Raw genomic sequence first — 72,089 nt, 5'->3', positions numbered from 1 at the left:
AAATTCATTTGGGACACAACTAGCCAATTGGGCTTTTTCTATAAGTTATCATATTTAGAGAAATGTTTAGAAGTGAGAGAAATGTCTGTATGGCATTTCTTGTTAGTAAGGCAGCCAGAGACAAATCCAGAATGTCTTCAGTCAAATTTCCTTTCATTCCTCTTCCAAGAGAGACCTGGCCATAACTTTTAAGTATCAACTTTACCAATCAGAACTAGGTGCTTCCAGAGGAAATCTTCATCATTTGTCAAATTATCCTATTCTCTCTACTACTTGATTATTATAATCTTGCAAGGGCAATTTTTATTTACAAGCAAATTTTAATATAAAACCAGCTAATATGTAAGGAAAATCTGGAGAAATATGTTTGGAAATAGGTACATAGGACATAGGGAAGTAGACAAATGGATTACTCACACCTCTACAAAACAGGCAACAAATATCTGTCTTCAAATGTGTTGTTCAATGGCTGGCTCCTCTTTATGCCTTATGAATCCAAGGATTAACTTTAATTTTTAATTGTGGTGCTTCAGTATATCTTTTGGGTCACCATTCTGGGGATAGAAAATCATCTCCACATAACAACTCCTGCTTTGTAGTAGGAAGTCATGACTCAAAAGAGACGATCTAAGATTAGCAACTCTGCTCCGCAACCAGAAACGCTGCCTGTGATTTGCAAGGGCAGACAACGGATTGACATAGCCCTCAACTTCTGCAGTTCCGAACTATCAATCCTGAAGACACATCTGGTAAATGATTTGGGCACCAAGAGTTCTACCACCACTAGAAGTGCCTGAGAAATACATAAAGAAAAAAAAAGTAAGAGTGTACAGGAGGAAAGTTTAGTTCAATACAAGTAACTACGTGCTACTATTTTTCTCATATATTTTCGTGGATTCACTGGGTAGTTCTGTTCTAGACCAGCTTGGCTGGGGCTGGTTGGTCTGATTTGGCCTCACTCTCTCATCTAGCAGTTGGCTTGACACTCATGGGAGTCTACCCCAAGCTCATTCTGGTGGTAGCAGAAAAATTCTGAGCAACATAAGATGGGAGAGCCTAATGTAAAAGTATTATTCAGGCATCTGCTTATATCCTATTTGCTAATGTTCCCATTGACCAGAGCAAGTCACATGGCCAAGCCCAGATTCAAGGGCTGTGAAATTGACTCAGTTCTTCAAAGAACAGTTGAGAGTTGCTAGCAATTTCTTCTTCTAGTGGTAAAGACATCATTGAATCAGAATTTCCTTCTTCTGAAAAAGTCTAAAAAATGGTCTTTTAGTTAGACAACTGTAAGTAAGTTCATACTCATTATTGTGGAAAACGTTACTATAATAAGCTTAGTTTTTCAAGCCCTTGAGGCTTAGCTCCAGTTGATGGACAAAATCAAGGGATACCCTTGGGTTTTTAACATCCTTTAATTTACTATTAAAATTGACTAACCTCTGGCATAACTGATCTAGAAAAACAGTGACTGTATAATAAGTACTATCAGATGTGAAAATAGAGGCATAAACTACAGAGGCAATGTGATTACAAAATACAGGAAAATGTAGACAATTTTATGAGAATTAAACTTGAGTTCTTAGGCAAATTGGAAAAGTTGCTTAAAATATTTCCAACTTAGACTGATTCAAGAAGAGAGATGGAAACAACCCAGATGTCCATCAACTGCAGAACAGATAAAGAAATTGTGGTATATGCATAGACTAGAGGGAGAAAGCACAATGAAAGAAACGTGAACTACCCCTACAAGCAACAACGTGGGTAAATCTCACAGACATGGTCGTCAGTGAAATAAGGCAGACACTCCCAAGAACATAGTGTATGATTCCATTTATATGAAGTGCAAAGGCAAAGCTAATCTGTGGTGACAGAAGTCAGAATAGTGCTCTCTTTAAGACAGAGGAAGAAACTGGAAAGTGTTCAAAGAAGCCAGCAGGCGTGCTAGAAATTTATCTTGATATGGGTGGTGGTTACACAGGTGGATACATTTTTAAAAGTTCATCAAGCTTTACACTTAAGGTTTGTCCACTTTGTGCAAATTATACCTCTATAAAAAAAGAGTAGTAAATTAAAAAAATTTAAGATGAATAGTTCTATCTGTTATAGTCTGCAGTTAAATTTCTTCCCACAAGGAAAACGGTGGGCCTGGAGAGTTGTGCAAACCAGTTATACCACACATCTGGGAAAAGTGTAATTCCAATTTTTACAAACATTCTTGCAAATCGAATAAGAGAATATTTCCCTTCTTTTTTGAGGCAGTATAACCAAAAGAGAGAGAGAGAGAGAGTGCGTGTGTGTGTGTGTGTGTGTGTGTGTGAGAGAGAGAGAGAGAGAGAGAGAGAGAGAGAGAGAGAGAGAGAGAGAGAGAGAGAGAAGTCAGGAGAATATGATAAGGGAAAATTAAAGACCAATCATCATGCTCATATGCATAATGCAAAAAAAAATTCTGAATAAAACATAAGCAAACTGAATTCAGAAGTATATAAAAAGCTTAAATCTTTTAAGCTGGCTTTATTCCAGACAAAGTTGGCTTTATTCCAGAATTGCAAAATTGGTTTGAATTTTAAAAATATATTAATTCACCATAAAAATAGTAAAAATTCTTGTGAGTTTTTAGGACCAAAATCTTAACAAACTAAAGAAGAAAACTTCTATAACTTGACAGTTTACAAAAACATCATAAATAATAATAATAATCAGGATAAATAGCACTTTTGTTAAAATCAGGAGTAGTGCAAGAACACCTACTATCACAGCTTCTAATCAACATTTTACTAGCCAGTGCATGAAAATAAGAATATAAACCAAAGCATAAGTACTGAAAATGATTATCAAATGTCATATATTTCTCTAAATAACAAAACCTAAAGACAAATATTTGACCTAGGTTCTGGAGAGAAGATGTACATATGATGAATGTTGCTCATCAATTTGGGGCCCTTTTTTCTAGGCACATACTACTTGACCCCCTGTCAAGTTAGAGGTGGCCATGTGACTTGCTTTAGCCAATGAAATATGAGCCACTGCCAGGGGAAAGCTACAAAGACCAGTGTGCAATTTCCTGTGCTCACTCCCTTTCACTCTGCCACATCCAGATGGTGCCTGCTCTGTCAGCCTCTTGCCCTGGCTGGGAAGACATAGATCAGAGTCTGCTTGCTGGCCCTACTGGACACATAGCATGTGTGAAAAATAAACTTTTATTGTTTAAAGGAATTTTTTGAAAAATCTTGGAGTTCTTTATTACTGCAGAATAATTTAGTTTAATACGAGTGATGCAAAGATCAATAAACAAAACAACTGCACTTCTCTGTGCCAGATAGAGAATGAAATAAATTAGAAAATATAACTAACTAAAAGATGCTATTCATATTATAAGGTACTTAAGAACAAATCTAAAAAATGCATTACTACTATGAAAAAAATCAAGTTTTACTGGATAACATTTAAGAGACCAAAAACAGAGAGAGAAATTATGTTCTTGGATTCAACGACTATCACGAGGATGAAGTTTTCACATAGTTGTCTATTAATCCAGTGCAATTCCTATGAAAAGCACAACAGAGTTACTCATGGAACTTGACAAACCTATTTTAAAGCATATAAAAAAGAACAAACAGTCGACAGTATCCAAGGCACTGCAAACACAGAAGAAGGTGAGGGACTTTGCTAACAGATATCAAGATGTATATAGGGCCATATAAACTAGGAGTGTGCAACATTAGTGCAGAGATGGGGAGAAAAATCCGATAGAAACATCAAGAACCACAGGAAAAGACTCACACATATATAGACTTATATTTGTCCCTGCATATCACTTAAAAAAAGGATGAACTAGTTAGTAAAGTTTACAAGGAAAATCAATTCCACCTACTGGAAAATAAAATGAAATTGGATCCCTACTTCTCACTATATACGAAAGTTACTTCGAGATAGATTTAGACCTAAATGTTTACAGACAAAACTTGAAAATCTTTTGAAATTAAAGAAGATGCTTTAACCACCTTAAGATGGGAACATATTTCTTAAATTGGACACAAGTACAAAACATAAAAGATAAATAAATGGGACTACATTAAAATCAAGAACTTCTGTTCATCAAATGTCCCCCTAAAGTGAAAACCTAAGAAAACCTAAGCCACAACACTAGAGACATGTCACACATGTAATGGGAAAAGAATGAACACAGAGAATGCTTAAATAATTTCTGTGACTCAAAAGACGAATATTCCAATTCTTTTTAAAAAGACAGATGATATAAACAAGGATTTCAGAGAACAGTAAACATGAGGGGCCAATAAACTTACAGAAAGTATTGGACTTCATCAATATTTACAGAGAGGCAAATTAAAACCACAATGAAATTTTATTTTACACACGCTAGATCATACAAATTTTATATTAGGGCAATGCCAACCGTTATGAAGGGTATATAGCAAAATGAACTCTAAATATTTCAGGTGAAAGGGTAAATTAATGCAAATGCTCTAAAGAACAATTTGGCATATTTAGAAAAGTTGAACCTGCCTATACCCTAAAAAACAGCATGTTCACGCTTATGCACATTCATTAGAAAACCTTAGTGCTTTGCACCAGGGGGCATATTTTGTATGTTCACAGCAGTCGTTTCTGGTAATGCCAGAAAGCTGGAAACCATTCAATGTCTATAATAAATATCAATAAATCACTGACATCTTCCTATGACAACAAATTCTGCTGTTGATCTCTTTCTCACTTTTCTTATTTCTTCTGGTTTTCTGTTCCCCCTGTGCTTCGTGATTTTCTATAAGTTGACTGTTGACACAGTTAACCAACCAAGTAACCAACCACAGGTTACAATGGGCAAGCACAACGCATTGAGTATAATATTCTGATTCTAGGTTTTTATCTTTTCAACAGTTCATGGTAGCTGAGAACACCTAGCATCTATCATTGGGGATTTTTTCCAATTACATCCTTACCCTTTTTCACATTTGAAAATGCAGATGGCTAGTTCTTGGATAATTAAAGATTGGCTTAGAGTCATAAGTCATCATAATAGATGCCGTATATTGAGTGTCTCACATGTAGCAGGCACCATACACATGATTTACACATGTGTGTATTTACATATACACACATAGCCATCTCATCTTTACTATAACTCTAGGAGGTAAGTGCTCTTACCTCATTTCACAAATGTGGAAATTGCAATTTGGAAGGGCTTCATTCTGTTTGTATTTGCATCTTGAGAAATGAGCATGTCTAACAGGAGGGGCACTCAAACAATGTTTGTTTTTTCAATTTCGTGTTCTTTATTTTTATCATATTTTTCCTGCCAGAATTGAAAACACTAGCTATTTTATAAAGACTATATTAGTTTTGCCAATATAGAAACAATCTTTGTGCTTTCAAATTATAAAGAGATTAAATGACAAAAATGAATCCATAAAGTCATCAAAGTGCAATGTTTTTGACCAGTGTGTCCTACTTATACTGTAATAGCAGCACCGATATCAAGTGTGACTAGGATACAGGGGTGTCAACCTCAGGCTGTGGCCTGGGCTGTGGTCCTGTCAACCTGAAGGACTGAACCAAGATTATAAATCAAACAGGGTGGTGGGCCAGGCTAGGTGGTGGTTCAGGAAACATATACTACCTAGTAAGGAAGGTGCATGACCGAGAGGCCAAGAGAACAAGAGAGATGTTAAAAGTAAATGACTCAGGCTTCCCTGGTGGTGCAGTGGTTAAGAATCTGCCTGCCAATGCAGGGGACACGGGTTCAAGCCCTGGTCCGGGAAGATCCCACACGCCGGGGAGCAACTAAGCCCATGCACCACAACTACTGAGCCTGCGCTCTAGAGCTCATGTGCCACAACTACGGAGCCCACGTGCCACAACTACTGAGCCTGTGCTCTACAGCACGAGCTCCGCAACGAGAGAAGCCACCACAGTGAGAAGCCCGTGCACCACAACGAAGAGTAGCCCCTACTCACCGCAACTAGAGAAAGCCCACGTGCAGCAACAAAGACCCAACATGGCCTAAATAAATAAATAAGTAAATAAAATTTATTAAAAAAAATGTAAATGACTGAGTTGGTAAGTGGGTACAGTAAGTCGGATAGAGAGGACCATGGCTGCCAGCATTAGCAGATTCTTCCTGAAACAGAGGACAGTGTAAGCCAATACCCAGTCTGGAAGTAGACATAGCTAGGCTGAGGAGGACCCAATCAGATGCATATGCCCTGACATATGTTTAAAGTACATTTAATAAGATGAGGAAAAACTGAGTTTCTTCTCTCCTCCACTCCATACATTTTCTTTCTCTTTTAAAATTACACAATGGAGGGAGGGGCAAGATGGCGGAAGAGTAAGACGCGGAGACCACCTTCCTTCCCACAGATACAGTAGAAATACATCTACACGTGGAACTGCTCCTACAGAACACCCGCTGAACGCTGGCAGAAGACGTCCGACCTCCCAAAAGGCAAGAAACTCCCCACGTACCTGGGTAGGGCAAAAGAAAAAAGAAATAACAGAGACAAAAGAATAGGGACGGGACCTGCATCAGTGGGAGGGAGCTGTGAAGGAGGAAAGATTTCCACGCACTAGGAAGCCCCTTCGCGGGCGGAGGCTGCGGGTGGTGGAGGGGGGAAGCTTCGGAGCCACGGAGGAGAGCGCAGCCACAGGGGTGTGGAGGGCAAAGCGGAGAGATTCCCGCACAGAGGCTCGGTGCTGAGCAGCACTCACCAGCCCGAGAGGCTTGTCTGCTCAGCCGACGGGGCGGGCGGGGCTGGGAGCTGAGGCTCAGGCTTCGGTGCTAGCCGGGAGGGAGTCCGGGAAAAAGTCTGCAGCTGCCGAAGAGGCAAGAGACTTTTTCTTGCCTCTTTGTTTCGCGGCGCACAAGGTGAGGGGATTCAGAGCGCCGCCGAAACGAACTCCAGAGAAGGGCGCGAGCCGTGGCTATCACCGCGGACCCCAGAGATGGGCAGGAGACGCTAAGGCTGCTGCTGCCGCCACCAAGAAGCCTGTGTGCGAGCACAGGTCACTCTCCACACCGCCCCTCCCGGGAGCCTGTGCAGCTCGCCACTGCCAGGGTCCCGTGATCCAGGGACAACTTCCCTGGGAGAACGCAAGGCGCGCCTCAGGCTGCTGCAACGTCACGCTGGCCTCTGACGCCGCAGGCTCGCCCCGCCTCCTCCGTACCGCTCCCTCCCCCCGGCCTGAGTGAGCCAGAGCCCCCGAAGCAGCTGCTCCTTTAACCCTGGTCTGTCTGGGCGGGGAACAGATGCCCTCAGGCGACCTACACACAGAGGCAGGTCCAAATCCAAAGCTGAGCCCCAGTAGCTGTTCCAACAAAGAAGAGAAAGGGAAATCTCTCCCAGCAGCCTCAGAAGCAGCGGATTAAAGCTCCACAATCAACTTGATGTGCCTGCATCTGTTGAATACCTGAATAGACAACGAATCATCCCAAATTCAAGAGGTGGACTTTGGGAGCAGGATATATTAATTTTTCCCCTTTTCCTTTTTTTGTGAGTGTATATGTGTATGCTTCTGGGTGAGATTTTGTCTGTATAGCTTTGCTTTCACCATTAGTCCTAGGGTTAGGTCCATCCGTGTTTTTTTGTTTGTTTTGTTTTTTTACTTAAAAAACTTTTTTTCCTAATAAATGTTTTCTTAATAATTTTTCCTTATTTTCTATTTTTAGAAATTAAAAAAATCTTATGTTTTTTCATATTTTTTATTTTAAAAAATTAAAAAATTTTTTTCTTAATAAATTTTTTCTTAATTTTTTTCTTATTTTTTACTATAAAAAATTAATAAATCTATTTTTAAAAATTAAAAAAAATTTTTTTCTGAATACATTTATTCTTAATAATTTTTTTCTTATTTTTTATTATAATAGCTTTATTTTATTTTACTTTATTTTATCCTCTTTCTTTCTATTTTTTTCTCCTTTTTATTCTGAGCCGTGTGGATGAAAGGCTCTTACTGCTCCAGCCAGGCATCAGGGCTGTGCCTCTGAGGTGGGAGAGCCAACTTCAGGACACTGGTCCACAAGAGACCTCCCAGCTCCACGTAATACCAAACGGCAAAAATCTCTCAGAGATCTCCAACTCAACATCAAAACCCAGCTTCACTCAACGACCAGCAAGCTACAGTGCTGGACACCCTATGCCAAACAACTAGCAAGACAGGAACACAGCCCCATCCATTAGCAGAGAGGCTGCCTAAAATCATAATAAGGCCACAGACACCCTAAAACACACCACCAGACATGGACGTGCCCACCAGAAAGGCAAGATCCAACCTCATCCACCAGAACACAGGCACTAGTCCCCTCCACCAGGAAGCCTACACAACCCACTAAACCAACCTCAGCCACTGGGGACAGATACCAAAAACAACGGGAACTACGAACCTGCAGCCTGTGAAAAGGAGACCCCAAACACAGTAAGATAAGCAAAATGAGAAGACAAAAAACCACACAGCAGGTGAAGGAGCACGGTCAAAACACACCAGACCTAACAAATGAAGAGGAAATAGGTAGTCTACCTGAAAAAGAATTCAGAATAATGATAGTAAAGATGATCCAAAATCTTGGAAATAGAATAGACAAAATGCAAGAAACATTTAACAAGGATGTAGAAGAACTAAAGAGGAACCAAGCAATGATGAAAAACACAATAAATGAAATTAAAAATACTCTAGATGGGATCAATAGCAGAATAACTGAGGCAGAAGAACGGATAAGTGACCTGGAAGACAGAATGGTGGAATTCACTGCTGCAGAACAGAATAAAGAAAAAAGAATGAAAAGAACTGAGGACAGTCTCAGAGACCTCTGGGACAACATTAAATGCACCAACATTTGAATTATAGGGGTCCCAGAAGAAGAAGAGAAAAAGAAAGGGACTGAGAAAATATTAGAAGAGATTATAGTTGAAAACTTCCCTAATATGGGAAAGGAAATAGTTAATCAAGTCCTGGAAGCACAGAGAGTCCCATACAGGATAAACCCAAGGAGAAACACGCCAAGACACATACTAATCAAACTGTCAAAAATTAAATATAAAGAAAACATATTAAAAGCAGCAAGGGAAAAACAACAAATAACACACAAGGGAATCCCCATAAGGTTAACATCTGATCTTTCAGCAGAAACTCTGCAAGCCAGAAGGGAGTGGCAGGATATACTTAAAGTGATGAAGGAGAAAAACCTACAACCAAGATTACTCTACCCAGCAAGGATCTCACTCAGATGTGATGGAGAAATTAAAACCTTTACAGACAAGCAAAAACTGAGAGAGTTCAGCACCACCAAACCAGCTTTACAACAAATGCTAAAGGAACTTCTCTAGGCAAGAAACACAAGAGAAGGAAAAACCTACAATAACAAACCCAAAACATTTAAGAAAATGGGAATAGGAACATACATATCCATAATTACCTTGAATGTAAATGGATTAAGTGCTCCCACCAAAAGACACAGACTGGCTGAATGGACACAAAAACAAGACCCATATATATGCTGCCTACAAGAGACCCACTTCAGACCTAGAGACACATACAGACTGAAAGTGAGGGGATGGAAAAAGATATTCCATGCAAATGGAAATCAAAAGAAAGCTGGAGTAGCAATTCTCATATCAGACAAAATAGACTTTAAAATAAAGACTATTACAAGAGACAAAGAAGGACACTATATAATGATCAAGGGATCGATCCAAGAGGAAAGTATAACAATTGTAAATATTTATGCACCCAACATAGGAGCACCTCAATACATAAGGCAAATACTAACAGCCATAAAAGGGGAAATCGACAGTAACACAAACATAGTAGGGGACTTTAACACCCCACTTTCACCAATGGACAGATCATCCAAAATGAAAATAAATAAGGAAACACAAGCCTTAAATGATACATTAAACAAGATGGACTTAATTGATATTTATAGGACATTCCACCCAAAAACAACAGAATACACATTTTTCTCAAGAGCTCATGGAACATTCTCCAGGATAGATCATATCTTGGGTCACAAATCAAGCCTTGGTAAATTTAAGAAAATTGAAATCGTATCAAGTATCTTTTCCGACCACAACACTATGAGACTAGATATCAATTACAGGAAAAGATCTGTAAAAAATACAAACACATGGAGGCTACACAATACACTACTTAATAACGAAGTGATCACTGAAGAAATCAAAGGGGAAATCAAAAAATACCTAGAAACAAATGACAATGGAGACACGACGACCCAAAACCTATGGGATGCAGCAAAAGCAGTTCTAAGAGGGAAGTTTATAGCAATACAAGCCTACCTCAAGAAACAGGAAACATCTCAAATAAACAACCTAACCTTGCACCTAAAGCAATTAGAGAAAGAAGAGCAAAAGAACCCCAAAGCTAGCAGAAGGAAAGAAATCATAAAGATCAGATCAGAAATAAATGAAAAAGAAATGAAGGAAACAATAGCAAAAATCAATGAAACTAAAAGCTGGTTCTTCGAGAAGATCAACAAAATTGATAAACCATGAGCCAGACTCATCAAGAGAAAAAGGGAGAAGACTCAAATCAATAGAATTAGAAATGCAAAAGGAGAAGTAACCACTGACACTGCAGAAATACAAACGATCATGAGAGATTACTACAAGCAACTCTATGCCAATAAAATGGACAACCTGGAAGAAATGGACAGATTCTTAGAAATGCACAACCTACCGAGACTGAACCAGGAAGAAATAGAAAATATGAACAGGCCAATCACAAGCACTGAAATTGACACTGTGATTAAAAATCTTCCAACAAACAAAAGCCCAGGACCAGATGGCTTCACAGGCGAATTCTATCAAACATTTAGAGAAGAGCTAACACCTATCCTTCTCAAACTCTTCCAAAATATTGCAGAGGGAGGAACACTCCCAAACTCATTCTACGAGGCCACCATCACCCTGATAGCAAAACCAGACAAAGATGTCACAAAGAAAGAAAACTACAGGCCAATATCACTGATGAACATAGATGCAAAAATCCTCAACAAAATACTAGCAAACAGAATCCAACAGCACATTAAAAGGATCATACACCATGATCAAGTGGGGTTTATTCCAGGAATGCAAGGATTCTTCAATATACGCAAATCAATCAACGTGATACATCACATTAACAAATTGAAGGAGAAAAACCATATGATCATCTCAATAGATGCAGAGAAAGCTTTCGACAAAATTCAACACCCATTTATGATAAAAGCCCTGCAGAAAGTAGGCATAGAGGGAACTTTCCTCAACATAATAAAGGCCATATATGACAAACCCACAGCCAACATTGTCCTCAATGGTGAAAAACTGAAACCATTTCCACTAAGATCAGGAACAAGACAAGGTTGCCCACTCTCACCACTATTATTCAACATAGTTTTGGAAGTGTTAGCCACAGCAATCAGAGAAGAAAAAGAAATAAAAGGAATCCAAATTGGAAAAGAAGAAGTAAAGCTGTCACTGTTTGCAGATGACATGATACTATACATAGAGAATCCTAAAACTGCCACCAGAAAACTACTAGAGCTAATCAATGAATTTGGTAATGTAGCAGGATACAAAATTAATGCACAGAAATCTCTTGCATTCCTATATACTAATGATGAAAAATCTGAAAGTGAAATTAAGAAAACACTCCCGTTTACCATTGCAACAAAAAGAATAAAATATCTAGGAATAAACCTACCTAAGGAGACAAAAGACCTGTATGCAGAAAATTATAGGACACTGATGAAAGAAATTAAAGATGATACAAATAGATGGAGAGATATACCATGTTCTTGGATTGGAAGAATCAACATTGTGAAAATGACTCTACTACCCAAAGCAATCTACAGATTCAATGCAATCCCTATCAAACTACCACTGGCATTTTTCACAGAACTAGACCAAAAAATTTCACAATTTGTATGGAGACACAAAAGACCCCGAATAGCCAAAGCAATCTTGAGAACGAAAAATGGAGCTGGAGGAATCAGGCTCCCTGACTTCAGACTATATTACAAAGCTACAGTAATCAAGACAGTTTGGTACTGGCACAAAAACAGAAATATAGATCAATGGAACAGGATAGAAAGCCCAGAGATAAACCCACGCACATATGGTCACCTTATCTTTGATAAAGGAGGCAAGCATATACAGTGGAGAAAAGACAGCCTCTTCAATAAGTGGTGCTGGGAAAATTGGACAGGTACATGTAAAAGTATGAAATTAGAACACTCCCTGACACCATACACAAAAATAAACTCAAAATGGATTAAAGACCTAAGTGTAAAGCCAGACACTATCAAACTCTTAGAGGAAAACATAGGCAGAACACTCTATGACATAAATCACAGCAAGATCCTTTTTGACCCAGCTCCTAGAGAAATGAAAATAAAAACACAAATAAACAAATGGGACCTAATGAAGCTTAAAAGCTTTTGCACAGCAAAGGAAACCATAAACAAGACCAAAAGACAACCCTCAGAATGGGAGAAAATATTTGCAAATGAAGCAACTGACAAAGGATTAATCTCCAAGATTTACAAGCAGCTCATGCAGCTCAATAACAAAAAAACAAACAACCCAATCCAAAAATGGGCAGAAGACCTAAATAGACATTTCTCCAAAGAAGATATACAGATGGCCAACAGACACATGAAAGAATGCTCAACATCATTAATCATTAGAGAAATGCAAATCAAAACTACAATGAGGTATCATCTCACACCGGTCAGAATGGCCATCATCAAAAAATCTACAAACAATAAATGCTGGAGAGGATGTGGAGAAAAGGGAACCCTCTTGTACTGTTGGTGGGAATGTAAATTGATACAGCCACTATGGAGAACAGTATGGAGGTTCCTTAAAAAACTAAAAATAGTACTACCATACGACCCAGCAATCCCACTACTGGGCATATACCCTGAGAAAACCATAATTCAAAAAGAGTCATGTACCAAAATGTTCATTGCAGCTCTATTTACAATAGCCAGGACATGGAAGCAACCTAAGTGTCCATCATCGGATGAATGGATAAAGAAGATGTGGCACATATTTACAATGGAATATTACTCAGCCATAAAAAGAAATGAAATGGAGGTATTTGTAATGAGGTGGATGGAGTTAGAGTCTGTCATACAGAGTGAAGTAAGTCAGAAAGAGAAAAACAAATACAGTATGCTAACACATATATATGGAATCTAAGGAAAAAAAAAAAAGTCATGAAGAACCTAGTGGCAAGATGGGAATAAAGACACAGACCTACTAAAGAATGGACTTGAGGATATGGGGAGGGGGAGGGGTGAGATGTGACAGGGTGAGAGAGTGTCATGAACATATATACACTACCAAATGTAAAATAGATAGCTAGTGGGAAGCAGCCACATAGCACAGGGAGATCAGCTCGGTGCTTTGTGACCGCCTGGGGGGGTGGGATGGGGAGGGTGGGAGGGAGGGAGATGCGGGAGGGAGGAGATATGGGAACGTGTGTATATGTGTAGCTGATTCACTTTGTTATAAAGCAGAAACTAACACACCATTGTAAAGCAATTATACTTCAATAAAGATGTTTAAAAAAAAACAAAAACAAAAACAAAAAATAAAAAAATAAAATAAAATAAAATTACACAATGTATGAACACTGTAAAAAAGATTTTTTAAGCTATACAAGGAGACAAAATTGAAGACTTCATCCACACCGCACCATCATCTCTTCATTATGCCTCTGCTAGAATTTTGACCTTCTTCTACAAGCATGAAGCATGTATATTCTACACCAATCAGATTCCACAATGTGAAAATTTCAGCAAAATGCTTCCTATTTTTGGAAAATTCCCATCCATTTTCTTTTGCAATTTTCTGAACCAATACAATCCCTTACAATGCTTAAAATTCAGAGCATAAAGTAAATCATTTTCCGTGAATAGGAATAATTCACACATTATTTGATTTCTGAAGTCTTAAACTAAGGTACTTACTGACAAAGTAAGAATAAATCAAAGTTTTATGCGAGTCAAAGTGACACGTGACCTAAAGGTGGAAGTTTAAAGAGTCAGTGCTGGAGGGGCCCTCTCCTCTGATTTTCTGGTCATACTGATATGGAACAATCATCATCCAGGTCTCTGAATAACTACACCTAGAACACACAGATAACCTGCAATGGACATGTAACATGCAGGATGTGTAGCATGAATAAGAGATAAACCTATGTGGTTTTAAGCCACTGAGATTCTAGGATTGTTTGTTATGACAGTAGGGACTACCCTCTGTGATACACAGGGTCTGTTGCATTTCCTTATACAGCTACACCTGCATCAGGAAAATTGCTGACACTCCTATCAAATGTACTTGAAAACAAGGCTGGTGCATTCAATGGACAACTAAGGACCTAACCCGCATCCATAAAAACCCGTATCCTTCAGTCAGTGAGCACAGTTGACCCCGCAGAGTAAAAGCATCTACTTGTAGTGCCTGGAAGGGAGTGATTGCGTCTTTAATTTTCAGGCATACTGAGGAAGCAGCAGCTCTTTGGCCCCTAAGAGGCTAGAAGTCCTTTAATAATGTTGGATCCAGTTGGTTGGCAAACGGGTATCAAAACAAAAACACAAAAAACTGGCCACAATCTTCTCAGATGGGTCTCAGAAAAGGAGACAGTGTATTCCAGCAAGAAAAACTGTTTGAGAGAGAGAGAAAGCTCCCCCCAAAACAGGGCCTGTAGGAAGAAGACTACAGGTAAGGACATGCTGGAACAAAAGGATAAAGAAAGTACGTAAGGCAGGAGCAAGTCAGATCAGAGAAGACAACCAGAAACGTCAGCAGGGGGACCGTCTGTGAAGCAGCGTTACCGCCAGTCACACACACCACCTAGCAGGGCAGCTAGGGAGGCCCCTTTATACCACCCCCATTAGTTCAGTTCAGTCTTAGGCAGAAGCTACGTCTTAATTCGAGGACAACGCCAATAATCCATAGAAGGGAAATCTCCTTCCTTGGAGTGGGTTAGAGATTCACCCACGGGCTCAATGGAAGTTGACTTCTTGGAATGGTGTGATCCTCAAGGCCAGGTCTAAAATCCCCAGAATGGAGCATTTGCCTCCTAGAGAATGACAGAAACGTCAGAACCTCTCACTTCCAAGAAGAAAACAGCCACAAGGAGATAAGGCACGCGACAGCACTATCCAATAGAGTAGCCAGAGACCTGCCCTGAGGGATGCGAGCCCTCGGATTTAGGAGACCACAGTGGAAGATGTTTCACAGTCGGAAGAGGCAGTCACTGAAAAGATGAGCAAAGCACCACGCCTTGCTGGCGAAGCTCAGCCCTATCCCCGTAAGATGCTGAGAAGCTGGTGAGGGACACAGTATGTCTTAGGGGTATTTCAAAAAAAAAAAAAAAAGACAAGGTTAAATGAACGGACCACATACCCACCATCACCTGGAGCATTGTGACAGGTAGGACCATCTAGTGGGTAAGAATGCAAGCTCCAGAGACAGCCTGGGTTAGAACCCTGGCTCCACCCCCTATATTTGCTGTGTGTTCTTGGACAGATTACTTAACCTCTTTTTTTCAGCTTCCTCATCTGTAAAATGGGAATATTACCTACCTCCTAGGGTTGTCGGGGGATTAAATGTAGAGAACATAGACTGGCTTTTCACTGTTAGCTCTCTTTATATATTTTTTTTTCCAATTTATACCTACTGAGTTTTTCTGTAATTGTACATCCAAAGACAATAGAGAGAATAAGTGCATTTGGAGGAAATACTACCATACATTTTTCTATCATTAGATAGCAAACACTTTTACAGATTATCTCATTTGATCTTTATAACAACACTACAGATTGGACAGAGACAGTATCACTCCCAAAATACACATGAAGAAAAAGATAATCCGGGCTTACATCACTTGAGGGGCAAGTGGCAAAGCCCAGATTAACTGGATTGGACCTAGTACCTGTCATCTTATTCAAAGGCTGAACTCAGAGGTTTCATGAAATGCTGGGGTATTGAATTATGTCTTGAGAATTAATGGTTTTTATAGTTAGAGGAGAACACAATGAGCCTTTCAAGTGATAGGAACAACATAAGTGAAGACACCTAGTTTAGAATAAGATTGTCCTACATTTACAGGACATGTATTTCCTATAGAAATACATAAATATGATTCATTGCTCTAAAGTAGATTATATCAGATTTGCAAATTTTTCTGAGAATGTTCAAAGCATTAACAAGGGTATTATAAATAACTTTGGGAGCCTCAGTTTTTTTATTCAGTTTCTAGGTCCTAGCCATTCTCATTCTACTGCCTTGATCAAAATTGTTGAACACATGTTCTTATACTTCGTAAATTATGCACACCCTCAGATGGCCCAGGAATTGCATTTGTTTGAGGCATAAAAGCTTCACATGGATATTTCAGGTTGCACTGGGACACGTGGGGAACTTGATACAACTGATAGCGCGTGGCAGGCCATCTAACTCCTGTCCGTTCTTTCTCCTCATGCTGGGCAAGGGCCAAGACTGAGCCTGGCAGGTGAATTCAAGATGGGCTTCCTAGAGCTGAGCCTGGCAGGGACATAATAGCTGCCAAGCAGTATGGGACAGGTAGCAGCCGGCAAGTTAATAGCTGGCGAGCAGGACAAATAGGTGGGTGTGGGTCTGAAAATGAAAATGACACAGTGTGAGGGAAGGACAGCAGGCAAGCAGAGCACAGGACGGAGCTCCAGCCAGACAGGCAATCGGCGATAATTAAGGCTCAAGTTTCTGCAAAGAGCCACGCTCCTCAGAATGAGGTGCCTCCCTCTTAACAAGCAGGAAAGCCCTGGACTGCCTGAAACCCACGGGTATGGGGTTTCAACATGCTTTTGAGAAAGTGCCATCGTAGTGAGGGAGGAAACATGAAGACACAGCAGGTTTCAGGGCACAGTGAACTAAGCAGGGAGGGTGGTACATCTGGTCTTAGAAACTCAACCCAGTTGAATAGCCCCTGAAACACTCCCAAAGAGTAAAAAAAAAAAAAAAAATGTGTCCTACACTTAGAATGAAAGAGAAGACGTAAAAGTCATGATGATGGGAAGAAAAATTATTTTGCTTGGGAGAAAACGCCAACATTATGTGTTGGAGAGCTCTTTTGTCTTAATTTAGGGAAAATAATATGGAATCTGCTGCATCAGTAGACTTTTCTAAAAGGCCTCTGTAACTCTCCATGTAATTTACTTATGTGGTTTATTAGTATAATTTTTAGGTTCAGAAGTCAAAGTCTTCAAGAGAAGAAGAGCAAGAGTTAGAAAAATGATGAGAATAATAAAATTTGAGCAAAATACATTTGCAAAATAGTTTCTGAAAGTTATGTAAACCCTATCATTATCAGCAAAACTGAAACAGATAGTTTGAGAAATAAGAGATTTTACTGAAAAGAAAATTGCTTGGGAGGGAGCTGATGTGAGGCTCAACTCTGATGGGACTCACTATTGTTAGGGTATGAACCCAAACCCAGGTCTCCTGATGACCAGACCAGCATGATTTCTACCCCGTTCCATACCCATAAACAGATTTGATTACATTTGCTTTTGCATATATGTAAAATTACACATTTTACATATATGCAAAATCAAACAGTTCATGAAGAAGAATTAAGGAACATGAGTATGTGAGCAATCCCTTTGTAATAATAACAATACTAACAATGTTATAAGTGTTAAATGAGTGTACAGTATGTATCAGGCATCATGTTGGAAAAACTATCTCATCTAGTCTATACAAAAATCTCCAGCAATAATGAACACTATTTGAGATATCAGGATGCTGGGACCTGGATATTAAGGAATTTATTAAAGAATGACAATGTTTAGGAAGAAATATTCAAGATTCAAATCTAGCTCCACCTAAATCTTTGCCAAATGCCACATTGTCATTTAAAGCAATGATCTCAGAACATTCTCGTATTAGACCTTTTCTTATATTCTAATTGTACCCTTCAAGTAATTTAGGCGGTACTGAGCATCTACAGTCTACCAGGCACTGTGCTACACCAACTGATGAATGGATACCAATTCTAAGAAAACCCTTGAAATTAAGAATTGGCCTTTTGCTTATAAAAAAAAAATAAAGGATTTTATTTTAGGAGAGAAGAGAAAGTCCTTAGTTTAACTGAGATCCACAGATGCAGCCCCTTTTGGCTGTAGGGTGTTCAGATGCCTCCAGTTCTGTTGTTCGAGAATCACAATAATAGAGCATATTCAGAAGGATCATCTGAGAAAAAGCCAGGAAGTTGGGGGAAAAAATGAGGAGTAAAGCACAGTTTTGAATGAGTACTTGATAAGATTAAAGTTATCGGCAATAAGGGAGCCACTTTATGTAGGGGCAAATGAATTGACTCTAATTTTAACCTAAAATACCACTACAGGGGCAGTAAAATTCTTTCTACTTGGATAAATATTCTCTATCTGAATTACAGCTTGCAGTGAGAATGTAATAAGAGTAACCTAACTTGACAAGACGCTATGACCACAAAAAAGGAGCTCTTTGCCAGGCAGCTGCAGGACTGGCCACCAGAAATGAAATGGAACTAGAGTAAAATCTGCAAATGATCCATCAAAAGCAGGGTAGAGTTCAAGAGAAATGAGTCGTATGGGCAAAGCCCAGTGAGATATTTAATAGGGAAGAAAGTGGGCTACAGGAAAGAGTCACTTGAAGATTGACTGTGGGACTTACTATCTTCTCAGAAACTATGCCACTGTGTATGTTTGCATCTTGTCTGGTTATATACCTAGTAATTAGTGATTTGTTAAATAAATGAATGAGAAAACAAACAACCCAAATCTATAATGTAGCTCATGTCAACCCTCATGTTGGAAGGCCATACTCCCTGCTCCAGCTTCAGCTTTGGGAGGAACATACAACATCCAGTACTATAATGAAACTCAGTAGCCTTGAGAGCTCCTAAAAATGCCAACATAAGGGAAAGTGGGATGTGGCAGATTGGCAGGCAGGAGGAAAAAGAGAAACCAAAAGAGTCAGCAGAGAAAAAAATAAAAAGAATTTGAACCAGGCTCAGAAATTCAAAATGCACTTTTTAAAAAGTCAACACTGTATTACATTTTTGTTAACATGTAAGTTCAGCTTGCTCTTGTCAGGATAAAGTCTTGAAAAATAAAGCCTATGGAGTTTGCCTCTGGGAGTAGAGAGATGACACCCAAGCGGCAACTGCTCTGTACCTGGTCTTTCATGGTTTCATGGTTTCTCTCTTAAGCCAATTCTCTTAAATTATCTTTAAAATTTTTGCTTCACTTATCTTCAAAAAAGAAAGAATAAAACTGAAAGCTGACTTCTCAACAGAAACAATGGACGTCGGAAGAAAACAACATTACCTTTGAAGAAATATAAATGACAACATAGAATTCTTTAACCATCAAAACTAACCTTCAGATCAAGGATGAAATCAACATATTTTCTAAAAAACAGAAATTGAGAGACATTTTTGCCAGTAAATCTTCACTAAAGTAGAACTAACAGAAATCCTTTAGTAAGAAGGAAAATGAACATGGGTGGTGGGCGAGTGGGTAGGGAGTAAAAGAAAGAATACAAAAAAAACATAAAATCGGGGAGACCTTCAAGATGGTGGAGAAGTGACGTGGAGATCACCTTCCTCCCCACAAATACATTAAAAATACATCTACATATGGAACAACTCCTACAGAACCCTACTGAATGCTGGCAGAAGACCTCAGACTTCCCAAAAGGCAAGAAACTCCCCACGTACCTCGGTAGGGCAAAAGAAAAAAGAAAAAACAGAGACAAAAGAATAGGGACAGGACCTGCACCTCTGGGAGGGAGCTGTGAAGGAGGAAAAGTTTCCATGCACTAGGAAGCCCCTTCACTGGAGGAGACAGGGGGTGGCGGGGGGGAAGCTTCAGAGCCACGGAGGAGAGTGCAGCAACAGGGGTGCAGAGGGCAAATTGGAAAGAGTCCCGCACAGAGGATTGGTGCTGACCAGCACTCACCAGCCTGAGATGCTTATCTGCTCACCTGTCGGGGCGGCTGGGGGCTGGGAGCTGAGGCTCCAGCTTCAGAGGTCAGATCCCAGGGAGAGGACTGGGGTTGGCTGCGTGAACACAGCCTGGAGGGGGCTAGTGCGCCACAGCTAGCCAGGAGGCAGTCCGGGAAAAAGTCTGGACCTGCCTCAGAGGCAAAATACCATTGATTCAGGGTGAGCGAGGAGAGGGGATTCAGAGCACCACCTAAATGAGCTCCAGAGACGGCACGAGCCATGGCTAACAGCATGGACACCAGAGATGGGCATGAAACACTAAAGCTGCTGCTGCAGCCACCAAGAAGCCTGTGCGCAAGCACAGGTCACTATCCACACCTCCCCTCCCGGGAGGTTGTGCAGCCTGCCACGGTCAGGAAGCTACAGTGCTGGACCCCCTATGGCAAACAACAAGCAAGACAGGAACACAACCCCACCCATTAGCAGAGAGGCTGCCTAAAATCATAATAAGGTCACAGACACCCCAAACCACACCACCGGATGCAGTCCTGCCCACCAGAAAGACAAGATCCAGCCTCATCCACCAGAACACAGGCACCAGTCCCCTCCACCAGGAAGCCTACACAACCCACTGAACCAACCTTAGCCACTGGGGGCAGACTCAAAAAACAACGGGAACTATGAAACTGCAGCCTGCGAAAAGGAGACCCCAAACACAGTAAGTTAAGCAAAATGAGAAGACAGAGAACACACAGCAGATGAAGGAGCAAGGTAAAAACCCATCAGACCAAACAAATGAAGAGGAAATAGGCAATCTACCTGAAAAAGAATTCAGAGTACTGATAGTAAAGATGATTCAAAATCTTGGAAATGGAATGGAGAAAATACAAGAAACGTTTAACAAGGACCTAGAACAACTAAAGAGCAAACAAACAATGATGAACAACAAAATAAATGAAATTTAAAATTCTCTAGAAGGAATCAATAGCAGAATAATGGAAGCAGAAGAATGGATAAGTAACCTGGAAGATAAAATAGTGGAAATAACTACCACAGAACAGAATAAAGAAAAAAGAATGAACAGAATTGAGGACAGTCTTAGAGACCTCTGGGACAACATTAAAAGAACAAACATTCAAATTATAGGGGTCCCAGAAGAAGAAGAGAAAAAGAAAGGGACTGAGAAAATATTTGAAGAGATTATAGTTGAAAACCTCCCTAATATGGGAGAGGAAATAGTCAATCAAGTCCAGGAAGCACAGACAGTCCCATACAGGATAAATACAAGGAGAAACATGCCAACACACATGTTAATCAAACTATCAAAAATTAAATACAAAGAAAAAATATTAAAAGCAGCAAGGGAAAAGCAGCAAATAACATACAAGGGAATCCCCATAAGGTTAAGAGCTGATCTTTCAGCAGAAACTCTGCAAGCTAGAAGGGAGTGGCAGTACATATTTAAAGTGATGAAAGGGAAAAACCTACAACCAAGGTTACTTTACCCAGCAAGAATCTCATTCAGATTTGATGGAGACATTAAAACCTTTACAGACAAGCAAAAGCTAGAAGAATTCAGCACCACCAAACCAGCTTTACAACGAATGCTAAAGGAACCTGTCTAGGCAGGAAACACAAGAGAAGGAAACGACCTACAATAACAAACCCAAAACAATTAAGAAAACGGTAAAAGGAACACACATACCGATGATTACCTTAAAGGTAAATGGATTAAATGCTCCAACCAAAAGACTGGCTGAATGGATACAAAAGCAAGACCCATATATATGCTGTGTACAAGAGAACCACTTCAGACCTAGGGACACATACAGACTGAAAGTGAGGTGATGGAAAAAGATATTCCATGCAAATGGAAATCAAAAGACAGCTGGAGTAGCAATTCTCATATCAGACAAAATAGACTTTAAAATAAAGACTATTACAAGAGACAAAGAAGGACACTACATAATGATCAAGGGATCAATCCAAGAAGAAGATATAACAATTGTAAATATTTATGCACCCAACATAGGACCACCTCAATATATAAGGCAAATGCTAACAGCCATAAAAGGGGAAATCGACAGTAACACAATCATAGTAGGGGACCTTAACACCCCACTTTCACCAATGGACAGATCATCCAAAATGAAAATAAATAAGGAAACACAAGCCTTAAATGATACATTAAACAAGATGAACTTAACTGATGTTTAAAGGACATTCCATCTAAAAGCAACAGAATATACTTTCTTCTCAAGCGCTCATGGAACATTTTCCAGGATAGATCATATCTTGGGTCACAAATCAAGCCTTGGTAAATTTAAGAAAATTGAAATCACATCAAGTATCTTCCCCGACCACAATGCTATAAGACTAGATATCAATTACAGGAAAAAATATGTAAAAAATACAGACACATGGAGGCTAAACAATACACTACTAAATAACCAAGAGATCACTGAAGAAATCAAAGAGGAAATAAAAAAACCTAGAAACAAATGACAATGAAAACATGATGACCCAAAACCTATGGGATGAAGCAAAAGAAGTTCTAAGAGGGAAGTTTATAGCAATACAATCCTACCTCAAGAAACAAGAAACATCTCAAATAAACAACCTAACCTTACACCTAAAGCAATTGCAGAAAGAAGAACCAAAAAAACCCAAAATTAGCAGAAGGAAAGAAATCATAAACATCAGATCAGAAATAAATGAAAAAGAAATGAAGGAAACAATAGCAAAGATCAATAAAACTAAAAACTGGTTCTTTGAGAAGGTAAACAAAATTGATAAACCATTAACCACACTCATCAAGAAAAAAAGGGAGAACATTCAAATCAACAGAATTAGAAATGAAAAAGGAGAAGTAACAACTGACACTGCAGAAATACAAAGGATCATGAGAGATGACTACAAGCAACTATATGCCAATAAAACGGACAACCTGGAAGAAATGGACAAATTCTTAGAAAAGCACAACCTTCCGAGACTGAACCAGGAAGAAATAGAAAATATAAACAGACCAATCTCTAAGATCCTCTATCTGCTCCTCTAAGAGCAGTAACAAGACAAGGTTGTCCACTCTCACCACTATTATTCAACATAGTTTTGGAAGTTTTAGCCACAGCAACCAGAGAAGAAAAGGAAATAAAAGGAATCCAAATTGGAAAACAAGAAGTAAAGCTGTCACTGTCTGCAGATGACATGATACTATACATAGAGAATCCTAAAGATGCTACCAGAAAACTACTAGAGCTAATCAATGAATTTGGTAAAGTAGCAGGATACAAAATTAATGCACAGAAATCTCTTGCATACCTATACACTAATGATGAAAAATCTGAAAGAGAAATTAAGGAAGCACTCCCATTTACCACTGCAACAAAAAGACTCAAATACTTAGGAATAAACCTACCTAAGGAGACAAAAGACCTGTATGCAGAAAACTATAAGACACTGATGAAAGAAGTTAAAGATGATACAAACAGATCGAGAGATATACCATGTTCTTGGATTGGAAGAATCAACATTGTGAAAATGACTATACTACCCAAAGCACTCTACAGATTCAATGTAATCCCTATCAAACTACCAATGGCATTTTTCACAGAACTAGAAAAAGAATTTTCACAATTTGTATGCAAACACAAATGACCCTGAATAGCCAAAGCAATCCTGAGAAAGAAAAACGGAGCTGGAGAAATCAGGCTCCCTGACTTCAGACTATACTACAAAGCTACAGTAATCAAGACAGTATGGTACTGGCACAAAAACAGAGATATAGATCAATGGAACAGGATAGAAAGCCCAGAGGTAAACCCACGTACATATGGTCACCTTATTTTTGATAAAGGAGGCAAGAATATACAATGGGGAAAAGACAGCCTCTTCAATAAGTGGTGCTGGGAAAAATGGACAGCTACATGTAAAAGAATGAAATCAGAACACTTCCTAAAACCATACACAAAAATAAACTCAAAATGGATTAAAGACCTAAATGTAAGGCCAGACACTTTAAAACTCTTAGAGGAAAACATAGGCAGATCACTCTATGACATAAATCACAGTGAGATACTTTTTGACCCACCTACTAGAGAAATGGAAATAAAAGCAAAAATAAACAAATGGGACCTAATGAAACTTAAAAGGTTTTGCACAGCAAAGGAAACCATAAACAAGACGAAAAGACAACCCTCAAAATGGGAGAAAATATTTGCAAACGAAGAAACTGACAAAGGATTAATCTCCAAAATTTACAAGCAGCTCATGCTGCTCAATATCAAAAAAACAAACAACCCAATCCAAAAATGCGAAGAAGACCTAAATAGACATTTCTCCAAAGAAGATATACAGACTGCCAACAACACATGAAAGGATGCTCAACATCACTAATCATTAGAGAAATGAAAATCAAAACTACAATGAGGTATCATCTCACACCAGTCAGAATGGCCATCATCAAAAAATCTACAAACAATAAATGTTGGAGAGGGTGTGGAGAAAAGGGAACCCTCTTGCACTGGTGGTGGGAATGTAAATTGATACAGCCACTATGGAGAACAGTATGGAAGTTCCTTAAAAAACTAAAAATAGAACTACCATATGACCCAGCAATCCCACTACTGGGCATATACCCTGAGAAAACCACAATTCAAAAAGAGTCATGTACCACAATGTTCATTACAGCACTATTTACAACAGCCAGGACATGGAAGCAGCCTAAGTGTCCATCAGCAACTGAATGGGTAAAGAAGATGTGGCAGGAATATACAATGGAATATTAGTCAGCCATAAAAAGAAACGAAATTGAGTTATTTGTAGTGAGGTGGATGGACCTATAGAGTGAAGTGAGTCAGAAAGAGAAAAACAAATACTGTATGCTAACACATATATACGGAATCTAAAAAAAAAAAAAAAAAGGTTCTGAGGAACCTAGGGTCAGGACAGGAATAAAGACGCAGCCGTAGAGAATGAACTTGATGACAAGGGGAGTGGCTAGGGTAAGCTGGGACGAAGTGAGAAATTGGCATGGACATATATACACTACCAAATATAAAATAGATAGCTAGTGGGAAGCAGGGAGATCAGCTTGGTGCTTAGTGACCACCTAGAGGGGTGGGATAGGGAGGGTGGGAGGGAGATGCAAGAGGGAGGAGATTTGGGGATATATGTATATGTATAGCTGATTCACTTTGTTATAAAGCAGAAACTAACACACCATTGTAAAGCAATTATACTCCAATAAAGGTGTTTAAAAAAAAAAAGTCTACAAATAATAATACACTGTTGGTGGGAATGTAAGTTGGTGCAGCCACTATGGAGAACAGTATGGACTTTCCTTAAAAAACTAAAAATAGAATTACCATAGGATCCAGCAATCCCACTCCTGGGCATATAACTGGACAAAACTATAATATGAAAAGATACATGCACCCCAGTGCTCATAGAAGCACTACTTACAATAGCCAAGACGTGGAAACAACCTAAATGTCCACTGACAGAAGAATGGATACTGGAGATGTGGTATATATACACAATGGAATATTACTCAGCCATAAAAAAGAATGAAATAATGTCATTTGCAGCAACATGGATAGACCTAGAGATTATCATACTAAGTGAAGTAAGTCAGAAAGAGAAAGATAAATACCATATGATATTACTTACATGTGGAATCTAAAATACGACACAAATGAACTTTTATGAAACAGAAACAGACTCACAGACATAGAGAACAGACTTGTGGTTGCCAAAGGGGATGGGGGATGGGGGATGGGAGAGGGAAGGACTGGGAATTTGGGGTTAGCAGATGCAAACTATTATATATTGAATGGATAAACAAGGTCCTCTTGTACAGCACAGGGAACTATAATCAATATCCTGTGATAAACCACAATGGAAAAGTATATATGTATAACCAAATCACTTTGCTGTACAGCAGAAATAAATACAACATTGTAAATCAACTATACTTTAATAAAATTTAAAAAAAAGAAAAAAACATAAAATCAAATGTATGGGTAAATATAAATACATACCTAGTGTACAAAACAACAGAAGTAATGTTTTGTGACATTTAAATTGAATAAAGTAAATTAATTTAATGACCAAAGTAAAACAAAAATTTGGATGGAATAAATGAAGTTAAAGAGTTTATCACTAACTGAAAAAGTATTAATTTATATTTGTGAAATCAAGGATTCATATTTTCTTTGTTGTGTGACTACAAAAAGAATAGAAAAAAATGTAACTATAAGCTGGTAGAGAGAAAAATGGAATAATGTAAAATTTTAAAACAATCCAAAGTGGGCAAGATAGGAAAAAAAAGAAATAAAACAAGTAGGAGAATATAAAACAAATTGCAAGAAGAATGCGTAAGTACATAAATGTTAACAGATTATATAGTTAAATTAAAAGACCATGATTATCAGCTTAGATGCTACTTACAGGATATTTTAGTAAGATAAAAAATAAAAGGATGGGGCTTCCCTGGTGGCGCAGTGGTTGAGAGTCTGCCTGCCAATGCAGGGGACACGGGTTCAAGCCCTGGTCTGGGAAGATCCCACATGCCCCGGAGCAACTGGGCCCATGAGCCACAATTACTGAGTCTGCCCATCTGGAGCCTGTGCTCCGCAAGAAGAGAGGCCGCGATAGTGAGAGGCCCGCGCACAGCGATAAAGAGTGGCCCCCGTTTGCCACAACTAGAGAAAGCCCTTGCACAGAAACGAAGATCCAACGCAGCCATAAAGAAATAAAATAAAATAAAAATTAAAATAAAATAAAAGGATGGACAACGATATACCAGCAAATACTAACTAAATGAATCTGGGTAGTTATAATGAAATTTTCAGAAAATGTAAACTTTAAGAAGCATTTTTAGGGATAAAGAGGTACATATGTGGTACTAAAAACTCAATTAACAACAACATAAGAAATTATATATGTATACGTTTGTAGTTCAATTCCTAATATAGATATTTGACAGAATTAAAGGAGAAATAGGCAAATGCACAGTCATAAGCAAAGGATTTTACCCTACCTCTTAGTAATTAATAAACATATCAGTAACAATTAAAAAGATATTTTTAGCAAAATTAATAAACTTAACCTAATCAACATATAGAGAGCACTGTGGCCAATCATGATAGAACTGATATTTTCAAATACACATAGAATATTTACCAAAGTTTTTCATATGTTTGGCCATGAAGCAGTTCTCAACAAGTTTCAAGAGATTCAAGTAAACCAGAATGTTTATCAGACTACAGTAAAATTAAGCTATAAATCAATAACAAAGATATTCAGAAAATCCCTAAGTGTTTGGAAATGAAGTAACATGTTTCTAGATAATTTACAGACCAAAGATAAATCACAAAATGGATGTTAGAAAATATTCTGAGCTTAACAATAATGACAATAAAACATCAAAATCTCCTTAAAGGGAAATGAAGAGCCTAAATGCATATATGATAAGATTAAAAGTCAATTACTTAAGCAATCAAGCTCAAGTAATTGGAAGAAAATAATTTGAACACCCTCCCCCAAAAGAAAAAGGAAAGTAATTAACCAGTGAGCACAAATCTATGCAAAGAATATTGTACAACAGAGAAAAATCAAGAAAACCAAAACTCATTTCTTTGAAAAGACCAATAAAATTGATAATTAATTGATCAAGAGAAAAATGAAAGATGAAGAATTTACCAATAACAAGTGAATACCCTGCAAAACCTACAGATACTGAAAGAAAATAAGGTGACATTATTAATATCTTTATCCCAATAAATTCGGGAAATTAAACTGAGAAAATTCTTAGAAAAAGAAATTTTTCAAAAAGCTGATACTCTGTATATATTAAAGAAAGTGAATCTGTAGTTGAAAATTTTCCAACAAAGAACTTTCCGTACACCTTACCAGGAAATTCTTCTAAATACTTAAGATATATCATCATTATTACACAAATTCTTCCAGAGACTAGATAAAGAAAGAACACGTTCCAACTAATTTTATGAGGCTAAAACCTGCAAGGTATAAAAAAAGGAACTTTGCATGCCAGTCTCTCTCCTGATGTGCAGAAATCTGGAAAAATATTAGCACACATAATCTAAAGTGTGTATGAGATACAAAACATCAGAATCAAGTTGAATTTATTTCTAAAATGCAAATTGATTTACCTTTCTGATAACTAATCAACGTAATTTGCCATATTAACTTAATAAAAGAGAAATCCCACGTGATCAGTCACAGATAAATAATTTGATAAAAATGCAATATCCATGCTTGATTTTAAAAAAAGAAAAACTCTTAGCTAGGAATAGAAGAGAGTTTCTTCATCCATTAAGAATACCAACCCCCCCAAATGTAAATTGATATAGCCACTATGGAGAACAGTATGGAGGTTCCTTAAAAAACTAAAAATAGAACTACCATATGACTCAGCAATCCCACTACTGGGCATATACCCTGAGAAAACCATAATTCAAAAAGAGTCATGTACCACAACGTTCATTGCAGCACTATTTACAATAGCCAGGACATGGAAGCAGCCTAAGTATCCAATGGCAATCGAATGGATAAAGAAGATGTGGCAGGTATATACGATGGAATATTACTCAGCCATAAAAAGAAACGAAATTGAGTTATTTGTAGTGAGGTGGATGGACCTAGAGTCTGTCATACAGAGTGAAGTAAGTCAGAAAGAGAAAAACAAACACTGTACGCTAACACATATATATGGAATCTAAAAAAAAAAAAAAAATGGTTCTGAAGAACCTAGGGGCAGGACAGGAATAAAGATGCAGACGTAGAGAATGGACTTGAGGACATGGGGATGAGGAAGGGTAAGCTGGGACGAAGTGAGAAAGTGGCATTGACATATATACACTACCAAATGTAAAATAGATAGCTAGTGGGAAGCAGCCTCATAGCACAGGGAGATCAGCTCGGTGCTTTATGACCACCTAGAGGGGTGGGATAGGGAGAGTGGGAGGGAGGGAGATGCAAGAGGGAAGAGATATGGAAATATATGTATATGTATAGCTGATTCACTTTGTTATAGAGCAGAAACTAACAACACTGTAAAGCAATTATATTCCAACAAAGATGTTTTTTTAAAAAAAAGAAGCCAAATACACACACACACACACACACACACACACACACAGACGAAGAAAACACACAATATTGGAATGTGGGCACTCAATAAACTCTAGTGGACTGGTAAAAAAGAAAAGAAAAGAAAAGAAAAAAACACCAATCCCCCAAAATAGCAATATAGCAGATACCTACTTAATGATATATACATTTTCATTGTCGCCATTTCTATTCATCATTAAACTCAAAATCCAGGGCAGCGCAACAAGGTAAATGAAAGAAATAAATGGTATCAATATGGGAAAGGGAGAAATACACCTGTCAGTGCTCACAGATATTAATGAGTATGTGCAAAATCCAAAAGACTCTACAAACTATTAAAAGTAATGAGCAAATTTAGCCAAGTGACTGGATATAAGATCAAAACATAAAAGTCAATTACAAAATCAATTACAAAACATAAAAATCAATTTTTATATAACAGCATGAAATTAAAACATAAAATTTAAAAATTAGCATTAGAGTAGCTTAAACAAACCAGAGAAACAACTTTAATGAAAGACACAGAAATTCATGAAATTTTATTTTGTTAAGTAAAATAAGTCAAATAAATTGAGAGCTAGGCCATGTTCACGAACTGAAATACTCAATATTACAAAGATGCCAATTCTCCACAAATTGAGCAACAAATCCAATGTAATTCCCATCAAAATCCCAGCAGGGTTAACTGTAAATCAATGTAATTATAAAATTTAGCAGATGATTGGGAGTTTGAGGTTAGCAGAGACAAACTATTATATATAGTATGGATAAACAACAAGGTCCTACTATATAGCACAGGGAACTATATTTAATATCTTGTGACAAACCACAATGGAAAAGAATATGAAAAAGAATATACATACATGTATAACTGAGTCACTTTGCCGTACAGAAGAAATTAACACAACATTGTAAATCAACTATACGTCAATAAAATTTTTTTTAATTTAAAAATAAAATAAAATTTATATGAAACTGAAAAGACAAATTACAAAAAAGAACAGTTGAAGTAAAAATTTGGAGAATGCAAAGAACAGAGAACACTACTGGACACTAAGATATAATAAATCTGCAATAAGATAGTACGGTGTGGGTGAAAATAGACAAATACGCCAAAGAAAACAGAACAGAGAGCCCAGAAACTCATAAATATATAGAAATTTCATTTATGAAAATATTTCACTTCAGAGCAGTAGGAAAAATTTGTTGTTATTTTTGGGTTTTTTTGTTTCTTTTTTTAAATAAAGGATTCTGGGTCAATTTGCTATAATGAAAGAAAAAACAAGTATCTTTTTATAAACAGAAATTTCCAATTTTAATATATCACTAAGAGAGTAAAAAGGCAAGTCACAGACTGGGATAAAACATTTTCAGTATCTGATAAATAATTATTATCCAGAGTATATAGAAAACACCTGCAAATCAATGAGAGAGACACAATATAGAAAAAATGGACAAAATTCTTGAGCAAGCTTTTTTAAGAGGTCAATAAACATGAATAAACATAAATTCATGCTCAACTCCTCCATGATCAGATAATTGAAAACCAGCAATAACAATGCAACTCTACCAAAATGGATTAAAATTTAAGACAAGAAATACCAAGTATGAACAAATAGGTGATGCAGTTGGAAATCGTATATACTGCAATTCCATTTCAAGGTTTAAACTCAACAAAAATGTGTATGTGTTTACCAAAGGACATATATTTATAAGCATTAGGATTTTCACAGCAGTGCTTTCACAACAGCCAAAAACGGGAAACTATCAAATGTCTATCATCAATGGAATGGCTAAATAATAAATTGTTGAATATTCATACCATAAAACTCTATGCAGCATTGAGAATGAACAGTCTAAACCACACATGCAATGACATGTTTCAATCTCACATACATGACGTTGAGTGACAGAGCCATGGGAAAAAAAGGACATAATGTAGATTGCATTTACGTAAAACTCAAAATCAGGCAAGACTAATCTATCATAAGAGAAGTCAGTAAGTGTTTCCCCTTACAAGAGGTAATGCCTGAATGGAGGTAGGGATAAAGGGGTCGATGGAGGGGAAGAAGGGATGCTTTTGAAGGCCCATAAATGTTCTGTTTCTTGATTTTAATGCTGCTTACACAGTATGTTCAACTTGTGAAAGCATATGTTTCATTTGTATAAAATACACTTACGATTAGTCCACTGTGTACATGTTATAATTCAATAAAAAATTAATAAAAGGAAGAATCAGTGTCTGTTTTAATAGGTGTGCTTAATCCATGGACATTTATTATTTCTGATACTTTAGGATTTATTTATTTAAACTATCTATTATTTTTCCCTGTTTCTGCCTTTATGTGGTTTGAAGTTTCCTAATCCACTTTCTTTTCCTCACTAGTGAAAAAATTACACATTTTATTCATACTCTTATGATTATCATTTGATATTTTACCTTCATATTATTTTTCTTAAAATGTGTAGTCAGGATTTCTATCTTTTACCTGAAGAATTCAAGAATTTCCACATAGTTTTACTTCCACTTCCTTCTTTTCTCACCTGTCATATAGCTATCATTTGGAATTTTAGTTCCAAATTTTATTTTAAATTGTCAACATTTACCTGCAAGTATCCATGAATTTTACTACCATAACTCAACGTTTCTTCTTACATTTCATTTCTACCTCCTACATTTATTTTCTTATTGCTGAAGCAATATTGTTTTTCACAGAATGTCTATAAATGATCAAATTTCTGATTCTTATAGTTGAAAATGTCTATCTCATTCTGATATTTGAATGATACTTTGATTTTGTATTGATTCTAGATTTCAAGTTATTGGCCCCCAAAACTTAGATCTTGTTCCACTGCCTTCTTGCATCCAGTTTTACTGATAAGAAACCTAATAAACTAATATGAAAGTGATTATCATGCCTGTGTAGCTAATCAGGTTCCTCCCACGCCCACGTTCGGGGTTTTCAGTTTTTTCCCTCTGCAGTTTCCATATGTTGACTCTAGACAAGGGGTTACTTTTAGAATTTTTGCTGCCAGACACAATTAACTCTTTCAATTTGAAAACTCCTGTTTTGCTTTAGAAATTATCTTCTGTTTGTATTTTGGATATTTTCTCTCTTCCATAATCACTACATTAGACAAATTATTAAACCTCAAGTCTTTGTTTTACATATTTTATACATATTGCTCTTCATCCATTGCCCTGCATCTGGGTAATTCCTTACTCTTCTTGTTGATGAATGGTCTTTTTAGCTATGTCCTTTGGACTCATCCAACCAGATTTTAAGCTTTTTATTTCAACAGTACAGTTTAACTTCTCTGACTTTAATCTGTTCAAGTGTCTTGAGTTTTGCTCTGTGGATGTTACTTATATTTATTCTGAAGTCGTGTTGTTCATAGTACAAACTCTGTTAGAAACTTTTTATTCTCTCTCAAATGGTGAGTTTTCCTCAAATATTTCATGACTCCTGGATATGCAGTTTTTTAATAGTAGAAATTGTCCATTAGACAGCCTGCGATTTTTTTGGGCAACCTGATTGAAAATACATGGAACTTAAGGCTACACTTTATATTCCTGCATATTTAGATTTAAAAAAAAAAAAAATCAAGGAGATGTCTCAGTTTCTGGTTTTGTGACTGCAGTGTTCCCTGTTCTTCCCGATCTAACCATCCTCTGGGTGCACTGTCTCCCAATCTGTCTCAAGCTCCCACATCTAACCTCTCTCTCTGTTGCTTCTCCCTGGCTGGCCTAGGGAAAAAGAAGGGGGATGGAGGAACGTTGAGAAACTCCACCCAATAGCGCAGCTGGAAATCATCAGCCCACGGACTGGCTCTCTGCACCGTCCTGCTCTCAGGTGTTACTTCTACTTTTGGTGGCATTAAGGTTCCATTTAGCTTTCAACTATGATTTACCTCTTCAGTCTGGAATAAACTGCTTACCATCTCTAATTTTGTCTCCTCATTCCTGGCACTGAGGTTTCTCTTTTTGTTTCAGTGTGGTTATGGAATTGATTTTTGGTCCTCTTAGTAACTTGTTTAGAGGTGGGGTAGGAGATGCTATAGCATGACCTCAGTCATTCATTTTGAATTATAAGTCTCAAAACTTTCCTTAACATAGATTTCCAACTCGCCAAAGTTATGAATAAAAAGGTCTTTCGGCTCCACCTTCAGTTGGCGGTGCATTAATTATACTTTTGTTTCTCTTTCACCTATTTTTTAATTGAGGTAAAATTTTGTATATAACGTTATGTAAGTTTCGAGTGTAAAACATAATTCAACATTTGTATACAATACAAAGTAAAATCATACCGTATTTGTCTTTCTCTGTCTTATTTCACTTAGCCTAATGCCCTCAAGGTTCATCCATGTTGTCACAAATGGCAGGATTTAATTCTTTTTATGTTTGAGTAGTATTTCCACTGTGTGTGTGTGTGTGTGTGTATATATATATATATATATATATACACACACCACATATTCTTTATCCATTCGTCCATTAATGGATGCTTAGGTTGTTTCCACACCTTGACAGCTGTAAATAATCCCACCCTGAACATAGGGGTGCATATATCTTTTCAAATTAGTGTTTTCATTTCCTTGAGTAAATACCTAGGGAGAGCTGGATCATACGGTGGTACTATTTTAATTTTCTGAGGAACATCTACACTGTTTTCCGTAGTGGCTGTACCAATATATATTCTCACCAACAGTCACTTTTCTCCACAACCTGTCCAAAACGTGTTATCAAACGTCTTTTTGATAATAGCCATTCTAACAGGTGTGAGGTGATATCTCATTGTGGTTTAGGTTTGCATTTCTCTGATTAGCAATGCTGGGCGTCTTTGCATATCCTGCCCCTTTCTTTCTCTCATCTCCTCCCGGGACCCTATAATGAGAAAGTTATTCTGTGTGATGTTGCCCCATAAGTCCCTAAAGCTGTCTTTACTTTGTAAAATTCTTTTCTTTTTGCTGCTCTATTTGGGCAAGTTCCACTGCCTTGTCTTCCAGGTTGCTGGTTTTCTCTTCTGCTTCATGTAGCCCGTTGTCAAAATCCTGCAGTTCAGTTACCGTATTCGTCAGCTCAGTGACTTTTGTTTGGTACTCTCGTATTTTCTCCTTGTTGAAGTTCTGTGTGCATTCTTTCTTCTCCTGAGTTCAATGAGCATTTTTATGACCATTACTTTGAATGCTTTGTCAGGTAGATTACTTATCTCTGTTTCTTTAAGGTCTTTTTCTGAGGTTCTGTCTTCTTTAAAATGGACCGTATTTGTTTCCTCATTTTCTTCCCCTTTGTGTTTGTTTCTATATGTTAGGTGGAGAAGTTAGCTCTCCCAGTCTTGAAGGAGTCCTGTGTTGGAGATGAACCTGATTATTCAACCTTGCTCTAGCTCTTGGTTGTTTCCTAAACCTTTGTGACTATCAAAGTAGCCTGGTTTATTCTCGGTAGGACCCCATTGCTGAGGGTGTGCCATGACCTGTCAGTGCCCCACAGGGAGCGATCCCAGCCAGCACCTGGATTCAGATTGACTGGAAGCCAGCTCCTAGGCAGCAGCTTTTAAAGCATGCTAATACATCTAACACTGTGGTCCCGCAATAGCAAATCCTGCTGGCCTCCAGACCACGAAATCTGGAGGTTTTCGACTAGGTGACAATTGCAAAAATTGGGGTGAATAGGCTCCTTCCTGGGAGTTACCAGAGAACTGTGGTGAGGCCAAGGGAGGGTGCAAGGATGGTGTCTTCCCGCCTGTCTTCTCTGAAGGGGCCTCAGTAGCCTCTAGATTTGGGGCAAACCCGAGGCCTGTCCCTCAGGTTGCAGCTCTAGGTCAAGGAGATGGGCCTTTTTCCCAGGCTACTGGGGTGCGTTTTAGTCTGCTGCCTGTGCAGTGCCCTGGCTGTGACAACACATCCATATCTGTCCTTCTGCTTGCTAGTCCTGTGGGCTCCAGGGACACAGCCCTGTGGCCACCAGAGCCAGACAGCTGAGGGATGTTCCCTGGGTGGCATGCACTCACCCCCCAGCTTTAGCAGTGCAGGTGAAGAGCAAGGGGCGGCGTGGACACACTCACGGTTTTAGCCCCGCAGGGTGAGAGCGCTAGGCTGGGGTATGCCCGTAACTTCAGCCCCGCGGGAGAAGAGTGCTGGGGTGAGCTGCTCCTGGCTTCAGCAAAGCTGCGTCTGCCCTCTCCTGTCTCTCCTAACAAGGCGTAGTGAGCGTGCAAAAATGGCTCGCCAGCACCTCCATCCCCAAAGTCCCAACTTGTCCTTGCCCCTCTGCCAGATACTTCAAGATTAGCAAATGAATCTCTTTCACAGAGTCCTGGCACTTCTCTAACTGCTGCTTTTGTGCTGGGTCCCAAGACCAGGGAGACCACAAGCAAGCCCCTCAGAAAGGAGTAGCTCAGATCCCTGCAGGACCCTGGGTCCCCGAAATATCAGCCCCAATAGTTTCCAAAGCCAGATGTTTTGTGGAGGTCTTATCTTTCCAGGGCAAGTCCTAAGCACTGGGGTGTCCAACGTGGGACACAAACCCCCCATTTCTCAGGGAGTAGTCCCGGACCCACGAGATTGCTCCCTATTGCATCTGTGCTGAGAGTGGGACTTTTGGTGAGAACTTGTCTGACTATCCATCTTGATATGGCCTTTTTATTCCTTGTTAAGAAGCTGTTCAACCAGTTATCAGGTTTTTTCTAGCGGTAATTGAGTTTTTTCCATCAGTAATTTTTCCTTATGTGGCTGTAGATTGGGTGTGTCCACGGGAGGAAGTGAGTTCAGGACATCCCTATGCCATCTTGGACCGGCCCCACAGTTATACTTTTACCTATTCTTGAGGTTAATGACTTCAGAATGTTTAGAATCATTGTTTCTTCTATTTGCATTGAAATCCTCTTTCAGACTAATTTTACTGTTTTATATCCAAATTTAGAATTTGACTTCACTCCCTGTTTAGTAAATTTCAACACTCTTGTTCTGATCTTTTATGCCACAACTTCCTTATCTTTAATTTCTTGATATTGCATCTTCTGTCACATAGCAGGTGTCTAGAATTGTACCTTAAGAGCACCTCTCACATAATACAATGAGAATTGTACCCCCATGGTGTGGTAAAAATCAAACAGCCCTGGCAGGTGTTTTGCAAATTTTGCATAAAGAACATATAACTTCTATTTTCCCTTGAGATTTGTTAACGTAGAAGACAAATCTACAATCAAATATCCAGTTCAGTTGCATTCCATATCAGTCATTAGGCTAACAGAAAGTTTTGAACATTTTCAAAGAATTTTATCAAGTTTGTTCTTAAGCAGTTTATGCCAATTATATTCTATTGGGCTCTTTAAAAACGAGAAACATCTACTCTAAGGTAAACAATGATAAAGAACTTTTAAAATGAACAATGAGCATGCCTATTGAGACAAGTGTCTACATCATACAGATACTCTGCTGTATTATACAATTCTCCAAATGTGTATTCACTATTCAAGATGTGGAAGTCTTGCATTCTATGTAGAAACTATGCAAAATAGGCTGCTACTTAATCAGACTAATTCCAGGGGGTTTTCTCTCCCTTTGGAGTCACAGCTCAATTGCTATACAGTTACAAAATGACACACTGACCTGGTCTAGAATTTATCACTAATTTTTTTCTGGCCTGGGTTAGATAAGAGATTTGAGTACATTGACATCAGAAGAACAATTTACAGGATATAAACACAGGGTTGACCCTTCTGAAATTTTGATTAAATTTTGAGGAAAAATACTTTCTCTCACATTCCCTCCTTCCCAAGTAGTCAAGCTGTTTGCTCATTGTCTCAGGGGAGGCTAAGATAGGGCAGAAAAGGGGCGAGGGTAAAAGAGTTCTCTTTATGATTTTGATTTGAAAAAGCCTAAAGCCCTTAAGGGAATACAGAGTCATAAGATGTTTGTGGGCAGGGGCCTTGAGAATTATAAATAGCAGGACTCCCTGTCAGTCTTTCCAGGATACTCCAACCTATGCTACTTTGGACACAGGCTATGGAGCGATGGAGGTACTTGGGAAAGGATGGGAAAAAAGCCATTGATAGCTTGAATATCCGAAAGCTGAATAGGGGGATGGGTCCTGTGCTCTGACTTCCTAAGATCATTTTATGGAATCTCAGAGCATGATTCTATGCCCTGTTCCTGGGGGAAAGGCATTACCAAATGGTGGGGAGCTCCCCGAGAAGGAAAGGCAACAGTGAGCTTAGGTGGGGCGGGATCAGAAACAACCTCACAATATTACCTGTGCCCTGTAATGGCCCTGAAGCATCAGGCTGTTTCCCACACCCCCAAAGGCTTGCACTGAAAGAGGCAAACAGTGATGTCTCAATGACAACATGCTTGAATCAAGAGCCAAGGAGGAAACTGAATGCTGGCCTTCTCAGTAGACCAGATGCTTCAAGTCTCCTTTCTAGAGCTGCTCCACAAAAATTTAGCTGCATTTTGAGAAAACTTCTTGAGCTGAGTTTTAAGAAAAAAGTATGTTTCTTACATATCTCACAGAGTTTGATAGTACTAGAATGCACTTCATAAGTATCTGCTTGGTGGCCTCTCAGGCTCTGATTAACACAAGAATCAGGGAAGTTGGGGGGATTAGAATTAATGTTTCATGAGCATTTGTAAGTATTAGAACCTGTGCTAAGTGCTTTGTTTTATTTATCCTAGAAATAAACTATTAGGAGATAGTTTATACAAATGAAATATATAAACTATATTTTTATAAATGAAAAAGTTGAGGCTCACAGAAATAACTTGCACTGTCCAGTAGCACTGTTAAACACTGTCCAGTAGTGTTTATATTGGTCATCAGTCAGTTTCCTTTTGCATTCTCCGTGCAAACAGTTCACATGCCCTCAAGCCCTCCAACATCCCCCAATCCCTCTTTCACAGCACATGATAAATATGCTCCCATCCCTGCATATGTTCCCTTCTTTTCATCCTTGCCTCTAATTCTCAGGGAGAGGACTGTCTTTCCTCTCTACCTCTAAAACTCTCAATTTCTTCTCCTTCAAGATTTTGCTCCTTGAAATTTGCTTTAACATGATGGCTTCAACACTTCCTCTGGTACTTTTTTCAACTACAAATATCCTGTTTTTTTATATATATTCATTTATTCATTTATATATAATATAGAGAGAGAATAGTAACCTTGCTCTTGCTGTAAGCTGTTCCATCTCTTCAGACTCGGTGAAAGCAGAAGCTATTCTTTGTGTCCTCGGCCCTTTCTCTTGTTCCTGTACCTATTCCTCTCCACTGAAGATACCCTCCCTAAATCACTCATCTCCTGTTGGTCAAATACATTAGCTTATGTTCAGTCCTGTTTCTCCTCTGTCAACGTCCACCAAGTTCAGTAACGTTACCTATTCCTACTTTTAAAAAACCTTTCCTCACCTGACTTGCAGATATCTTCATTTCTGTCTTACATGAATCCTTTTCAGATCTTCAGGTCTTTCCTCCTGCCTTCAAGTATTCTTTTTCCCCTTTTAGTTCTTAGCTGCAAATGAGAATCACCTGGGGTACTTTTTAAACAGGCTGAAGCTGTAGCCCTACCCAAGACCAATGAAGTCAGGATCTCTTGGAGATAGAGCCCAGGCATGAGCGTTTTTTAAAGTTCCCAAGATGATTCTAATGCACAGCCAGAATTGGAGACTTACAGGTTTTCCAGAAGCCAGTGATTCTCATATGAATAAGCATCACCTAGGAAGAGCTCTTAAAATGCAATTCCTCAAGGCCTGCTTGCTAGGTATTTTGACTCAGCAGTATTTGAACAGGACCTACAGATGTGCGTGTTTAACAAGAGCACCAGATGATTCTCATCAAGAGTGGTTAAGAATTATTTTAGCGTTTTTCACCCATTCCCTTTCTTTTAGCATGCCTTCTAAACTGCCTTCTAAGCTTCCTGACCTGCACGTCGCAGTCAGTTTTAACTTACCATGTCTGAAATAAAATGTATTCCCTGCTCCCTGCCATACCGCTCTCAAATCCCATTGCTTGTCGTATGTTCCTGTTCTCTGCTGAATGACATGAGTATCTACTGAGTAAAAGCAGAAATCTTTGAGCCAACATCTTCCCTTTTTTCCTAATTTGTCACATCACGTTGATCGATACAGCCCCTTGATTCTGCTTAAGAAATATCTCCGAAGACCTCTCCTTCCTCCTCACTACATTATTAGGACTTTTCCTAAAATAAATGCTACTGCTTTATGACTTTTTTCCAACTCAGTATCTCCACATTGTCGCCAGAGTGAATTTTTTTTATTAATAAAATGCACACTAGAAAGTAAAGTGACATTCAGTGAAGGGCCTAGTCTATGCCAGACACTGTTCTAAGAATTATACCTGTTTAATTCGTTTACTTTGCACATCAGTGCTTTGCCTATATTATCTCCATTTTACAGACGAAAGGTAAATGAGAAGAAACTTGCCTAAGCTTACATACCTCATAAGCAGCAGAGCCGGGACGCAGGTCCAGGCAACTCGAGCTCTTAATCACTCCAGTGTACTGGTGCCTGGTTATGTTGTTCTCCATCTTAAAGATCTTGGCTTCTTCTAAATTGCCTACAAAACAGAGACTCTTTAGCATGGCATACAAGTCCTTTCAGATTATTTCCGCCTCCTAACCCCTCCACCTTATTTACTACCTGTTAGGCTGCACCCCGCAGGCCTGTAAGCGTTGTAGTTGCCCAGCTGTGAGTCCAAAGAGCCAGGAAACAGTGACAGAGATACCAGTGGTTTATTGGATGGGGGATCCTACACGTCTGAAGCCAAACAGTCCCGAAGCAACAATGATGACGGCAGAAGTGGTCGCTAATTGGGGGAGGAGTCTACCTACCATTTATAGGGGGAATTGACTTCCAATTGGCTCATCAGTTACCAGGGAAGCCAGCAGCTGGGGGTGGGGGGACAAGCGTGTAGGCAGTTACTGATTAAGCCCTACAATTAAGAGGATTGGAGAGTCCTGTGAATGAAGCAGGGCCTGGCCGAGCAGGGGATGCACAGAGAGCAAGAGAAGAACCATCTTGAAAGGCCGGACCATGCACTACCCCCCCCCCGCCCCCGCCCCACTTCTTTGTTGTGTGAGAGTCACACTATTTTCATCCCCACCAAGTCCTCTCAGGCTCAACAATTTTGCTCTGTCTGCTCTGCTTATCTTGCCTCTCTGAAACTTCTTCCCCACCCTCCATCTGACCGGGCAATGCTGACTCATCCTTTCAAAAATAATTTCAAATATTACTGATTCTGTAAGAATGTTGCAGATGCTGTCAGCAAACAGCTCTCAGCTTATTTTGTATCATCACTCTTTGAACTTTTTATAGACAATGCGTATTATTTATTTTAGTAGACACAATTTCCTGGAATAGAGTCTGTATTCATTCCAGGAGCTACTACAACAAAAAATTAACACAAACGTGGGGTCTTTAAACACTAAAAATGTATTCTCTTACACTTTCGGAAGCCAGGAGTCTGAAATGAAGATGTCAGTAGGGCCATGCTCCCTCAGAAGGTCCTGGAGAGAATTTTTCTTTGTCTTTTCCAGATTTTGGTGTTTTTGATTTGTGGTACATAACTCAGATCTCTGCGTTCATGTTCACGTGGCCTTCTCCATGTTTCTACATCCTCTCTTCTTCTTATAAGAACACTGGGCATTGGATTTAGAGCCCATCTTATATGGAGGAGGACTTCATCTTGAGATCCTTAATGAATTACCTCTGCAAAGAACCTATTTCCAGATATTGTCACATTCTGAGGTTCTAGGTGGAGTTGAATTTTGGAGGGACACTATTTAACCCACTAAAGCAATACAGAAGCAATAAATGTTTATTGATTGTTTGGTAGGAGGCTGGCAGAATGAATGAATGAAAGAGCTTATATCCAGCATATATAAAGAAATCTCAATGATAAGACAAACAATCCAATTTTTTTAACTCTCTTTTTTTCTTTACTTTTTTAAACATCTTATTTTGTTAAAGCAATTTTAAGTTTACAACAAAATTGAGAAGGAGGTCTAGGGATTTCCCATACACCCTCTGCCCCCGCACATGCATAACCTTCCCTATTATCTATAACCTTCCCTATTATCAATGTCACTCACCAGAATGGTACATTTTTAACAAGGAAAAAACCTACTTTGACACATCATAATTAACTGAAGTACATAGTTTACATTACAGGTCACTTGATGTTGTATTGATACATTCTATGGGTTTGGACAAATGTATATTAATATATATCCATCATTATAATATCATACAAGTATTTTCACTGGCCTAAGCATCTTCTGTGCTCTGGCTATTCATCCCTTCCTCAACTCCCCAACCCTGGTAACCACCTACCTTTTTATTGTCTCCACCGTTATGCCTTTTCCCAAATGTCACATAGTTGGAACCATTCAGGGTGTAGCATTTTCAGATTAACTTCTTAAACTTAGTAATATGCACTGAATGTTCCTCCATGCTTTTCATGGTTTGATAGCTCATTTCTTTTAGGCACTGAATAATGTTCCATTGTCTGGCTGTACCATGGTTTATTTGTATATGCACCTACTAAACTGTGCTTCCAAGTTTTGGCAATTATGAGTAAAGCTGACATAACCATCTATGTGCAGGTTTTTGGGTGGACATAGATATTCAACTCATTTTGGTAGATACCAAGGAGCATGATTTTTGAATCATATGGTAAGAATATGCTTTGTCTTATTTCTTTAAAAAAAAAACAGTCAAATTATCTTTCAAAGTGTCTCTACCATCTTGCATACCCACCAACAATGTGCTGTCCACTCCAATCATGAGGCAGCAGTTTGCCATTTCATCCCTTCTATTATGGACCCAAGAAGAGTTCTTGATTTTTCAGTCTGTTGAGCTTTGCACTGGTTGTCAGGATGGAGGGGCAAATTCCAAGCTCCTTACACGCAAAACCAGAAACTGGAAGTCCGATCCAATTTCTAACAAACATTTCAACAAAGAAAATATACAGATGGTAAACAAGGATATGAAAAGATGTTACATCATTAGTCATTAGGAAAAATACAACGTAAAATCACAGTAAGACATTGCTACACTCCTATAAGAATGGTGAAAATTTAAAAGATAGATAATACTAAGTGCTGACGAGGTGGAACAATGGGGACTCATCGAAAATGGTGCAGCCACTTCTGAAAACAGTTTGTCAGCTTCTAATAACGCTAAATACACACCACGCACCTCGACAATCTTACTTTCGGGTATTTACTCAAAAGGAATGAAACATATGTCCATACAAAACCTGTACACAAATGTTAATAGCAGCTTTATTCATAGTAACCCAGAACTGGAAACAACCCAAGTGTCCATCAAGTGGTGAATGAATAAGTAAATGGTGGAGTATCAGCAATGGAACGGCACAAACTGCTAATACCTGCAACATGGATAAATCTAAAACACATTGTTCTAAGCAAAAGAATCCAGAAACAAAAGACTAAAACTAGATTATTTCATTATTATGATATTCTGGAAAAGGTAAAACTAGAGAGACAGAAATCAATCTGATGACCACTGATTGTGTGTGAGGGAAAGGGATTAATTGCAAGGGGCATGAGGGCACTTATTGAAGTCACAGAAATATTCTGATCTACATGTCAATTGGAGTAAAGGTTACATGATTGTGAAGACTTGTTAAAACTCGGACTGTACATTTCAAAAGAACAAATTTTACTATATGTAAATTATAACAATAAAGTGGACTCAAAACAATAAATAAGTATATAAATGACAAGGAAATTTTGTGGCTAAGTGCTAGTTTCAAATTCTCCCTCTTGCAGTCAATACCTGTATAACCTTGAACAAAGTCACCAAGGCTTTGTGTCTTCATATGTAAAACTGGAACAATAATAGCAATATTTACTGCTTAGAGTTGCTGGGAGGACAAAACGAGATCATGCATGTGAAAGTGTTAGCACTGGGCCTGGCACATAGTAGGTGTTCATCAGAATCAGCTATTATTATTACTTAATGCATATATGTGGAATCTAGAAAAATGGTACAGATGAACCTATTTGCAAAGCAGAAATAGAGACACAGATGTAGAGAACAAGTGTACGGACACCAAGGGGAGAAGGGAGGGAGGGTGGGATGAATTGGGAGATTGGGATTGACATACATGCACTACTATGTATAAAATAAATAACTAATGAGAACCTACTGTGTAGCACAGGGACCTCTACTCAGTGCTCTGTGGTGACCTAAATGGGAAGGAAATCCAAAAAAGAGGGGATATATGTATACATATAGCTGACTCACTTCTCTGTACAGCAGAAAATAACAACATTGTAAAGCAACTATACCCCAATTTAAAAAAATCAAATCAAATTTTTAAAATTCCAAGTTATATAAATAAAATATAAAATTATGGGGAAAAAAAGGCTTCCAAGAAAAATGAAAGCTCTGGCTCTGAGCTACAGCAATTACGAGGCTTCTAGCGTAGTAGGGGTTCCCCTTGGCTTCACTCTTTCTCATTCCACAATAAAGCAAAACTCTTCCCAGCAACTCACTAACTGTTGGAAATTGATCTTCCACCAACTCAGTGACATAAACATTACTTCCTCTGAGGCTGTTTCTTGACCTTGTAGCCATCTTGACTGGCCATCTCATCTCTTCTAGCTGAAGCCCCTGCTGTTATTCAATTAAGCCTCGATTCCAGACCAGAGGCTGCCGGACAGAGAGTCCCCAGCCCAGATCTCCTGTGGGCACAGCACACAGCTTACACAGGCAGGGCAGAGCGACTAACAGTTGGATTTAGAGCTTTCTGGTTCACCCTGCACCGCGGGCAAAAAACAGTGTTCCTTTGGGTTTTCACAGTGTCTGGATGCAGTGAGTCATTTAGTCCCATAAGGTAAATAACATCGCATTTTAAATGGAACTCATTAAATACATTCATAAAAGCAATTAAGATATTTCAGTAACACCACAAAGCATTTATGCAACTCATAAAAAAATACCGTTTTACTGATTCCCAGCCTTCACACACAGCTCTGAAATGGCACATTTATCGTTGGCCTATTGATTAAAGAAATATGACACGTTGCAACCAAATTTTGGCAGGTTTCTAAATATTTTGTGAGCATTATAGATACTTTTTAAAATATGAGTTTTGTGAGACAATCTCCATAACCAACATTATATCTTCTAGAATTGTTCAACGATTTATGGAGGAAAAAAAAGTTAAAATATAGGGTGCTGTGGTTGCATGTCTAAAAGAGAACCACCAGGAAGGAATCCGGGTGATGGTAAAAACTGTTTTCTAAAATCATACAAATTATTAAAAGTACACATAGGTCAATGTTCCTATGGATTCACTGTCTCCTCTAAAATACACAGGCAGAAATATTTCCTCCTCTGTTTCCATGGCATTTGGAGAAGCTTCTTACATATCACCTCATAGTGAATCCAGGAACAACTGCTCCCACAGGTCTTGTAAGACAATGGGTGTTAGGGGACAGGATAGTATAGCAGGGGATGGGGGTCAGACTCGCAAGTCCAACAACCTTGACTTCTGATCTCAGCTGTGCTGTTTATTAGACGTAGACCCTTGAGCAAGTTACTTAACCCTTCCGTCCTTCCATGTTTTCACAGTTGTTGGGAGAATCAATTGAGAAATATAAGTGCCCAGTAAATGGTGACTACAGACGACATGGTTGAAAAGGTGCTATTATCTTTGGGGCATTTGACCTTGTAAATGACTTTGTTTTCCTCTTTACTTTGGCCTCTGGGAAGCTTACAGAACAAATTTTCTGACCATCTCTAGTAATCACAACTGGATGGACCCACATGGTCTACATTTCTGGGTGCAATTTTAGCTCTGGTTTTATTTGTTATTATTTTACTGCCCACATTTTTCTTTCTCCTCAACTATCTCAGTTATCTATGTTTACTTTTGCAAAAGTGTGTGTGTGTGTGTGTGCATTATATCAAATCTTCTGTGGAATAAATAAGTATGCAAGTGAATAATAAAAAAATACATTTTAAAAATTCTATCTGGTCTAAATAATTATGGTTATCTAATGATATCTTGTTGTTTTGTGTTGTCTCCACAGTGGACTGTTAACTAGGAATCCAAACTCCTCAAGGGACATATCTTACTATTGTATTCGTCATCCCTCACAGTTGCTAAAACACAGAAGAGACTCAATGATTGTTAAGTGAAGGAGTATATTTCTCACTGTTTTGTGTATTACTTTGTCTTGACCAGTAAGGAACCTGCTCAAATTTTACAACAAGACAAGAAAAATCACATGAACTTTACCTAAAAACTATGAAAACATGTAGTCTTCCCATTAAGGTTGATTCAGGTTCAAGTAAACCAGACGTTCACAGGGTCCATGGTAAGCAAATCCAGGATTATTACTCTGTACCCTGACCACGCGATGATCTTTCCTTCCATATTTCAGTATCTTAACTCTAGGCTTATGAATAGGGTAATATATATTCTGATTTTAAAGAAAACCGTAACATCGTCTTTTTAATCAGTCTCAGCAAGTAAATAATGAATAAAAATAGACGGGGGTAGGGTTTCCCTGGTGGCGCAGTGGTTGAGAGTCTGCCTGCCAATGCAGGGCACACGGGTTCGAGCCCTGGTCTGGGAAGATCCCACATGCCGCGGAGCAGCTGGGCCCGTGAGCCACAACTACTGAGCCTGCGTGTCTGGAGCCTGTGCTCCGCAACAAGAGGCCACGACAGTAAGAGGCCCGCGCACTGCAATGAAGAGTGGCCCCCGCTCACCGCAACTAGAGAAAGCCCTCGCACAGAGACGAAGACCCAACACAGCCATAAATAAATAAATAAATATGTAACCCTTCCCCTCCCCAGTTTATTAAAAAAAAAAAAAAATAGACGGGGGTAGTGAGGCTAGAGAAACTTGGACATTTAGTTCTCATTTCATAAACAAGCTCAAAATTCAACTAAGGCTTTTAATAGAATCTAAATAGCTATCATGTGTCTCGGGAAGGGATAATAAATGAATGGTGTAAGCAGCAACCAGATTTATATATACATTAATGTCCTAATTTATAAAAACCAATTTGTGTGCTAAGGGAAAAAAGAAGCCCCATGCATTTCTTAATTTGTTCCCACGATCTCATTTACCTTATTAGTATTCGTTATTATTTGTAGAATTAATTGATTTCCCTTTTGCGCTACACTTTCCCTGATTTTCTAGAAGGGGCAACAGCTGCTTTCTAGGTCCTGAAAGACACAGTGGGCGGGTGGTGACTGAAATGCTGACTAATGACTTTATGCCTGTAAGTGCTGCGATTTCCCTTCAAAGCTCTGTCAAAATGACCTGGAGAACGGCACAAAGTGGACCCTGCTATTCTCAGCACAGACTGACAATTTGTGCTAAATTGTATCGAATTTGGGGATCTGGACAAATGCCCATTTGGGACGAAGTTTGACTCACCTGGTCTCTCTGAGTAGTGGATAACTTCCAAGAGAGAAAACAGTCTTCAAAAAATGAAAAGGAAAGTTGACATTTTCTGATCTCTTGGGATTTGTGTGGATGTCCCCCTACCTCTCCTCCTCCTTCTTTTTCTCTCTGGAAAATATCTTATGTTCTGACTTAAGTTTGTCACTGTTTTCTCTAGGTTTTGTCTGATCTTAACAGAAAACCTGTGTCATTAGTATTACTTTGAAAGGTAGAATATGAGGCAAAGTATTCACCTGGTATCAATAAAAAAGATAATGATAATATTAACATAAGAGAAAAATGTAGCCTCTTTCTGAAAAATATCACAAAGCACCATCGTATCCAAAATATTCATTAAGCAAAGTTAAATGGCACAATCACATTAAACCAGCTACTGATAGTATATGAGTATTGTGATCAGTGAAAATTCCAAACAGACTGAAAAAAGAATTATATTCAGTAACTCCAATACATGACATTACTCAGTGTCCCAATGAACAAGAAATAGCCAGTTGTACTTCTTCCTGGTCCTCTCTTAATTGGTTGTTTTTTTTGAGTCTCCCTCTACCATATTTTTAGCTCCTCTTTGGATCTTTCTGTACACTTCATGATCCTCAAAATTCCATCCTCATGTTCTTTTTCCCCTCAAATGTCATTTATAGTCTAATGATGCCCACTGCTATGTCCCAAAAACCCAACTTTTACATGTGACTTTCAGACCTATGTCTCTTACAACTTATGGGACATCTCTCCCTAAAAGCTACAGAACTTCTTCAAGGGCCACTGGTCTGAATCAATTGCTCAGCCAGTCACCCTTAACTCTCCACTCCCAACAGCCAAATGTCAGCAATTATCTGTTGCTTCTGCTTCATATCTAGCTCTTGCTTCAGTACTCTTTTACCTTGGACAAAATTCCCCTTAGAACTTCTCAGCAGCCAAGTCTGTTGCTACTTCAGTGATCTCCCTGACTCTAGTTAATCCCTCAGTTATCCAGCCCACAAATTCTTCCATCTGAGCCATACATCTGGTGTCACCATCCTGTATAAAATTTTTAGTGACCTCTCCTTGTCTATAAGAGAAACTAACAGCCTCATTATAATATTCATTCCATGTAAGTTGGTGCAGCCACTATGGAAATCACTATGGAAGTTCCTCAGAAAACTGAAAATAGAATGACCATATGATCCAGCAATTCTACTCCTGGGCATATATCTGGACAAAACAAACAATTCAAAAAGATACATGCACCCCTATGTTCAGAGCAGCATTATTTGCAATAGCCAAAACATAGAAACAACCTAAATGTCCATCAACAGATGAATGGATAAAGGAGGTGTGGTACATATATGCAATGGAATACTACTCAGCCATAAAAAAGAACAAAATAATGCCATTTGCAACGACATGTATGCAACTAGAGATTATCACAGTAAGTGAAGTGAATCAGAAAGAGAAAGACAAATACTATATGATATCACTTATATATGGAATCTAAAATATGACACAAATGAACCTATCTATGAAACAGAAACAGAATCATGGACATAGAGAACAGACTGGTGGTTGCCAAGGGGGAGGGGTTTGGGGGAGGGATGGAGTGTGAGGTTGGGGTCAGCAGATGTAAGCTTTTATATACAGAATGGATAAACAACAAGGTCCTACTGTATAGCACAGAGAACTGTATCCAATATCCTATGATAAAACATAGTGGAAGGGCTTCCCTGGTGGCTCAGTGGTTGAGAAGCTGCCTGCCAATGCAGGGGACACGGGTTCGAGCCCTGGTCTGGGAAGATCCCACATGCCGCGGAGCAACTAGGCCCGTGAGCCACAATTACTGAGCCTGCACGTCTGGAGCCTGTGCTCCGCAACAAGAGAGGCCGCGACAGAGAGAGGCCCGCGCACCGCGATGAAGAGTGGCCCCCACTTGCCGCAACTAGAGAAAACCCTCGCACAGAAATGAAGACCCAGCACAGCCATAAATAAATAAATAAAATAAAATAAAATTAAAAAAAAAAAAACATAGTGGAAAAGAATATATAAAAACAAATGTAAATATATATCTATATATGTATAACTGAGTTAATTTATTGTACAGTAGTAATTAACACAACATTGTAAATCAACTACACGTCAATAAAAAGTTTAAAGATTTTTTAAAATATTAAAACAAATAATAATATTCATTCCATCCATCTATCCATTCATCTCACCATTCATTTACTCAAGAAATATTCATTCGACCCCTATTAAAAACCAGGCCCTGTTGGTATTGAACGTGCCATAGGGAGTAAAATACAAGTCTGTGCCTTCTCCGAACCCTGGCCTCCAACTTCCAGCTTCATCCCTGTTCTCTCTCCCTACCCTACTTACACCCTACATATTGTGTTCACACCAAATTTCTGTCTCCTAAATATGCTCTGCATTTTGTCCTTCATGTCTCTCACAAAATAGGCTCTCTATTTCAAAATGAACTTTTTTTCCTCTAAATTGTGACTTTCTAATAATATTTAAAGACCCAATTCAAGAGTCACCTCTCCTGAGAAATGTTCCCGGTCTGTCCCAGACAGTGTGGACCACTCCCTTAGAGCTACAAATAGGATTTTATTCCTATGATAGACATTCTTCAATTAACAAACCTTTCATCAACATCTACAACATAACAAACAGCTATGGGCTAGATGATTGACTGTAGTTTTCTATTTATTTATTTATTTTTTATTCCCAGCATCTTACACAATGCCAACCAAACATATGTATGCTGGGCAAAAAAAATTGTTTTCCAGTAATAAATGTAAAATAAACATAAAAAGTGAAGTAGTTTGGTCAAATGAATTGTCTAATTCTAATGGTGGAAGAAAAACAAGTTAATCTCAAATAAAGACCTATCTGTTTTGGATAAGGGTGGAAGAAATGTTGCCTTTTGACCATTCCAACTATTATTTTTATGACTCAGTTAGGAGGTGAATACATGACCTAGATGAAAAACCTGATACAGGCGAATGTATTAATTGGCTTCAGAACTAGAAGACAGAGGGTTTTACTCACATGTGCAACTTTGAGATGTCTGGGAAAACAATGAGCCTCCACATAATTTACTCCCAGAAGTTAAGGATTTTAGGAACACCTCTCTAATCACTCTTTAAGATGTAAGTGTGCTAAATGACCCCTTTTGACCACATCAGCAGTAGCTGTCTAATTCTCAACCTGCCACTTCTTGAAAGAACATTCATTTTTACCAATGGCTTCTCTTCACATAGTTTAGAATAAATATCTCTATGGTCCCCCAGTGTAACTCAGGAAACTGACAAGGTACATAATCTTCTCCTACCCAATTTCTCCTTTGCTCCCCACTCCTCCACCCTCAATCCCTTTTTAAGGCACCAAAGTAAAAGCTGACTGATAACATTCTGTGTTCCTCACCAGTAGCTGGTCTATTATGATCTAAAACTGGGCTTCTTCTCACTGCTGGGTGGAAATCCCATGAGCACCTATTGCTACATCATTCAAATACCAGCAGCCAGGGATTCTGAAACAGAGGAATGGAGGAGCAGGAAGAGGCTCCCATGGGGCATTCGTTTCATGCAGATCCATGAAGCCAAAGTCTTCCTGGCTGCTTTTCACGCACTGGTTCATTCTCTGTTAAAAAGATGTGGCATAAGGCTTAGCAGATGTACAAGAACTCAAGCTGTTGGATTGTATAAAGAGGGGGAAGGTATTTTGTCAGCTTTTGAGATTTCCTTTTTCAATGTGACCAGACATTCATATACATTTACAGACTTCCCTTTTAATCAGCAACATGCAAATTGCTTATTCATCTGGCTAGACATAGGGCAGGCACTGTTCATGGAGATAGGGCTACACATTATAGGCACAATTCTGGTGAAAGGAAATCTTTGTTTAAAAAATAAAAAAAAGAGTACTGGAGGTGAGAAGAAATAAGTGTTATAAAAGCAAATACAATCTGGGACCAGGATTCCCAAGGTATAGATCTCATTTCCAGTTGCCTGGTACAAAGCCAACCAAATTTCTCCTGATTGTTTTACTAATATTAATACAAATTCCACCATAACGTACCATACAACTATCTGATTCCTTAATGTTTCTGTTTGCTGTATTGGTGCAGTTTCCCTAACAAAAACCCTTTAGTTGATTTTGAGTCATATTTCCATGCTGGTTTATTTTTAACAACAAATTCCGATGTAGTCAGGACTATTTTTCTGTATGACTATGCTGAGTGTCATTCCAGAATCTTTCTGTCAGACTCATCGGTATCATGCTACATATCTGCATGCTTAATGTTGAAATAAAATAATAAAATGTATTTATTTATATACATTTTATATTTCTTATATAATTAAAGAAAATGTATTTTCATCATATGTCTTTCTTTACTCAGTGTTTACCTCTTTAGCATCCACTGAAGCATCAAATTTGTACTTACTCAGTGGTAATATTTTATAAGTAACAGTGAATCTATCTTAACATTTTCACCTCCATACCTACTTCTGAGTGATAAGGAATGGTCGCCGAATGATTGAACTTCAGTTTGATTCCAGCTAGGTAAGATGACTCTCTTTTCTTCTATGCTTACAACACATGAAAATTTTGAAAAACTATGGCCATAACAGAGTCAACCTCCTTTATTTCACCTTCTGGCATACACCACCTTTTACTGTTAGTACCTAATAATCATCTTCCAAGAGAGGCTACAAACTCCCAAAATTTGTCTGCTTTGCTCATTGCTATATCTCCAATGTCTAGAACAAGGATGGCACAAAGAATTACACAGGTACATCAATAAATATTTGAAAAATAATGTGAAAAGAAACAATCAGTACATTGTTTAGATATTTCAACCCTCATTTATGTATTCATATTTGTTAAAGTGTTAGTAGTTAAGTACATTTTGGAATTAAACATTAAATTGCTAATAAAATACATGTAAATAATTGAACAAAAATGTAAATGGAAGGGCAGAATAGAGTCCAGAGCTTCCAGAGAGGAGAGAGAATGTGAGGGAGCCATTGGGATCAAGGGTCCTGCAACTCGCAGTCAAAGGACACAGCTGGAGAAGGACTTCTATGGGGCAGAGAAGCAGAACCACAGCCATTCCTCCTTCAGCAATGCAAGGTGCTCCACACTTCTCACACTCATCTTTGAAAGGAAAGGGAAAGAAGAGGAGAAAGTGGATGAGTGCTCCACTGCCAATGGCACTGACTTCGATTTGGGAAGTCCGGTTAAGTACCTGTGGTGAGATGATGTTAACACATCTCCCGCCTAGTCCTACACTCTGTCTCACCTCGATCCCCTCTCATTTCAGGAGCACTCAAAGCCAGGGAAACTTGGACACCGGATCCTTGGACAAAACCATCATCCTCTTTTCATTCAAAGTGTTTAGTCCAGGTATACATCCCTTTTCTACAAGGCAAGATTTGTAAGGATGTGCCATCATGCAGAACAAATTTTGTACTGCATTTCTCCCACCTCCAAAGCCCCACTCTCACCTCAAGCTGGGAAAAAACATGATCCTTGTAGGAGGACAGACGGAGCAGAGTTGAAGGGAGACAAAGAATCCACAGATAAGTTTGATTCCACAAAGGTAGGAAGGCCCTGAAGTCATTAGGTGGAGCCCAATAAATTGAATGAGGTCCTGGAGGACAGCAGCATAAGTCAGGGTGTTAAACAGGGACACGAGACGCGAGACAATATCCCTCCAACCCTCCCCCTCCATTCCTACAAATCTCCAGAAGCTTAGAGCGCACAAGATAATCTCCCCAAGTTCCCCATGCCCCACAAAAATTTGTGTAAGTGTTGAGATTTGTTCCATGGAAAGAAAGGAAGCCTTGGGTTCAGGACAAGGAAGGCACCAAGTACATAACTGAAGACCAGACGCCATGCAGAACTGTGCCCATCTTACCTGATGGCATCATGGCCAGACCCTTCTCCATGACGCCATGGTGCTATGTGACCCCCAGGAATTGGATGCTACTCGAGGGGGTAAAATGAAGAAAGGACAATTTTTAATGAACTGAGTTAAAATCTAGAATGACTGAGAAAAACAGAATGGACTACAACACATTCCCCCATCAGGGAGAATGGGGACTCAACAAAGAGATTTGCGGAATTGTGGACAAAGTTTCACAGCACGGCTAGGAAGCATTCACAACTTTTAGCATATATTGTAACTCCATTTGGCAAGCTACATGCTAGGGATGACAAGAATAAGTGTAACTAAACAATCTTTAAAGTGTCATGAATACCTGAGAAGAAATAAATACAAGTTTAATGCATTTTATCTAAACTGAGGACAACTAAAATAAAGAAGGTGGCAGAATACATTGTAGACAAAGATGTGACCAATAATTTCCTTCAAAATATCGTTGAAACTCATGATTAATATTTTATATCAAATGAAAAGATTATATTACTATTTAAATTTAGCTGTTCCTAACAACACTGTCATCAAGAGGGGAAATGAGATGTTGACCCACTGTATGAGGACATGTATTTTAAATTTCTGCACACTGAGTCATTCCCTTACTTTACCAAAAATATTTATTCAGGAGCTGGGTCAATGATTAAGGAGTGCAGGATGATCAGAAAAAAGTCCAACTTACTGATCCATAAAGAAGACTTGTACATTACAGTGCTTTGATGTAGTAATTAGTATCATTCTCTTCATTAGCATTATGGTCATTAAAGAAGCAGTGTAATATAGTGGTCATTAAAGAAGCAGTGTAATATAGTAACATAATAATATGTTATGAAGATAGAGTCCAGAGTCAAATCCCATCTCGTTCATTTACTAGCTATGTGTCTCTGCAGCAAGTTGCTTACCTTCTTAGTTTACCCATCTGTAAAATGGAGATTTCACTGTCTGCACCACTTGGGGCTGTTAGGAAGACCGAAAGGAGTTTAATGTAACAAAGAACTTGGAACAGACTCTGGCACATATTACACTCTATTAAGGTGTTGACATTTACACGGGTTATTGACGGTAGTAAGTGTAGTGACATCTAACCTTAAAATGACATTTTTACAGTTTAAAAACCAGATCGAGGTACCTTGATCTATTTTAATCTTCATAAGAGCCCTGAGAAGGAGGTGACATTGATATCCATTTTTAAGAAAGAACACTGAAGTTTGGAGGGATTAAGCAAACACTCTAATGAACAAGGATTTGAACTCCAGGCTCCTGAATCCAAATACAAAGCTGTTGCCAAAACATTTGCATCCTCAGCTACACTTGACATGAATCATTCTCCTTCTAGGAAAACAAAAATAAAGGTAAGGAACGAATACTACTTTAGCCAGAGACAGCATATAGAGTCTGATCACTGATGCTGGTATCAGAGTGGGGAAGGGCAGGGCGCATTGGAGGAAGTGGTGGGTGCCCTGGGTCACTGATAGGAAAGGCCAGTTTGGCGGACAGAGCTCATCCAAGGCAGCAGAGCCACTTAAGGAGGCCATCCCTGTGCGGAAGGTATGTTAGGCACAAAGCAACCCCACTTCTGTGGATTGAAGGCTGCATAAAGTAACATCTTGGCGTGGAAAGCCCTTCTCTCCAATCATTGTAAGTGATATTGGATAAAATTTACAATGACTTTGTTTCAGCTATTAATAGGACCTTAACAGACACCTCACCAAAGAAGAGATACAGACGGCAAATAACCATATGAAAGATGCTCCACGTCATACGTCATCAGGGAAATGCAAATTAAAACAACAAGGAGATACCGCTACATACCTATTAGAATGGCCAAAATCCAGAACACTGACAACACCAAATGCTTGTGAGGATGTGGAGCAACAGGAACTCTCATGCATGGCTGGTGGGGATGCAGAATGGTACAGCCACTTTGGAAAACAGTTAGGTGGTTTCTTAAAAAACTAAACATTTTCTTACCATATGACTCAGCAGTCACACTCCTTGGTATTTACGCAAAGGAGTTGAAAATTTATGTCCACACAAGAACCTGCACACAGATGTTTATTGCCGCTTTATTTATAATTGCCAAACTTGGAAATATCCTAAGATGTCCTTCAGTAGATGAATGGATATATGAACAGTGGTACATCCAGAAATGAAATATTACTCAGTGCTAAAAAGAAATAAGCTATCAAAAAAAAAAAAAAGAAAGAAGCTATCAAGCCACGAAAAGACATGGAGCAACATTAAATACATATTACTAAGTGAAAGAAGCCAATCTGAAAGTGCTACACGCTGTATGATTCCAACTATATGATACCCTGGAAAAGGAAAAACTACGGAGACAATAAAAAGATCAGTGGTTGCCAGGGTTGGTGGGAGAAACATGAATAACCAAAGCACAGGATTTTTAGGGCAGTGAAAATATTGTGTACACTATTATAACCATGGATATATGTAATTATACATTGTTTATATCATAGCACGTACAACACCAAGAGTGAACTATATAGGTTATTCCAGAATATTGAATAGAGTTCCCTGTGCTATACAGTAGGTCCTTGTTTTTTATTCTATATATAGTAGTGGGTATATGTTCATCCCAAACTCCTAATTTATCCACCCCCCACCTTTCCCCTTTGGTAGCCATAAGTTTATTTTTGAAGTCTGTGAGTCTGATTCTGTTTTGTAAATAAGTTCATTTGTAATAACCTATATGGGAAAAGAATCTGAAAAAGAATGGATATGTGTATATGTATAACTGAATCACTTTGCTGTACACCTGAAACTAACACAACATTGCAAATCAACTATATTCCAATATAAAATAAAAATTAAATTAAAAAAAAGAATGAACCATAATGCAAACTTATGGACTTTGGTTGACTATGATGTATCAACGTAGGCTTATCCTTGGCAAAGAAAATGTAGCATTTTGGTAAGTGATGGCTAGGAGTGTGTAGGGATAGGGGGCATATGGGAAATCTCTGTACCTCCCTTTCAATTTTGTTGAAAACCTAAAACTGCTCTAAAAAAATTGTCTTTTTAAAAAACTAAATAAGTAAGGATATATAACAGTATTTTGAATGATGTCCTGAGAAATGTCCGAGGTTAAAAATCAGTCAGTTCAAGGAAATATGGAAGTCAATATTTGCAGAGATTATTCTGGAAGGTAATGGAAATAATCCTCACAATTAGATAATAGAGCCTTTCCACATTAACATAAATGATATTTAAAAATTGAAACATTAAGCATAAGCTCCAATATTAATGGGGCACATAAACAGAAAAAAAATGGTTTTGTGCTATTTAATCTCAAAAATGGTTTAATGACCCTTATCTGATTATGAAAACAGCACAAGCTACTGTATTAGATAAATAGGACATTAAAAATACTGCTAACTGGTAAGCAGCTTGAAAATATACAAATGAAAGTACTTTTATCAAATTTAATAGTCACTGAAGGAAAATTAAAGAGATGTCCTGGATACGACTATGACATTGGCAGACATGAACATGTATAAAGAAAGTTGAAGAAAGGCAACAGAATAACAGCTAGGAAAACAAATCACAGATTGAAAGTTAAGAATTTGGTTAATTTAGTTAAAGATTGGTTTCTGCTACCCCACATGCATTAATCCTCAGACTAATAAAAATGTTGACTAATACAGTATGCTTTAATGCATAATTATACCATCCTAATACAACAAACATGGTCAAATGCTTTTCTCTGGAATTTGGTTTTATGTTGAAAGTCAACCCTTCCACTAGACTGGACAGAGCTTAAGCAAATGTATGTAACACACTGCACTGAAATCTGCCACCATTTTCCTCACCACTCACCTTGACATTAAGAGTCATGATCACTAATAAATGATCATGTCCTTCAGTATTTGAGTCTTGGTGGGCTTGGCTTGGGATGATTCTCCGGCTCCCCTTCTAAGTGCTCATTCATCTTCCCTTCTCTCTTCTTAATATGTTAGTATAATGAAGAAGGACTTAACTTCACCCCAGAGTCATCTTACTAAGTGTAGGGTCTCCTAGGCTTCAATTCCCTAACTTGAAAACTGGAGATAATAATCATACCTCACGAGTGGTTGCATGATAGGAGGGGTAAGCATGTGCTTGGTGGGACCAATAAGCTCAGTAAGCATTACTGCTATGCTCTTCACACTATAGCCCCAGTTGCTAACCTTTACTAACTGGCCCCGACCCCAAGGTTTAACCTCCTACTGATGGTCCTCTGGGAACCTCCTCATTTGGACCATGGTTCATCACATTGCTCTCCTGGTACTACAATAGTGCATCTGAAATATGTATGTTAGATTAATTGTGGTTGGAAATACAAAAGAGGAATATGTCAGAGATAGTCCCAAAGAGCCAAGTAATTAGCCCAAAACATTTGTTTCCATCCCAAGAGCAAAATTAGGATCACTAGACATTCTCAGTGCCATAGTGCTGATATTCCACAGCCAGAAGGGAAATCTGGTTGATGTTAGTTGGTTGGAGACTGTGCCAGCGGGACCAGACACTGTGTTATGAGGTTTTGCGCATTTGGTCCAGCTCTGAGGGTGGATCCCACTGGGAAAAGGATGGTTGTAAAGGGATCTGGAATCAGAAAGGGTCAAGAATCTCCCTACCTGTCATTCAGCGACATGGCACTTAGATATATATTCCCCTGATGCTTACCTCACAGAAACACAGCAGTCTTTTCTCTCGCCATTTATCATGGTCTAACCTTTTGAACTGTAATTTCGAGAAACAGACCAAAAATAACCTCTGTAAATAAAACCTTGTTGGTTTGCTTTGTTTTGTTTCGTTTCTTCAGGGAGCTTAATGTTTGCCTACGTGTCCCCAAATTAGAGAGCCATCTTTAGGAATCCATTTTCCAACTGGAAAATGGGAATGAACCCTAGAAGAAAGAGAAAGGCAGCGAGATAGCCTAAAAAGGAAACCGGGTGCTAACTCCCAGATTTGCCTTCACTTCCCTGAGTGCTGGGAACTTCTCCAGCCTTTCCTGCAAGAGCCCCAGTTGCACTGTAGGCCACATCCAGCAGCAGTGGGTGGCATTTATTAGAACTTGCACTGTTTTATATGATTACTCTTCCTTTTCCTTAAGAACACCTTAACACCTAACAATACACACAGGTGTTTGCTAGCAGGTACAGTGTTATTGAGCATTTACTATTTTGCAGGTACAATCCTGAAATGAAGAGCATAGGACGAAATAGAGAACGCTACAGAGGCCAGTCAATAAATCCTATCATCTGTATATTCCTACAACTACACCATGAAATTATATACAATAAATGCAGCAACCTATAATTTCTAACTGTGAATTTTGTGAATACCGTTTTGATTTCCTTACTCTGTCTCTGAACTACTCCATAATGTGAATTCATCTGTTTCCTTCATTCTTGTTCAAGTTCTTTTTGGAACACAGCCAGTTACAAAGAAATAACTTTATTTTTCAAATCAGCACTATCCCCTACACCACCGTTGGCAAATGAGGGAAAGCATCAGATTGTTAAGCGAACAATAATTGGGTGCAAATCTCAAAAAGACAGGAATGGCAGGGCAGTTGGAAGCTTTCTTTCTTAACTGACAATCACAGATACGGTGCATCAAGAGGGCATGTGAGAAGTATCAGTGCTCACTTGACCTACCAAATATATTTGTTTGGGAAAATGTAAATGACAAATCGACCTTCAGATTAATGGCTACCATATTGGTAAAGTACAAATCACTTTTAAAAGCCACATTACTTTAGTAAAGAGAAGCTTGCTAACTGCTCTTTAATTAAGTACAGTTAATGACCTTAAGGGGATTAGTAGTCTTGTCTGATAATCAATAAGCATGGCAAGATTGCTGCCTCATAAACTGGGGTGGGAGAACCAAATTAATCTGCAAAGATTAGTTTCCCCTAGTTTCTTTCGTTATGAGTTGATTCTATCCAACCCTTAGGAAACTCGTAATCCCAGGCAAGAACACACCTGTAATCCGTTTGTTCTGAAGACATATATTTATCTCAGCAAACATGGTTTAAAAAATAGTGCCAAGAATCCAAGTGACAAATAATAGGTCTTTTCTTGCAAATCATTGTTTGAATAATGCTCAAATAAAATCCTCTGCGCCCCACTTGATGAGTGATTGGCTAATGGATTTTAACTAGCTGTGCCACTGAGGGGTACAATTTCTTCATTTATAAAGTGAAGGAGGAGGCCTCGAAGGTCCTTTCCAGTTTCTACATTTTATATTTTGTATAGATAATAATTATAGATTTACTCTGTGAATTATCCATGTTTTGGTAACCAATCAGTTTTGAGCAATAAGACGTTAACCTTCTAGGCTAAGCCTCATCTTCATTTGCCCCTACACACTCAGCAAAAGCAAGCATGGTGGACCAAGAGAGAATATTTGAAATGCATTATCAAGGCAAAAACAAAACAAACAAATTAAAAATGTGTGGTATTTGATGCCATCTGGTGCAATGGAGACAGGAGGAGAGGGAGGATGAGGTGGAATTTGGGAATAATAGCTTTGGAGCCACACATGTTTTGTTCAACACTTGATTCTTCTGCTTCTAAGATGCATGGCTTAGACAAATTGTTCTTCCCTTCTCAACTTCAGTAGGGCTTAGAGGGCATATCATCAAAATCACACTAAGTTAATATCCTGCGTACATATCATAGTACTTTCCAGATTGTACTTGTCTATTCCTATGCCATTCTCCGATGTTTCTGGGTGATCTGTAGATAAATATCATATGCAATCTATATGATCCAACAATCCCACTCCTGGGCATGTATCTGGAGAAAACCATAATTCAAAAAGATACATGCACCCCAATATTCATTGCAGCTCTATTTACAATGGCTGAAACATGGAAGCAACCTAAATGTCCATCGACAGATGGGTGGATAAAGAAGGTGTGGTACGTATATACAATGGAATATTACTCAACCATAAAAAAAAGAATGAAATAATGCCATTTGCAGCAACGTGAATGGACCTGGAGATTATCATACTAAGTAAGTCAAACAGAGAAAGACAAATATCATATGATATCACTTATATGTGGAATCTAAAAAATGATACAAATGAACTTATTTACAAAACAGAAACAGACTCACAGACTTAGAAAGCAAATGTATGGTTACCAAAGGGGAAAGGTGGTGGGGAGGGATAAATTATGATATTGGGATTAACATATACACACTACTATATATAAAATAGACAACCTACTGTATAGCACAGGGAACTATACTCAGTATTCTGTAATAACCTACATGGAAAAATAATCTGAAAAAGAATGGATATATGTATATGTATAACCGAATCACTTTGCTGTACACCTGAAACTAACACAACATTGTAAATCAACTATATGCCAATATAAGATAAAAATTTTAAGAAAAAAGAAAAAAATTACATGTAATCTATATGCAATATAACTCTATGCGATATATAAATTCTATACTTGTCCTGAGTTCCCATCAGACCTTTTGAAAATAACACTATGCCTTTTTATCTATGGTTTTCAGCTCCACCTGTAGTACCTGGCCCACACACATACTGATCAAAATAAAGTACACTTTACAGTAGTTTATTGGTTTTATTCAATTTTAAATCTTCAATATCTGGGCCCCCAATGTTGTGTTGAGCCTACCAGGGCAATCAACCTACTCACTAAAACTAATAAGTAGTATCTGATTTTCTTTAAATATGGCAGTGTTATCAATTTTATGCACAGCAGTTTACTTATACAATAGTTAAGCTCAACTATGTCCCAGGGATTGTGTGAAATGGTTTTAAATATTAAATGATGTTAATCACAAAAATTATATAGCTATTTAATATGTGCAGTCATATTAGAAAGGCTTTTTCTTAAGGTCTTTTCACAGTCACATTTAACTTATTATTATAAACCTGTTGATTATTATCTAAGCAACACTGGTAAGACCTGGTAACTTGGAAGCTGAAATTGTCAGAAAAAGTCATTTTGCCAGCATGAGATAATGTTCTATTTACTAAGAATATTAAGATAATGTAAGAGAAGCTATATTTGCAGAATAATCTCAAGAACTTCAAAAGCTAAAACATAAAAACAGAAACAAAAAACCCACTGAACTTCTAGTAACACTGCTGATACTACAGAGACCCTTTCTTACAGATTGGTTATTTAACTTCTTAAGGGTTCATCTTACAAGAGAGCCTTCTAGGTGAGGAAAATGCAAAAAGTTCTTTAGAACAAAGTCTCTGAGCAAGGGAGAAAAGCCTCCTTCACTAGATGTAAAAACTGTTAACATTTCCTATATTCTAAGAGTAAAAAAAAAATTCCATATATTGTATGGGAATGAAGCCCATTCTGAAATTCTTATGTGAGATGCCAGATTTCCAGCTTTGCCACTGAACATTGCCGTCCATGTATTTAGATTCTATTGCAGTCCCATTTTTTCCCATGTGTGAGAAAGTACACAGAAGGGGCAGCCTGTTTCCAGCAATCTGTTAGAGCCTCTAATGCTTAAGGGCTATTGGATTGGTCTCGGGAGAGCTCGTGGCTGAGCTTGTGATTCTAAAGCTGGACCTCAGCTTGCTTACTGGTGCCCGAGGGCAGCTCCCCACTTGGAGGTGGTCTGGGACCCCTGCGCTCTGCCCCTGGGGGCATTTTCTGTCGCACCTGTCCCGGTCAGTGAACAGTTCCCACACCATCTACCCACTGCTGGTGCTGGTGGACTGACTGAGTTCCAGGGTGCTGCACCTGGGGATCTGCTCTGCCAACTGACCTTTAAAATGCTGAAATATGTGCGCTTCAGGGGTCACTCAGGAGGTCCTATTCTCAGAACCATGAGCCACCACCATCCTTTAAGTCATCAATTAATTCACAGTGTCATTATAAGTGGCAAATACTTTGTTCAACTGTTTCCCCATGGACATGCCGACCTGAATATCAATAAATTACAGTAGGTCAGGAGATTTTCTTAAGTCCCTTCTTCTGAACAGCCATGGCCATGAAGACAAGTAAACATCAACCTTTCACACTCATAGAAAGTTTTCTCAAAGTCGCTAGCCATGGGATGAAGATCATAACAACTACAAAATCAACCTAAATTTCCACTGCGCCTCTCAGTCAAGCCCTACAAATTCGAGATGTTCAAGAAGTACTGTTACGACTTCTCTAAACTCTCAAGGAGGAACTAAAAGAAAGAAATACTGTTGGGACTAAGATTTTATTCTTCCTAGTATTAGGTAGTTAGTCAGACATGGGCAGGTCCCGCCCCATTCTGGTCCAGGTCATCTTTCCCTCCCCCAACCCGGACACTGCTGATCGGAACACACCCAGAGATCCTCTCTTTGCAGTCAAGGACTGCTAAGTTTCCAGCCTTATCAGGACCAAACATGATAAAACCTGCCAGCAGAGGTTGGCATAGTGCACCAAGACCTAAATGGTGACTCAGAGTAACCCAGGGTTCATTACGCCGTATTTGTAATACATTACCACTACCGTTTCTGCCTCCCCTAACCCCCGTGTGTTTCTCTTGGGTGCTTATGGGTAAGTGTCTGCGCACAAGGAGAAAAGTTATATAACCTAAAGCTGTCAATCAACTTGTCAGTCAAATGACGCAGGACACAGGGAGGGACTTTCCACCACTCTGAAAAACCAACCCTAGCCCCATTGCAGGGCTGCTTCTGGTTTCCAGACAGCCTGCTCTCATCCTTTCTTTATTTTTTTTTTTTTAATTTTAGAATTTTATTTATTTTTTTATACAGCAGGTTCTTATTAGTTATCCATTTTATGCATATTAGTGTATATATGTCAATCCCAGTCTCCCAGTTCATCACACCACCACCTCATCCTTTCTTGAGAGTGTACTTTTGCTTTGCTTAATAAAACTCTTGCTACTTAAAACTGCTCTATGTCTCTCATCTGAATTCCTTCCCTCCATAGGACAAGAACGGAGGAAATCACCATTCCACCGGTAACAACAGAACTGAAACAATATAACAGAGCATTATACAATTGTAAGACAGTATGATAGGGTATAGGCAGCAGTAGTTGTAGTATAAGAAGCAGTGATAGAAATAGTAGAATTCTATTAGATGCTTGTAGACAGTGAAAGAAGGAGCAAGGAGGACAGAACATTCCAGAGTTGATTCGGTTGAAGAGAGGACCTGCTAAGCACCCCTCTTCCTGTCTCACTCAGCACATGGGTCAACCCAAGCTGGAGAAGCCAAGCATTTTAGCATCATCTCCAAAGGCCTTGACTAAAAGGTCACGGGGAGGAAACGTAGAGTAGTGAGGAGAGCACAGGTTTTCTACCATCATCTCTGGCTGAATCTCCATGGGGCCTTGAGCAAATCCCTTCTCTTCGCCTGGCCCCCATTTCTCTCCCATAAATATCCATCACACAGGGCTCTTGGAAGACTTATAACTCGTCGACACAAAGCACCTAGCACGATGCGTAGGTTAGAGTAGTCATGTTTTAATTAGATACATTATTTTTCAAGAATTAATAATTAAAAAGGCAAATAATTCAGTGGTGCCCATGCCCATTCATCCAGATTTAATTTATTAGTAGTAAGGAAGGCCCAATGAGACCAAAATGGAGAGCAAAGAAGGTTCAGAGAACAAAATTTGTCCCCTGGGGGCCACTCGGGAGAGGACATTACAGAGATCAGCGGAGCAGGAGATTAGAGTGGGCTAAGCAGTGATGATGCTCAAAAAGAGTGTTCCAAGGCATCAAAGAGTTTCTTTTACAGTTCTGCTCTGGACTAGCCCTGAGCCCAGACAAGGATATTTAATCAGAGAGCAATTAAGTGTTATTAACATCAAATCGCAATTTTTACTTTGCAATAGTCAAGTATTCAATTCTGTGTCTTTCTTGCAGGAAACATTTTCCTCAGCATTTTCTCAAATTGGCATGATTCTTTTTTTCTCACAATGATGTTGGGGGTTCCAATGATGGGAGACTTGACCCAGGGCTCATCAGAAGTGTAGCCCCGGTTTCTATGTTGCTGTTGGACATATTGATAAACAGCTCTGGAATCAGATTGCAGACGTCTTGTGCCACAGATCATGAACTGGGGGCCAGGCTTGTGAAACTCTCTGCAAAGAGCACTCTTTTTACATTTTTATTGCCTACAAAATGCCAGGAGAGTTTCCAAGTAAGAGCAATCGCTGTTAAAGAAAATAGGACATAAAATAAACTGTTATTACCTGCAAAACAGCTGTATTTCCTTTTCTTCCCAGAGAAGCACATAAACCCTCTGTATACTCTGACATGAAGAAATGTAATAGAACTTTCATTTCTGTAAACACCAGATATTTGTTCTTTGATAGGTAACATTGGGAAAAAAGTTGTGCTTAAAATTTTATCAGCTGTTCCATGATCACAGAATTAAAGAAGGGATCTCACACACGGATCTAGCCCATTCTTGGTCCAGGACAGGATGTTGTCAAGGTTAAGAGCGAGTGTTTTGCAGTAGGACAGATTGAGGTCCGATCCTGGCTCTGTTTCTTGGTATATATGGGACATGAGGAAAGTTATTTCAGCTCTGCAAGTTTCATATTCCTCATTGCAAAGTGGGGACAATAACAGCACCTGCCTCATAGGTCTTGAGTATTCAATGAAATAAAATATGTAAAGTGTTAAACATAACACTTGACCCATTGGAAACACCCAAAAAAATGGTAGCTATGGGCTTCCCTGGTGGCGCAGTGGTTGAGAATCCGCCTGCTAATGCAGAGGACACGGGTTCGAGCCCTGGTCTGGGAGGATCCCACATGCCGCGGAGCAACAAGGCCCATGAGCCACAACTACTGAGCCTGTGCGTCTGGAGCCTGTGCTCTGCAACAAGAGAGGCTGCGATAGTGAGAGGCCCACGCACCGTGATGAAGAGTGGCCCCCGCTTGCCACAACTAGAGAAAGCCCTCGCACAGAAACGAAGACCCAACACAGCCAAGAATAAATAAATAAGTTTAAAAAAATAAAATGGTAGCTATTATGCCAAAACTGTCCCTAGAAAATAGTTGTCTGTTGTAATTTTATAATATATAAATAGGACACCTAAAGTATAATTTAAGGAAATGAGAATATTTTTAATTGCATACTTTCTTTTCCTTTCATTTAAATCCATTGCCTTTCCTGCTTGTTTTCTTTGAATACAATGGATGATTTCTCAGCACCTGTCCTATAAACACACTCTTCACTCATCTAGAATTATGATTTTACAGCTGCGAGAGGTTTCATACATAATTTAATGCAACTCCCTTGTTTTCTAGATAATGGAAGAAAGCGTTAAAAAGATGACAAGACTTGCACAAATTCACAGGTATAATCTTCAACAAAACTCCAGCTATTACGGGCCTCTCCCAATGCTCCTTCCAAGTAAAATTCTAAATTTGAAGCTAACTCTCATCCTCTCCAGCTCTTGATCCCTGTCATGAGTTCTTCCAACTCTTCTTTATTGTCATTCTATCCTTTTTATGATACTTCCTAAGCACCTTCCTGGTCCTCTGAACTTTTTTACAATTTGAAGATTCCAAGTTATATGCATTACCCTACTGGTGTCTAATTACAGACAAGGGTTACCAAAGGATTGTTCCCTGACCCCTGGTTTTTGGACTTCCCCTGGAAGAATCTTCTCTGAGCATCCCTGGTAAAGGTCATCCTCTCTTTTGACCTCTCATAGGTCCAGATATGTGTGCGTTTGCTCCTCCTTCCTGGATTCTAAGTCTTTGCACAGAGGGATTCTAGTTCCCTGCACAGATCACCCGACAGATCTCCGAGGAAGAGTCACAGAACTCCTCTTTCTTTGTCTGTGGCAGAGCAACTCCCAGAGTTAGATCAAGGCACGCCAGGGGCGGCCTCTGACTTCTGGGAAGTAAAGCAAAAGGCAGGAGAACTTGAGTTCAAGGTCTTCCTCCCATCTAACTGCAAACCAGTTGTAAATGATCATATCAGACTGTCCTGTTGTTTTTCTTATTTGTCACTGTCAACTTTTCTCAGTAGAAGTGTCTTCACAGCCCATGGATACAAATATTCAACTACATAACTTGGTATAAAGAGGATTCCACTGACATTCTGATTTAATTTCCAGCCCCCTTTTCTTGTAACTAATCTTTAATTCTACCTCCTTCTGATGAAGCCAAAGAAGTGTGGATTCGGTATGAAACTTTTCATACATCAGTTACACACCCTTAAAAACAAGGATGCTAAATTTGGAAAACTGCTTTCTGCATAACTTGATTCAAACTAGTCCGAAACAGTAATTTACTCCGTCTCCAATCCCATCGGGTGGGTTTGCAGGGTGTGTACAGAAGATTAAATGATGACAGAATTGCTTTCAAGAAAAATACTTCTACTTTTTAACCTAGGTTAAATGAATATAAACCTTACACTGAAGGGGGGAAGTGGCAGCCGAAAGGATGAGCACTAATTCCCCATCCATAAAAAGCATCTGGCACAAGGAAAACAGTAGCGAGTCCAGATGGTACCCAGCTCTGACACAAGCCAGGGAATGCTCTATGGACAGAAGTGCCATATAGATTGTGTGTGAGGAAGCACAAAATACAGTCTTAAAAAATTAAAAGTGGGAACTTTCGTGGTTGAGTAGGGGGAGAGAATGAGAGTTTAGTCAATATCCTAATAATAAGGACTGCTTTATAAGACCTTCTCTTATTACTTTATGTCTCCACCTCTCCTTTAAAGTGTATTTTAAGGTATATGGCAGTTTTACGCTGGGCAATCACACTGGGAGGGGGGGTGGCCAATGCTGTCCAGGGTTGAAAAAACCAATTGGAAAGGTGAACATCCATGGTGCCCAACGGATGTGCGTGCTGTCTAATGTGGTCTAAGCTCGGCAGCTGGCCTTTTGCTGTTATCATCCAGCAGGCATTTGGTGCACAAATGCCTGTTTTAAGATCTGCTGGGGTTTCCCTGCTGGCGCAGTGGTTGAGAATCTGCCTGCCAATGCAGGGGACACGGGTTCGAGCCCTGGTCTGGGAAGATCCCACATGCCGCGGAGCAACTAAGCCCGTGTGCCACAATTACTGAGCCTGCACATCTGGAGCCTGTGCTCCACAACAAGAGAGGCCGCGATAATGAGAGGCCCGCGCACCGCGATGAAGAGTGGCCCCCGCTCGCCGCAACTAGAGAAAGCCCTCGCACAGAAACGAAGACCCAACACAGCCATAAATAAATAAATAAATAAATAAATAAATAATCTTGGGAAAAGAAAAGAAATAAGGACAAATTAAAATTATATAAAAAAAAAGATCTGCTGAACCAGACATAGAAAACAAACTTATGGCTACCAAAAGGGGAAGGAGAGGGCTAAATTAGGAATTTGGGATTAACAGATACACACTACTATATATAAAATAGATAAACGACAAGGACTGACCATATAGCACAAGGAGCCATCCTCAATATTTATAATAACCTATAAGGGAAAGGAATCTGGAAAAGAACATATATATATAGAATAAACAGAGAGAGAGAGAATAAATATATATAAAAGAAAAAATATATATATATAAATAGAATCACTGTGCTGTACACCTGACATTAACACAACATTGTAAATCAACTATACTTCAATAAAATAAAATTTTTTTAAAAAAATATCTGCTGAACCAATTGATTTCCCCTCCCTTCACTCTCTCCTCAGAGAAGCTGAAGGCTAGTTATTCTCAGTTCAAATATTTCTCGTTTAGGGAGGCCTTCTTCAACCAAGAGAGCCTGGATTAGGGCTCTCATTCCACACTCCTTAGCAGGCAGGACTTTTTGTAAGGACTCACCACAGTTGTGGTCATTGACCCAAAGCCTGTTCTGCCTCTAACCCTGAACTGTAGGAATGCACGGAATATGCCTGTGTCCACGTTCACCCAGCTCACGACCGACTCTGAGTCTACACATCTTCGGTCTGTGTAACAGACATTGTCCTAAGCACGTGTCATGAAGTGATGAGAAAGACATACAAAACTTGGCTTCACGGAGCTTCCCTTCTATGAGGGGAGACAAGCAGCAAGCATGAAAGAGGTTAGCACGGCTCTCTAGAAAGAAACGTTTGGTAGTGCTGACTGCTCTGGAAGAAAATTAAGCAGGAAAAGGGGAGAGTGAGGCTGAGGAGGGCATTTTTAGTTTTAAATAAAGTGATTGGAAAAGCCTCACTGAGAACTTGAAGGAAGATCTAAAGAAGGTGACAGAGCAAAGATATGCATCGAAAGGTGTTTATTTGTTGAGGGAACTAGTAAGTGAAAGAAGAGGGAAAGAAGGACACAGTCGCTGGTCTCGGGCTTCGTCAGCCGCATGGTTCCAGCCTCTGTGCCCAGTAGCACTCTGCTAGGTTAAAAATGATCCACATAAAAATCCAAGAAAGGAGTTCTGGAGTTGAGTTATTTGCTTTCTAGTTTGAATTACATAACAGGAAAGAAAAACTAGATGATGTGGTTCAGATCAAGAAGTCAAGGAAAGTAAGGGTGAAGATTAGCCAAGGGCCAACTTCTTGGAGAAGAGTAGGAAAAAACCAGCAGAAGCAGAGGTGGGAAAGAAGAAAGGAACCCGGTGCATTGGCGCCATGGAAAGATCCAGGGGCGGATTTGATTTCTGGAGCACTTGGAGATGAGGCTGGCTTGAAAGGTAGTTCAGAGAGAAAGTCATTAATGCCAAAGAAAGGAATTTTGTGTCTGATGTGACAGACAGTTGTAATCAGCAGGTTTGATGATGTCTGATCTGAGACCCAAGATCGATGGCAAAGGAGGAGAGAGGAAACGGAAGTCGATTAGTGCAAGGCAGCGTCATTTAAAGCATGGAATGATGCAGGCGTGGCACTAATAGGGGAGAGATGAAATAAAGAAGAAAAAGCGAGTCACTAACTGCAGGACATTGGGAAAGACTCACAGCCTCTCAGCCAGCTTTCATCTGGAACAGAAATGAATTGGGCCAGATAATCTGCGCAGTGACTTCCAGCTCTATTTGGCTATGACTTTGTTTATATTATAAAAGGATAGTATAAAGAAAGCTATCTCCATTCTGGATTGACTGGGCTACAATATTGCCTCATTCCATGGTTCTACTGTTACCTATTGTGGATGTACCTAGAGCCCCATGCCAAAGTATTCATTGGAAATTTCACTTAGAAAGTCTTTTTCCTTAGAAAAACTAAAAATAGGGTCACGATATGATCCAGCAATCCCACTCCTGGGCATATATCCGGAGAAAACTCTAATTTGAAAATATACATGCACCCCAGTGCTTAAGGCAGCAAGACCTGAAAACAACCCAAGTGCTCATCAGCAGATGATTGGTTTAAGAAGATGGGATATAAATACACAATGGAATATTACACAGCCATAAAAAATGAAATAATACCATTTGCAGCAACATGGATTATCATCCTAAGTGAAGTAAGTCAGACAAAGACAAATATCATATGATATCACTTATATGTGGAATCTAAAAAAAAAAAAGATACAAATGAACTTATTTACAAAACAGAAACAGACTCACAGACATAGAAAACAAACTTATGGTTACCTAAGGAGATACGGGTGGGTGAGGGGGAGGGATAAATTGGGAGTTTGGGATTAGCAGATACACACTACTATATATAAAATAGATGAACAACAAGGACCTATTTTATAGCACAGGGAACCGTATTCAATATCTTGTAATAACCTATAATGGAAAAGAATCTGAAAAAGAATATATGTATATATATATGTGTGTGTATATATATATAACTGAATCACTTTGCTGTACATCAACCATACTTCAATTTAAAAAAAGGAAGTCTCCAGGATTCTTCTAAAAGTCACATTCAAATTGCTTTGCAAAACACAAAAATTCACGTGTGAAATACTGCAAACTTTCAGAAATAATTTCTTTTATTCTATGGCCATTATGTAGAATAAAAGAAATTATTCAAAAGTAACCAAAACATATAAGCAGAAAGAGAGAGAACTACCACCACTGGCAAATATTTAAGTCCAACACTTAACCACGTATGAAACCACAAAATGAGGCAGATGTTAACTGGAAGAGCCATAGATCATTTAAAAGACGGCAGCACACAAGCAACCCCATCCCTTGAAGTCAGGAATTCCCTGTTTCCTTTCTCTCAGCTTCATTGATTTTAACCTAAGTCATACGGGACCTAAGAGAATTTGGTGAGGGGATCGACAAATGTTTCTACAGAGTGAGGAAATCTCAGGCAAAAATTTTATGTAGGCAAGGAAAGTGAAATTTATTAAGACGTTAATTTTGTGACTACCTTTACCTCAGTTTGACCCTGCATAGGTTATTCTGGATTCATACCCTAAATCAAGTTTTGTTCTGTTTCAGTCTTCCCACACGGTGGGGTAAAAGAACTCTTCCAAAGAAATTTAACAATTAATTTTGTGATTTTATTTTCGTAAAACCCAAACACATTTACGACTAAGCCCGCTTTGGTACCTCTGGATGCCCACCAAGTGCCGCCGTAATCTCAGTGCCCGTCTGTGTGTGTGTCCACAATTACTTTGGCATCAAATTGTTGCAGAAACACAAGAAAAGTCTAGAGGTATATTTAATATATAACAATGTCTGGGCACCAAATGCATACTGAATGATATAACAATGTGCTTTAGAACTGCGGTTTCAAGCAGTGTATTCGGAGAAAAAATGGTAGAATCAATTTCACAAGTAGGGCCAAATATATGAATTGCAGGACTTAGTAGATCATGAAAATATGGAGTTTTTGTTCAAAAAGCAGAAGGGGAAAAGGGTTTTTATTCCCCACCCCACCCCCTTGCCCTGTTATGGTGTTTTTATCAGTTAATTGATATCTCCGTCCCTGGAATGTAGAGATACTGGCCAAGCAGGTTCAGACCCTCATGGACATTCATGACTCAGATCACGTGATGAACGCTCACCACAGGCCTCACCACACCTGCCTTCACAATAGCGCCTCAGTGCCAAGGCCATAGGACCTGTGTTTTAGTGACACCATATTGACTACATTATACTAAACAACCTAGTTTCAAGAAAATGGCATCAACTGTCACATACTTTGTTTTATTCATCCGTTTTGTATTTACTTTGTAGATTTTTTTGTTGTTGTATAACTGTATAAGGAGTGCCCCTAATTTTACATTTGTAATTATTTAAGCACCATTATTATAAAAAAGGAATTAAGTAAATCTTGGAGATCTATGAAACTTTTTTCCTTTAAAAGCATCAAGATCATTAACTAACATGAGCTGCTTATATGTCCCCTTACACTCAGCACTGGAGATGCCACAAAATTCAGATGAAGTGTTTTTTTAAAAAAAAACAACTATGAGAAATGCTTTGGGTACTGTGTGGAAGGAAAATAGCACCGAGAGCATGAGGAGGAGGAGATAAAACACGGGAGGAGAGAGGCTGGAGAAGTGAGGGAGGGCTTTCCCACCGGGCCTTCTTTCTCCCCTGCATCTCCCCCTCCTCCCCTCCCCATCCAATTTGTCATCGTGGAGCAGGAAAAAAAGGAGATGGAAAAACATATGTTATGAAAAGATAAATAACACTAGTAGATCTGTATGATGAGAAAAAAGTAGACTTAAGGGAAACGTGGATCCCACAGCTAAAGAAGGAAAGTTCATTATGATAAAGGTGTCATTTGCCAAAATCATATAACAAGTCACAAAGAATACAAAGCATATATTGACAAATTTACAAAGAGAAATAGACAAATCCATAATCATATTGGGATACTTAAATATACCTGTCTTAGTAACTGGTAGAACAAGCAGGCAATATCAATACACTTTTAGAATTTTTAAAAAATTGTAGAAGATTTGATCGATACAGTTGACGTAATAAAAATATGTATAACACTGGACTTGGCAATGGAAGAATATGTATTCTTTTCAAGTAAATATGAACATTTACAAACACTGGCCATATAATGATCCACAAAGTAAGTCTTAACAAATTCCAAAGGATTGAATTTATAAAGAGTAGTTTGTCTGACCATAATTCAATGAAGATAGAAATTAATAACCAAAGGAAATCAAGAAATATACTTTTAAATAAAATATGATCACAGAATAAATAGCTTGCAATATTAAAAATTATTTTGAATTTAATGTTAACAAAACACTAAGTGCTGAAATATGTGGATGATTTCATAACATATATTAAAATGAAGGAAAGATGAAAACTAATGAATAAGCATCTATATCAAGAAGATAAAAAAATAAAGTAAACGAATCTAAGGAGCAAATAATAAAGGGGAGAGTGAGAATAGGAATTAGCATATCACCAATCATACAATAGAAATGGACCAAAAAAATTCCAAGTTTGTTCTTAGAAAGAAACATTTAAAATTCATAAACCTTGGAAAGACTGATTAAGAAGTGAATGAAGGGATGGGTCAGAATAGCCATCATTAAGAAGTCTACTAAGAGTAAATGCTGGAGAGGGTGTGGAGAAAAGGGAACCCTCCTACACTGTTGGTGGGAATGTAAATTGGTGCAGCCACTGCAGGAAACAGTATGAAGTTTCCTTAAAGAACTAAAAATAGAGCTACCATATGATCCAGCAATCCCACTCCTGGGTAT

Source organism: Balaenoptera musculus, chromosome 1 (assembly GCF_009873245.2).
Source record: "Balaenoptera musculus isolate JJ_BM4_2016_0621 chromosome 1, mBalMus1.pri.v3, whole genome shotgun sequence".
Classification (NCBI taxonomy): Eukaryota; Metazoa; Chordata; class Mammalia; order Artiodactyla; family Balaenopteridae; genus Balaenoptera; species Balaenoptera musculus.
The sequence above is the reverse complement of the archived record's forward strand: the minus strand, read 5'-3'. Positions refer to the sequence as shown.